The 71711-nt window shown below is 37.3% G+C and overlaps 5 protein-coding genes and 1 non-coding gene across 11 annotated transcripts; 4 read left to right on the top strand and 2 right to left on the bottom strand.

Annotated features, from left to right (window-relative positions):
• Window positions 1–20833: 20833 nt before the first annotated feature.
• LOC118486171 lies at window positions 20834–20986 on the bottom strand. The gene has a single exon (XR_004878027.1). It is a non-coding gene; the product is annotated as a U4 spliceosomal RNA (small nuclear RNA).
• Window positions 20987–23213: 2227 nt separating this feature from the next.
• Window positions 23214–30845, top strand: LOC110899292 (uncharacterized protein At4g15970). The gene is made up of 4 exons (XM_022146173.2): window positions 23214–23461; window positions 28208–28573; window positions 29239–29726; window positions 30478–30845. The coding sequence occupies exons 1-4, from the start codon at window positions 23219–23221 to the stop codon at window positions 30536–30538; spliced, it is 1158 nt and encodes a 385-aa protein (XP_022001865.1). The 5' UTR covers window positions 23214–23218; the 3' UTR covers window positions 30539–30845.
• Window positions 30846–31921: 1076 nt separating this feature from the next.
• Window positions 31922–37734, bottom strand: LOC110899291. The gene is made up of 7 exons (XM_022146172.2): window positions 37361–37734; window positions 35446–35582; window positions 35024–35272; window positions 34731–34865; window positions 33338–33520; window positions 33071–33232; window positions 31922–32453 (listed from the first exon to the last, which is right to left on the bottom strand). The coding sequence occupies exons 1-7, from the start codon at window positions 37674–37676 to the stop codon at window positions 32043–32045; spliced, it is 1593 nt and encodes a 530-aa protein (XP_022001864.1). The 5' UTR covers window positions 37677–37734; the 3' UTR covers window positions 31922–32042.
• A 186-nt stretch (window positions 37735–37920) lies between these two features.
• LOC118485853 lies at window positions 37921–38694 on the top strand. The gene has a single exon (XM_035982347.1). The coding sequence runs from the start codon at window positions 37921–37923 to the stop codon at window positions 38692–38694; it is 774 nt and encodes a 257-aa protein (XP_035838240.1).
• A 16441-nt stretch (window positions 38695–55135) lies between these two features.
• Window positions 55136–62171, top strand: LOC110899289. Of its 6 annotated transcripts, none has more exons than XM_022146170.2 (5): window positions 55136–55296; window positions 55528–55582; window positions 58422–59435; window positions 61247–61283; window positions 61870–62171. In XM_022146170.2, exons 3-4 carry the CDS (start codon window positions 58594–58596, stop codon window positions 61281–61283), a joined length of 879 nt encoding a protein of 292 aa, XP_022001862.1. In that variant the 5' UTR covers window positions 55136–55296; window positions 55528–55582; window positions 58422–58593; the 3' UTR covers window positions 61870–62171. The 6 variants fall into 6 exon arrangements, with proteins under 6 accessions (XP_022001862.1, XP_035837350.1, XP_022001863.1 ...); XM_035981457.1 differs by having other exon boundaries at window positions 61735–62171; XM_022146171.2 differs by lacking the exon at window positions 55528–55582 and having other exon boundaries at window positions 61735–62171.
• A 2231-nt stretch (window positions 62172–64402) lies between these two features.
• LOC110899288 (AIG2-like protein D) lies at window positions 64403–66399 on the top strand. Its single transcript, XM_022146168.2, has 5 exons — window positions 64403–64729; window positions 65449–65521; window positions 65645–65737; window positions 65809–65892; window positions 66062–66399. The coding sequence occupies exons 1-5, from the start codon at window positions 64578–64580 to the stop codon at window positions 66203–66205; spliced, it is 546 nt and encodes a 181-aa protein (XP_022001860.1). The 5' UTR covers window positions 64403–64577; the 3' UTR covers window positions 66206–66399.
• The last annotated feature ends 5312 nt before the right edge of the window (window positions 66400–71711 follow it).

Here is a 71711-nt window from a genome sequence, read left to right as displayed (position 1 = left end):
GTGTCTGGGATGGAGGCAGATGCATGGACAGTGGTTAGCACAGGGGTTTGAACATTTTTGAGAATGTTTTTCTCTAACCACTGTTGAGGGTTTTGGCCCATCATCTGTTGATAACCAAAAGGATGCATGTTCACTCTTGGTTTAGAGGGCTTTTGTAAGCCTCATAAACATGTAGAATCCTTTGGAATGATGCTTTTTCCTTGCCTTTTCTGAATTGATTGGCAGGGGGTGCATCAGTCACCTGTACATCTCTTTGGACAGACTTTTGGTTCAGCTGTCTTGTGACAGCTGTCTGGACAGGGATAAACAGTGGTTGTTTCTTGGTGAACTTGACAGATGATGTTGATGGACTCAAGGATGTTTTTGCAGTGTATTCATTCTTTTTTATGTTAAAGTTTTTGAGATACACACATTCTTGAGTTTTGTGATTATCTTTACCACAGATGGTGCAGCTTTCAGCAGGTAAAATGATGCTTGTTTTGTTGATATCATATGCTTTTAGATGAAAACAATCTTTTGTTAGATGATTTTTCTTTTCACATAATTCACAAAACAAGTTTTTGATTTTTTCTCTTTTCTTCCTTTTCTCAGATTCCTTTGCAACAGAGTTTTGAACCTCTGTTGGGATATCTTTGATAGGAATGACCTTTGCTTGTGGAGCTATGACACCATCAGTGGTTGTGAAATCCATTGGTTTGAAATTTTCAAGGATATCACACTCATCAGACCATGTGGGTTTAAATTGGTATTTCTCAATTTCTTCAAAAGTTGAAGATCCCACAGATCTTTCCAGAGTAATTTTGTTACCAAGTTTGTCAGTTATTTTAACTTCTTGGCCACTTTTGTTGGTTGGTATGATTTCAGAAGAAATAGCTTGTATTGCAGCAGTGTTTACAAGATCATCATATTTTCTATGTCCTATACCAAACTTGACATTGCTTTTAAGCTGTTTCTCAAGCATAACCTCATACCCTTTACAAGATTCTACCCATCTTTCACAGGTGATCTGTGTAGACTCTAACTCCTTTTTGCAAACTTGGTATGTTTCTACCATAGTTTGGAGTTGAGTTTTGGTTATGCTTTGTTCTTCTTTTAAGCTGTTGATTTCTTTATCCTTTTCAGCCAATTTGTTTCTAAGTTCTTTTAATGACTTTTCAAATTTGACCTCATCAGACAAGATTTTATCCCTAAGATTTTCATTCACCTCTTTAATGTTAGCAAATGCAATAATGCAATTGTCTGAACACAGTTTTTTCAAGAACTTGAGGTGATACCTTAGCAGCAGCCATCATGGCACAATCACATTGATGATCTTCTTCTTCATCAGCTCTCTCTTCTTCCTCACCAGCTTTCTTCAAATCTTCTTTCTCTTTGCCATTTTTGGACCAAGGGTCGGTCAGTGGTTCAATTAGGGTTTCTGAATTTTCTTCCAGCAGTAGTTCACCAGCAACTGCAGTAACCACTGCTTCAGCAACTTCATCCACTGTTTCAGCACTTAACTGTTCATCTTCAGTTTCAACCCCTTCTGGTATTGACTCTAATGCCATCAAACAAAATTCATCATCAAAAGCATCATTAGAAGCATAGAGAGCAAAATTTTCATCACCAAGTTCATCAGGCATGCTGCTCCAATCAACAAAGCCTTGTGTGAAAAAGCTTTGCTGATCTGGTTGTGCCACTGTTGGAGCAGCTGGTTGAGGTGCAACAGGTTGCACTTGTGCCTGAGGGACAGGGGTTTGAACATACTGAATTTGTGGAACAGTGGTTTGAACATAATGCACAGGCACAGGGGTTGCAGCATAATGAGCAGTGTTAACATGTGCTGCAGGGGCATATTGGGTATAGTGCACAGTGTTTTGTTGTTGCGGTCTAGGGTTTGAGCCAGGGTGAGTAATTATGGGACCAGTGGTTTGACTCCTACATTCCCTAGCAAAGTGACCCAGCCTATTACACTTGTAACACTTGATTTTCGACTTATCCAACCCCACCCTTAAATTCCCATGAAGCCCTGGGAATTTTCTCCCTGTTCTTTTGTAGAATTTGCTTGTTCTAACACTAAGCAAAGCCAATTGATGCAAGATGTCCATCTCTTCTAAGTCAGTGGGATCAAAATGTTGCAAATCATTCAGCTCAAAACACAGATGATCTGACATCTGGTTTTTAGTATTTACAAGGAAAGCATAATTTGCAGAATGAGAATCAGAGTTGTTAAAATTACCCCCAGCAGTTATGTCAATAAAGTGATCATAACTCTAATCCTTACTGCTGCTGCCAGATTCTTCCTGACCAAACAGAGCTGTGCTGCCAAATGAATAGTCATCAGCAAGTTTACCAGACTCTTGCAACTTCCTTTTCTGGTTTAACTCCCTTTCATAGGTCAGGAGTCTACCATGGAGTTGGGTCAAGGTCAGATCTTTGAATTCAGCTGAATTTCTGGTGACAAAAGCAATTGTGTCCCATTTTTCTGGCAGTGATCTAAGGAACCTGCTATTTTGGGTTGCATTCAGAAATGTAACCTTAACAAGCCTTAGTTCACTGATGAGACAGCTGAAACGTTCAAATTGTTGGGTTAGTGAATCCCCTTTGATATGACAAAATGTTTCATACTGCTGATTCAGAATTTCCCTGTTGTTTTCAATAACCTCTTCCGTTCCTCCGAATTGTTCCTTCAATGCATCCCGCAATTCTTTAGCACTGTTACAATGTAACAGCCCAGCATAGATTTCGTTGGGTAGTGAAGAGGCTATGATGCTAAACGCTTTGGCATCAAGTTCGAACTTCTGAAAATCCAATTCAGTGTAATTTTCAGTTGGTTTAGGAACGAACTTTTTAGTGTCCTCTGCGCTTGGCACCATAGGAACATGAGGACCGAAAACAACAGACCTCCAACATCCAGTGTTTTGTTGAGCGAGGATGTGACTCATCCTTCGCTCCCAGATGTTGTACTCATTTCTTTTAAGCATAGGTGGTTTAAACAAAGAGCCAATGTTATTTTTATCATCTTGTGATTGCGACATCTTTCTGGTTGTTTTACAGGCACTGATTAATCAACTTTATCGGTGATTAAACCTTGCTCTGTTTTTCAACAAACCGAACAAACGATCAGTATCAACAATTTTGAGCTGAACTATTTACGTCAAAATGATTGTTAAATCAAATTTGACTGTCCAAGCTCTGATACCAATTGTTAGGATCTGAGTTTGGATTGATTGTGATTTGTGTTTGAAATTAGATGAACAAATGAAAGAGTAGTGCAGCGGAAATTATATGGAAGCAAACTTTTCACAATCAAACAGAAGAAATGCTTTCAATCATACATTTTCAACAATGAATTAAATGATTAAATTTATTTTTAAACTTTGATTACAATGCAAGTATGATATGCAAACTCCCCCTCAGCCCGAGCTCAGTGTTTGTTCATGCAGAAAGAAGATGGTGAAAGAGCTAAACAGAACTGTTCTATTTATAGGCACTTGCAAACCACTGAGCATCAAAGCTGACGTCACCATGAAAGTGACATCTAACCTCCTAACAAACTCTAACCTCTGATCTAAACAAACACTGCTATGCTAACTACTGATATTACATTTCATTACATAAACTAGTATAAACTGCTGCTGCATCCTTCCACTGCTGTAATCCTAGCAGTACTTGTCATGATCAACAGTGCTTGAAGCATGGCAGTAGATTGAGCAGCAGAGCTTTAGTTATTCAGTCAGACTTTGTCTTGATCAGCAGTTGTAGGTCAGCAGTTTGCATGATCAGCAGATCAGAGGTCAGCAGATGTTGAAACCACTTTCAAGGGGAGAGACATGCAACCTGCTTATTCTGGATCCATTGCTCTGATCCAGTTTTGGCTTTCATTATATGTTCCTTTGGCAGGGTTCAATCCCAACATATCACCATGAATCTCCTGGACTTTGTGGTGGCATAGTATAACCTTGACATTCAACATTTGCAGCTTCAATAATCCGCTTCTCACTTGGAATGAAGACACGTCGCGTAGGACTTGAATAACCAACAAATATACCCTCAATGCACTTCGGACCAAACTTTCCATAAGGCTCTATAACTGTATAGGGTGACCCGAACGGTTCTAGATACTTCAAATTCGGTTTGCGATTATTGATCAGCTCAAAGCATGTTTTGTTGAACTTTTTGACAGTGAGAACCCTGTTGACGTATAGCATGCGGCGGAAACAGCTTCAGCCCAAAAATTAATCAGTAACTTTGAATCTGCGAGCATAGTTCTAGCCATCTCGATTAGTGTCCGGTTTTTGCGTTCTGCGACTCCATTCTGTTGCGGAGTATACGGAGCACAAAACTCATGCAATATACCTCTTTCATCACAAAATTCTTCCATTTTGATGTTCTTGAATTCAGTACCATTATCACTTCGAATTCTTTTGATACGCCTTTGGTACAGATTCTCAATCTTTTTGAACAACGCCATCAAACTGTCAAACGTTTCGTCTTTCGTCTTCAAGAAAGAAACCTGCGAAAATCTGGAATAATCATCAGTAACCACAAGACAATATTTATCTCTCGTAATACTCTTGACATTCACCGGACCAAACAAATCCATGTGAAGTCTTTCCAAGGGTCTTGAGACTGAATTGACTTGCTTTGTAGGGTGTGACTTCTTCTTCTGCTTGCCTTTAACACAACTAATGCACTCCCCTTCCAGATGAAAACCTTTGACATGAACTCCTGTAACCAAATCATTGAGCACCAAATGATTCATTTTTCTAAGATGTATATGCCCCATCTTACGGTGCCACAATCTCGATTCTTTTTCAGTTGCTCTGGACACGAAACAATGAGCTTGACCCGTGGTTGTAGTAGCTACGCTCATATCTAACACGTACAGATCATTAACTCTCGGTGCCCTCATGATAATCTATTCCTCAGGGATAACAAATCCTGGTTTCAAGATCAAACATTCTTTATCAGTGAAGTGAGTGGTATACATCCTGTCACAGATCTGCAAGATACTCAGCAGATTGTTCTCCAGCTCAGCAATGTAGTTAACTCTCTCAAACGTCACAATCCCGTTGGATAACGTTCCTTCACCAATAATCCTTCCTCCTTGATTACCTGCAAAACCAACATACCCTCCATTGATATTTTTCACATCATACAACAATGCAGTCTTCCCTGTCATATGTCGAGACGCTCCACTATCCATAATCCAGCGTGAAACTAGTCTCGGAAGATCCTGCACATATAAAAATCATGATTTAAAACTTCAATAGGGATGCCGATTCATGCTTCGCGATCAAGGAAGCTCCGGCAATTCAAACTGCTTAGTCAAACATGGTGTCCACCCAAGCCTCATCAGCCTTGGGTGTCACCTTGACAGTTTTAACTCTCGCAACTTGAATTTTAAAGTTTTCAGCCTTCAAAGGTGGAAAATTTGCATTATAATCAATTGGAATTGAATCCTCAGAAGGTGAAATTTTTTTCTCAGTTTTCGGTTTCCAAACTTGTTGAGATAATGTAACCCGTTTGTAAAATTTGTCATTTTTAGTTACCGACTTCTTTACGGGTTCATTTTTCACTTTGATGTTGTCATTTTTCACATTCTTTTTCTCAACAACGATTTGTGCTTTACCCTTCACCTCAACTTTCTTCTGTTGAGTTTTCATAGTTTCAGTCTTAGGCTTCACGTTGGTACACTTTCGAGCAATGTGACCAACTTGATTATATCTAAAGCATGTTCGAGTATCAACCACTCGACTTGTGCCTTCAGACTGAGCCTGTGAAGCTCTCTTCTCAAAGAACTCTTCATTCGATTTTGAAAAAATCTCTTTCTCTTCATCAGCAAGTGAACTCGAACTGTTCACAAACTTTTTCTTTTCAACAAACCTTTTGTTTTGAACATTTCCTCTCTGATAATTCTTACCAACCTGATAACCACCCGACCAATTGTTTCGATTCTTGTTATTCTTAAATCGTGGTGGAACAACATATTTCTTGTAGTATGATTTATCTTTTTCAAAACTCATTTTTCTCTTTGTTTGACTCAGATTGTTCACTTCTGACAACTCATCTTCGACCAACTTGAAAACATTTGTCAATTTGTTCACATTAACATTCTCAATCGGAAACTCAGAATCCGAAAACAACTTATCAGATCCCGACATCTTGTACATGACAAGAGTAGGTTCATCATTTGAGTTGTTCTTGGACTTTTGTTTCGAAATGTATTTGTCCAAGAAACATCCATCTTCCTCAGTAGTGTCACTATCCATTTTTAGCACATTTTCAACAACACCTTTTACAATATCATTTTGGACACTATCATCATTGGAAGATGTGAACGTGACATCAATTGAATCCGGAAGTTTCACTTCACTTTCTTCTTCAATTTCAACCAGCCCAGATTGCTTTTTCATGTAGTTATCCAAAATCGGCGGTGGAACTCTATGAAAACCCACCCCAGTTCCATCAGAATAAACATCTTCGCCAGCTTTGTTTTTCCCGATGGGTTTGGGAACAATGTGTTGCAAAACAAAGCTTGCGGAGCTGTAACTGTTAAGCTTCAACTGGATTCGCTCGTTTTCGATTTCAGCCTATTGAAATTTAAGTTTCAGTTTAGCGATTTCATCCAGTTGTTGGATGATTGATTCTTCTTTTACTCTAAGCACTGCTTTTAATTGAACATTTTCTTTATAAGTTTTACCATTTCGATCATCATTATCTTTCAGTGTGCTTTTGAGTTTTTCAAACTTCTCAGAGATCTGACGGTTTTCAAGAATTAACTTTTCATTTTCTTGTTTAATTTTGTCATGATCAGTTTTATCATTTTCAATTTGGTTAGTTAATTCTTTTATCCGTTCAGTCGAAGCTTTAACTCTTTTGTCACGATCAAGAATTTGATTTTCAACGCTTCTGACTTTTGCTGTCAGATCTTCAACTTTCTTACCGTTGAGATACGTGACTGTGTTACAAAATTTGCATTCTTTGATGCAATTTTTGCAATCAACATTTCCATCAATTTTCTTACCTGACACATTTGTTGACAAGTTTGAACTGACCTGGCTTTTTGACTCAGACACAGAGTTAGAGTCTACCTCAAGTGCCTTAGCAGCCAGCACTTTGTCAGCCATTTTTCCGAGGTTTTCAGCAGTCAACTCCTGCGTTGTGTCAATAACCCCAGTGTCAACTTTCTTTGCCTTCTCTATCTCTTCTTTCTCCTTCTTCTCTTTCTTTTCTTTCTCTTTCTCGTCTCCAGTTCCCCACCATTTATTCTGCCAATAATCATCCTCATCTTTGAACTCCTTGATTATTGCTTCCAGATCAAGAGTTTTGTCATCAACTGCAATTTCCAGATAGATACCAGATATTCTAATTATTCTATTTTCAGCCAACATTTTTCTGTATTTATACTTTTGCTCTTCAGTTCTGTTGTCTTTCCAAGGAATAGGTTCGTTTTTCGCCATGAATGCGTAACCAACTGCATCTACCTCCGGTAGAACCTCTTCACTCCAATCATAACCCTCATCATCATAAATCACTGCAAGAGCTCTAGATTTCTCTTTGTTGTCTTCAACCTGCTTCAATCTAGGCGGCTCGGATTTATTCTGGTGATAAATCGCCTTCTTGTAATAATCCTCTCTAAAAGGGTTCTCCGACTCACCAGCATATGCGTTTCTGCATTCTCGTTTGAAGTGACCTTTCTGCTTACACTTGAAGCACGTCACCTTGGACTTATCAAAACCCAGCTTGGTAGATGGACCACCAATTGTCTTCCTGCCGATTATTTCCATGAAACGCTGAGCTCGACGAACAGCACTGGCCATGCACCAACGAATGTCGATTAGCTCCATTTCTTCAGGATCTATTTGATCATAGTCCTCTTTCGTTAGGTTGGTGTTGCCTATCTTCCCTACTACTAACCCTTCATACGATTCCAACACAGATGCTAGAAAGATCATCTGCTGTTTAGCCGACTCCTCATCAAAATTCTGAGCATTCTTTAGGTCTATTGCAATGTTACATTGAAAACGATTCTTTGCATCAGAATAACTTGCAGATGATGAAGATCCACTGTGATTTCCACTGCTTTGACCACTTTGACTTTCTTTGCTTGCTGTGGACACATTCTCAGCAGAAAACGCCGTCTTGGGAGAAGTTGCTTTTGGCATCATGCTTTTTGGATAATATAAATCCAAATTCTGCTGGTAGGATGAGTGATTGACTTTGTATGTCTTCTTTAGTTCCAACTCATGACTTTCAAGTCTCTCAATCAACAAATCCACAGTAAGATCTTTCGGCAAGATAGTGTTTCTTAGCATGAGAGCATAATATCTCCAATCCATCTCATCTGGCAATGAATCGAACAACTTGTCTACTAGCTCATCGTTAGAATACGTAATTTCATGTCTAGCTAGCTCTAATTTCAAATGCCCAAACCTCTCGATCATCTTTGACACTGATTCATTCTTTAGACAGCCAAACATATCAAACTCTTTCCTAAGAAGTTTCTTTTTACTTTTCACGATTTTAGCACTTCCTAGACATTTTGTTTCTAGCTTTTTCCAGAGATCTTTTACATTTGAATAATCAATCAACGAGATTATGTCCTCCCGGACGGACTGAAATAACAATGCCACACATTTTTGCTCAGCCACAAATGATTCAATCTCCTCAGCTGATCTTAAAGTTTCACCATTTTTGTTTCCATTTTCATAACCGTTTTTCATACTCTTCCAGCTCGGAAAAGCAAATGCCATCAACCAATCTTCAAACTTTCTTGACCACCGACTGTATTCCTCGATAGCCATTAGCTTTGGAGGTTTATTGAAGGTTCCAAAGGCACTTTCAGATTCCCAAGCTTCCTTTTTCTTCGCATTCGGCGGATTCTCATTCTCTTTGCTTGACGAAGTATCATCGTTTCCAGAATTTCCAGCAAATGCGTACATATCGCTAAACGGGTTCAAGAATATGTCATCCATTTTGAATGTACCTGCAAAATCAGCAAACACTTAGAAAAAATTTCGAAATTTTGAAAAGATAGTGACTAAAAAGCGAAATATCAGCTATTGTGACATATAAGCGAAATAGTTGTATGTCACAATGAGCGAAATCAGTATAAGTGACAGATAAGCGAAATCAGATTTGTCCGTATAAGAGAAATCAGACTGTGTCTCTAAGAGCGAAATCCTTGATTGTCAAATAAGCGAAATCACCCAATTAAGTCCCTTAGAGCGAAATCAGATTGTCAAATGAGCGAAATTAGGTCCTAAGAGCGAAATCAATCAACTGAAATGTCCGTATGAGCGAAATCAAGAGATTAACCCTCGATGTCCAAATAAGCGAAACCCTATTATTAACCAATTTTTACCATTTTTAAGCCGTATTTTAATTTGATTCTTTCTAGGGTTTGTTATTACTATGTTTCACACAATATATTCGAAATTCAGGCCATTTCAACCGTAGGAACCAGTTCAAATCGAAAAAGTATGAGAGAAAGTGAGTAGAAATGAGAGAATTCGGTAGAATCAAGCTGTAGTAGTATGAACTCCTCATCCTGAGCTCTGATACCACTTCTTGGACTGGTTTCCGACCCTAAACAGTCAGTATAAGGTAGTTCATCTCCAAATACAAAGGCGGAATCAATGTAAATGAAGTAACACAGCAGTTCCTTTCAATTCCTTCTCTTTTTATGCTTTCTGAATTGATTTTGACAGAGTTCCGTTACACAGCATATGACTAGGTTCCGCTCCAAAGGTTACAACTGAAATCACATGACAGGTATATATAGGTTGACAGATTTCGCTCATATGGCATGACCTATGAGCGAAACCCGATGTGATCCATAAGAGCGAAACCACCTGGTAACCACATAAGCGAAACCTATGACCTAATAAGCGAAACCTCACTCTAAATACGTACACATGAGCGAAACCTATACATTAAACCCTAATCTTGATTTCCAAGCTCCAATCTAACTTATCTTGACCTAAGACTCAATGCATGCGTAGTCAACAGACATTCCGTGCACCAACACCTATATTTATGAAAAATGCTATTTTCACCTATTTTTCCAACAATCCCCCACATGAAAAATGATATTTTCATCAAATTTCCAACAATCCCCCACATGTATGGAAATGGATCTTTTCCTTACACTTTTCAACGATAAACTTCGACAGTTGACTATTGCAAGATAGGTAGGTTGTTGCCTTTGAACCTTCTTTTGTGAAGCATACTTAGCTTACTAGCGGTTTGTAGACGCGATGTCCTTGAACATACCCCCATTTGTGTAAACGACAATACACTTCACACAATACTCTCCCTGGTTTGGCCAACTCCTCATTGTCGTGTCCTATTATGGTCTTAGAACACTAGCCTGGTTCTGCGAGAGCTTTAGGATTTGCGCACCCCACAAATCCATTTGAAGCGACCCCACTTCTCTCTAACATAGGTGATTCCTCTGAATCATTAAAAGCATCACGGTTATTTGATTTCCCGAAATCATTAACCTTAATATGCTTAACCTCATTTCATGTCACTGATTGGAATGGACTAGGAAGTTTATAACTCCCTTTTATGTTGTTTGGGGTACTCCCCCACAGTGACTCCGTTTTGGTAATATGATTAAGTTGTCCTATTGAACTTAGATCTTGGGATCTCCAGTCAACTAAGTTAGGTTTCTCTCATATTCCCATTTACCACGGGCTTTAGTCCCATTCCTCTTGACGACGTTTCTACTAACTCTCTGCTTAAGCCTTTTGCAAACGGGTCCGCAATGTTATCCGATGATCTCACATAATCAATTGTGATAACACCCGTTGAGAGTAGTTGTCGTATCGTGTTATGTCTACGTCGCATATGCCTTGATCTGCCATTGTACATCAAGCTTTGAGCTCTACCAATCGCTGATTGGCTATCACAATGTACACATATGGCTGGCAAAGGCTTTGGCCATCTTGGAATATATTCCACGAATTGACGTAGCCATTCCGCCTCCTCGCCTGACTTATCCAAGGCGATAAATTTGGATTCCATTGTGGATCTTGCTATGACCGTTTGCTTAGAAGACTTCCAAGCAATAGCAGCTCCTCCAAGTGTAAACACGTAACCACTTGTTGATTTGGAATCTTTATTATCCGATATCCAGTTTGCATCAGTGTATCCTTCGATCACTGCTGGTTGTCGGGTATAATGCAGTCCATAATCTCTTGTGTATCTTATGTATCTAAGCACCATCGTGATAGCTTTCCAATGATCCGCGCACGGATTGCTGGTGTATCTACTTAGCCTACTCACCGCGTAAGCCAAGTCGGGTCTAGTACATGTCATTAGATACATTAGACTGCCAATAATTCTTGAATACTCTAACTGAGCAACTCCATCTCCTTTATTTTTCTTGAGATATTGGGAGGTATCAACTGGAGTTCGAGCTACACTCGTATCTCCCGAGTTGGAATTTTCAAGAATTTTATCCACATAGTGAGATTGACTTAACACAAGACCATCTTGGGTTCTTATGATCTTTACTCCAAGAATCACACCCGCTAAACCCATGTCTTTCATGTCAAATCTCGCTTTCAACATGCTTTTAGTAGCTTTGATAATTTTATCATTACTCCCAATGATAAGCATATCATCTACATAAAGGCATAAAATCACATAACCTTCATTTGTGTCTTTGAAATAAACACATTTGTCGCACTCATTTATTTTGAAATCATTGTCAATCATGACATGATCAAACTTTTGGTGCCATTGTTTTGGTGCTTGCTTCAAGCCATACAAAGACTTGACGAGTTTACATACTTTACCCTCTTGACCTGGGACAAAGAAACCCTCAGGTTGTTCCATGTAAATCTCTTCTTCTAAATCACCATTTAGAAATGCAGTTTTAACATCCATTTGGTGAACTTCCAAATTTCTTAAAGCCGCTATAGCAAGAACCAATCTAATCGAGGTTATGCGCGTCACAGGCGAGTAGGTATCAAAGTAATCTAGACCTTCCTTTTGTCTAAATCCTTTAATCACCAACCTAGCCTTGTATTTATCAATACTTCCATCAGTTTTCATCTTCCTTTTGAATATCCAACGATATCCAAGTGGTTTGCAACCAGGTGGAAGATCTACTAACTCCCAAGTATGATTTTGCAATATAGAATCAATTTCATTCCTTATTGCTTCTTTCCATTGAGGTCCTTCTGAAGAGGAAACTGCTTCGCGATATATATTGGGCTCGCCCTCAACCATATAGCTAACGAAGTCTAGACCGAAGGATTTTTCAACCCTTGGCCTTTTACTTCGTCTACGATCACTTTCTTCAACCTCAGGTCGTTCATGTGTGTTATCATGAACTACCTCATCAACTGGTGTAGATGAGCTTTCACCTACTTCCAAATTAGGTGTTGATGACGTTGCATGTGTTTGTCTTCTCAAAGGAAACACATTTTCAAAGTAAGACACAACGTTAGGATTCACCTCCATGATAGTGTTTACGTGTACATCAGGATTCTTGGACTCGTGTACAAGAAAGCGATGTGCACTACTTTGATGCGCATACCCAATAAATATGCAATCAACAGTTTTGGGTCCTATCCTAAGAGCTTTAGGATGTGGTACAATCACCTTTGCTAGGCACCCCCACACTGTCAAGTATTTTATGAAGGCTTCTTCCTTTTCCATAACTCATATGGAGTTTCGTCTCTCTTTTTGAGTGGTATCTTGTTCAAAAGATAATTAGCCGAGAGAATGGCTTCCCTCCACATTTCCTGGTTCACCCCAGAACTTATCAACATGGCGTTCATCATTTCCTTCAATGTGCGGTTCTTTCGTTCCGCCACGCCATTTTATTGTGGAGAATAAGGAGGTGTACACTCATGTACAATGCCACTTTTTGCGCATAAATCGGCAAAAGGTGCAACATATTCGCCTCCTCGGTCGCTTTGCAAAGCTTTTATCTTCTTTTGAAGTTGATTCTCAACTTCATTTTTATATAAGATAAATTTACTTATTGCTTCATCTTTACTCTTTAGTAAATATACATAGCAATATTTAGTACTATCGTCAATAAACGTGATGAAGTACTTATTTCCACCTCTTGTGGGTACCGCTTTTAAATCACAAATATCGGTGTGAATTAAATCAAGGGGTTCGGTTATTCGTTCAACCGATTTTGATGATGATCTTGTAAGTTTGGATTCAACGCATGTTTCACATTTATAGTGTGAATCAATATGGAATATTGGTATACAATTTAAATTGATTAAAAAGCGTATTGAATTAAAATTTACGTGACCTAATCTACCATGCCATTTATTCGATTCAGAAAACTCAAGCATATAAGTAGAAGTAGTAGCAATTTTATTCATGTTCTTTTTTACTGCCATTACATTCAATTTGAACATACCATTTTGGGCATAGCCCTTGCCCACATACATTCCTCGTTTAGTAAGTACAAATTGATCGCTCTCAAAAACTAAATGAAATCCAAACTTATTAAGCAACCAACCCGAGACTAGGCTCTTGCGCAAGTCTGGGACATATAACACGTTGCTTAAAGTGAGCTCCTTCCCTGAAGTCCACTTCAAAATCACCGTTCCTTCACCCTTGATGTCCGCGGTGGCTGCGTTTCCCATGTACAGCTTCTCATCTCCCGCAAGCTCTTTGAAGGTGGTAAAGAGGCTCCTGTCTGGGCACACATGACGGGTCGCTCCCGTATCAACCCACCATCCTTTTGGAGTGTTGGTCACAGCATTGACCTCATCCAACATTGCGGTTTTGTCGGAAATCATTGCCACCAAAGGCATTCCGTCTTCATCTACCATGTGCGCATGCTCAGGCTTTGGTTTCTTGCATTGGTTAGCCCGATGCCCTGGCTCATCACATTTGTAACAAGTCCCTCGGAACGTTTGAGGTTTCTTTTTCACAACCCCTTTCTTTGGTCCAAGTTTGCTAGCCTTTGCTTTCTGTTTGTCCTTTTTCCCCTTGCCCTTCGCGCCCTTAGAGGATTTCCCATGCACAACCAGATTTGCGCTAGCACTAGATTGCGCAAGGCTGCCTTTTTGGGCAATTCTATTGTCCTCTTCAATCCGAAGACGAACAATAAGTTCCTCTATAGTCATTTTCTTTCGTTTGTGTTTAAGATAACTTTTCAATCATCGCTGCCACTTGGAATGTCTCGCTAAGTGTCATGCCTTCCGCAAAGATGTCATGTAGTATAATTTGGAATTCTTGGACTTGATTCATAACTGTTTTAGAATCAACCATTTTGAAATCCAAGAAACGGGCTACCACAAATTTCTTTGTGCCAGCATCCTCCGTTTTGTACTTCTTGTCCAACGCATCCCAAAGATCTTTGGAAGTCTTGACATTGTAGTACACATTATACAATGCATCCGAAAGCCCGTTTAACACATAGCCTTGACAAATAAAATCCGAGTGCTTCCAAGCCTCTACCGCGCTCAGAGCCTGAGCGTTGGTCTCCCTTCCGCAGGTTGGGGAGCGGATTCAGTTAAGAACCTCGCAAGGTTCATGGTGGTCAGGTAGAAGAACATCTTCTGCTGCCACCGCTTGAAGTGTAGACCCGAGAACTTCTCGGGTCGTTCAGCGTGATTAGCCACTGTGGACGCTCCCACAGTGATGGCCTTCAGGGGGTTCCCGTCACAACATTTGTGGTGTTGTTAACGTTGACATTTTCGTTCGACATGCAGAAAAATTAAAATTCTAAAGTTTAGTAAAAAATTCTGATCTACGCAAAAACCAGAAGTAAACTAGTAAATTTTAATTTTACCACAAATTTACTGTTTAGGCTTCTAAGTCCAACTTTGAAGACCAAAAACAGAAAATTTTTAATATTTAAAACTTACTGACTGGCTTCTAAGTCCAACTTTGAAGGCCAAGGCAGAAAGTTTACTAGCAATTTTAGGACAAAATTAGAATGTAACCACAAAAGTTTTCAACCAAAGTCGCTCCTTTGAAGATGAAAACAAAAAAAAATCTGTTTTTAAAACACAAACTGAGTGAATCAAAACTGGTTTGAATCACAAAACAGAATGGTTTTGATTACACGGACGGTTTTAAAAATTTGTTTTAAGATTGTAGGAACCGTTCGCGTAATAATAAGAAAAATAACAAATTTTCTTACTGGTTACAATACAAAGAAACAAAGAAAGCAGAATTACAGTACAACTACAACTGAAATAAAATAAAATACAAGAACTTAGATGAAGAAGAAGACTGAGGCACATGTTCAACACGCTTCCCCTAAAACAAATTTCGAGTCTCCCAAGAGTACTCGTTTTGTTTCCCAGGGTACAACAGCCGGAGCAGTAGAACTGCCGGAGTTCGCCTACAACCCGAAGGTTACCTTGAAACTTGCCAGAAGAAGATGATCAGAAGTGTGAAGAAAGTTGTTTGCATAAAGCTGTTGTTGCTGGTGTATTCTACAGCTGGGTATGGAGCTGTATTTATACAGCTCCTAAGTTGAAACAGTCAAAAAGGAATTAAAGAGAGGTTTAAATTGCATTAAACATCTTCAATGCAATTTAATACGTCATTTAATTCTCAGTCAAAGACCGTTAACTCGTCAGTTTCGAAGCCGAACTGTAACTGCACAATCATTCAATGCTGGAAGCTTCTACGCGCGTGCGCACAAGTCACACAGGTGCGCGCATGCCCAGGTCTGCACGCCCATGCGCGGTGCATCCTTTTTGCTCACTGTCATGCGCGCGTGCGCCACGTCACCTGTGAGTCTATACGAGGACGCCAGTCACGCCGTATTGGCTCACTCTGGTGCGCCGCGCACGCCACAACAGGACCCATGCACCATGCGCAACCGCGCGCCTTCGTGCCATGTGTACCCGCGCGCCACTTGGTCCTTGCAGCATCTATGATCCACCACGCGCACGTGGTCAAAAATACAAAGGAGGCTCTCGGCGATGCGAGTGTGCGAAGTGCAAAGTGCGCCATCAAAGCGCCACATTGCGTCTCATCGCCCTCGCCATGCGCGCGCGCGAGCGAGCGTGTGCGAGTGCGAGTTAGGGCACTCCGCACCCTTGGCGAGGACACTTAGTGTGTGCTTCCATGAAACAATAAGGATGGAGAGTTCCCACTTAAATACCCATTTAAGTTCCATCTCTCCTCCGATGTGGGACAAGGTGCTACTTTCCCTTTTGTTTCAGTATTCAATGTTTCAAACACCCAACTTTGAGCATCGATATCTCATTCATCTTAGCTCCATTTTGGACGTGGTTTAGTTCATTGCGAAGCTCTTCCAACATAGAACACAAACCCACAAATAAATATATAAAACCTGCTCATTTTATGATATTTATTTCTAGTCAAAAATAGGAAAAATCATTTTCCTATATTTGTGAAAAATGCTATTTTCACTTATTTTTCCAACAGATACGAATCTGTATCAAGTGGTATCAGCAGCTTCAGGTTGCCGGGATGTCGGATGCTAGGAGAGACCGTGGGCAGAACCGTAGATTCACCGCCGGAGGCAGCGGCCATGATCGACGTGATCCTCGCGACATCGAAATTGAAAGACTTAACCAGCGGATTCGTGAACTGGAATTGATTCACCAACCGTTTGACGATCTTTATCATCCGGATTATGAGGACGAAGATCGCACCAATATCGACTCGGTCATATGGGATGATTATGACCGGCAGGAACCCTTCCACAACGTTTTTGCCAATCGGGACAACCCTCGACAGCTACGGCCGCCACCCCTTGTTGATCCGATCAGAGCCTTGGGTTTACGTACGGAAATACCTGAGTTTGAAGGTCGTATGCAACCAGATGACTTCCTGGAATGGCTCCATACTGTTGAACGAATTTTTGATCTCCGTCAGGTACCGGATCATTTTAAAGTTAAATTAGTGGCTATTCGATTGCGCAAATATGTGTCCTTATGGTGAGAGCATGTACAAAAGAAGCGTGCTAGGGAGGGGAAACGTAAGTTTGAATCGTGGGACAAGATGAAACGTCTCATGCGGGATAAATTTTTACCAATTAATCACAAACGGGATTCCTTTTGGAATACCATAAGCTGAAATAGGGCACTTTGACGGTCGAGGAATTCATTGTTTGCTTTGAACAATTGCGTATGAGGTGTGATGTGGATGAATATGACGAACAGGTGATTGCGCGTTTTCTTGGGGGTCTTCGAAATGAGATCGCCGATATTGTTCACCTCCAACAATTCTGGTCTTTTGCGGATGTGTGTCTTTTAACAAAAAAAAGTCGAAAAGCAATTAAGTGCCAAGTCGAAGACACAGCCTCGGTTCTCTTCTAGCCGAGGTGCACCTCCCTCGTCCTCTACTGTCAAACCCGAGAGCACCAAACCGGCGCCCTTACTCGCACCGGTTGTGCCATCAGGTACGTCCTCAGGTGCACAACGATGCTACAAGTGTAATGGGATTGGCCACCTTAAGCGGGAATGTCCTAACAAGCAGGTCATCGCACTCCTCGATGACACACCCCCTACTTTTGATCCAGAACCCGAATCTGATTCAGATTCCCCAGCCGAGGTTATATACCCCGACAAGGGGGAGGCCTTGGTTTTACAGCGGTTACTACACGCAACGGTTGCCGATCCTTCTGATGATACCGCGTGGCTCCGTAACACTATTTTCCAGACTAAATGCACCTCTAAAGGAAAAATCTATAATGTGATTATTGACAGTGGAAGCTGCGAAAATATCGTCTCCACTACTATGGTTGATAAGTTAAAGTTGCCACTTCATGATCACCCGGAGCCGTATCAACTCACTTGGTTAAAGAAAGGTAACCTTTTGAAAGTCACTCAACGTTGCCTAGTTCAGTTCTCTATTGGAAATAAATACTCAGATGAGGTCTGGTGCAAGGTCCTCCCGATGGATGCGTGTCACATTCTCTTGGGGCGTCCTTGGCAGTATGATCGTCGGCCAAAACACGATGGGTTCTGTAACACATACACGTTTAAAAAAAGACGGTGTTAATATTACACTCATCCCGTGTGACCCACGCCAAGTGGGAACCGCTTCCATGTTAGTTACACGTTCGATTTTCACTTCTTTGACTAAGGTCGAACCACATAGGTGATTTTTGGTCTCTTTCATACCGAACCGAATGACGATTCTCCGACTATTCCCACTGAGGTACGTCCTTTGTTGCATGAATTTAGCGATGTTTTTCCGGATGACATACCTGCAGGTTTGCCTATGTTACGGGATATACAACATTGCATTGATTTCCTCCCAGGTGCAAGTATTCCAAATAAACCGGCTTATAGGATGAACCCTAAGGAATACAATGAGTTGCATTGACAAGTTGTTGAGCTCTTGGAAAAGGGTCTTATTCGTGAGAGCATGAGCCCGTGTGCCGTTCCGGCTTTGCTAGTCCCGAAACCTAATGGCACATTCCGTATGTGTATTGATAGTCGGGCGGTAAATAAAATCACTATCAAATACCGTTTTCCGATACCGAGGTTCGATGATTTGTTGGACCATTTGCATGGGTCTAAAGTTTTTTCCAAAATAGATTTACGAAGCGGCTACCACCAGATACGCATGAGGCAAGGGGATGAATGGAAGACCGCCTTTAAAACACGGGACGGTTATATGAGTGGATGGTTATGCCTTTTGGTTTATCAAACGCTCCAAGTACCTTTATGCGTTTAAAGAACCATATTTTTAAGAGTTTCATCGGGAAATGTGTCGTCTTCGGAGGTTATTTCCTTGGGTTACTTGGTTTCGGGTGACGGAATTCGGATGGATGACTCGAAAGTTGAGGCTATTACCACGTGGCCGACACCGACCTCTTTGCATAATGTCCGCAGCTTTCACGGATTAGCTTCGTTTTATCGTCGGTTTATCAAAAATTTTAGTTCGATTGTTGCACCGATAACCGAGTGTTTAAAGGCAAACCGTTTTTTGTGGACAACAGAAGCCGAGGCAGCCTTCAAAGCCCTTAAAACGACTGTAACTACAGCACCGTGTTTGGCCTTACCGGATTTTTCAATGGTCTTTCAAGTGGAGTGTGACGCGTCAGGCTTAGCTATTGGCGGCGTTCTTAGTCAAGGTTCCCGACCCATTGTTTTTTTTTTTAGTGAAAAGCTCAGTGACACCCGACGCTGGTATAGCACTTATGACAAAGAATTTTACGCCATCGTACGAAGTTTGGAGTATTGGCGTCACTATCTACTGCCTGCTGAATTTGTTCTTTACTCTGATCACCAAGCTCTAAAATTTATTCAGGGGCAGGCCAAACTCGACCCGCGTCACGCTAAATGGGTTGAAACTTTGAAGGACTTCAGTTTTGTTATTCGGCACAAGTCGGGGACGGCAAACTCGGTTGCCGATGCATTGAGCGGGAGGCCCTCACTCACGGTCACCTCTTCTTTCGTGGTCACCGGGTTCAAAACGTTCAAAACTTTGTATTGTGATGATCCAAATTTTCATGTTATTTGGCAACACACCGGGTCCGGCTAATACAAATCGTTCTTTTGTAAAGATGATCTATTGTTTCGAGGAAGTCGTCTATGTGTTCCTTACTGTTCATATAGGGAGGCGCTAGTGTTAGAATGTCACCAAGGAGCTTTGGCGGGACATTTTGGTCAGGATAAAACACTTGCACTTGTGAACGATCGGTTTTATTGGCCGGACATGGCAAAAACCGTGGCGATGGTTGTAGCTCGATGCCGAGTCTGTCACATCGCTAAAATGAAGCATACCAATCAGGGCCTATTTCACCTTTACCGGTTCCGGAGCACCATGGGAAGATGTAAGTATCGATTTTGTGTTGGGGTTGCCATTAACTCAAAGGAAAAAAGATTCAATAATGGTTGTGGTTGACCGGTTTTCAAAAATGGCTCACTTTGTTGCTTGTGTAAAAATGTATGACGCCTCACAAATTGCACGCCTTTATTTTGATGAAATTGTTCGTTTGCATGGCGTTCCAAAAACGATTACCTCAGATCGAGATGTTAAGTTTGTCAGTCACTTCAGGCGTACGTTATGGAAACATTTGGGTGCAACGCTTCAGTTTAGTTCTTCCCGCCATCCTCAAACGGATGGCCAAACCGAGGTAACCAATCCACTTTGGGTAACTTGTTACGAAGTCTAGTGGGTGATCATCCAAAACGGTGGGATTTGGTCCTTCCACAGGCGGAATTTGCGTATATCCGATCCAATCATAGTTCTACAGGCCAAAGTCCGTTTATGGCAGTGTATGGACGAAACCCATTTACCCCGCTTGATCTAGCGGCCTACCCCGAGGTGGACCATTTTAGTGCAGAAGGTGAAGAACGGGCCAAACAAATTAAACGGCTACATGAACAAGTCAAAGAACAAATTATCAAGCACAATTTGCAATATCAGTCACGTCACGGGCTAACCTACATCGACGAAAGGTGATCTTTAATGAAGGTGATTTGGTTTGGATTTTTCTGCGCAAAGATCGTTTTCCTACTGGAAGGAGTGGTAAGTTAAAGCCACGTGCCGATGGGCCTTTTCGTGTTTTAAAGCGCATTAATGATAATGCTTACAAAATTGATCTGCCGGGACACTACAAAAGAAAGGAGATTTGTTAGTGTTCAGCTCATAGATAATTAGATCTTTCTTCAGATCCTGGATTGTGGATTTTGTTTGCATCTGAAATTCCTGAGTCACAAATCCAGGTGGTGCCCGAGATGCCACCAGGCAAGGCTTGGATCCTGAAAGCAAAACACCAAACTGCAGTAAGCTTGGATCCTGAAAGCAACAATTAAAACAGACTTCATTTAAAATTTAATAACTGTTAATAAAAACTTCTTAATCCGTTTAAAACAGGTAGGAAATGATAATAAAAACTTCAAACTAAAAATTGTAGGACTTTCCCCTCAAAAGGGAGTCCTTCCAGAAATTCTCGATGACTAAGGGAGACCCAAAGCCAAAGAGGGGGTTTGGAAATAGTTTTCAACCAGCAATTGACGCGCCTCGGTTATTACCTCATTAGCTGCGTCATTGCCCCAAGCGCAAAGATACTTTTACACACGCCCCAACCCTTTGTTTAATACACCTCATACTTTATTTCTTTTCTTTTGCTCCACCGATGTGGGATCAATCACAAACTTCACTTTCTAGTTTCCAACCTGCTTTGGATTACTCTATTTTCGATTGTGTGCTAATTGCTAGTTAATTTTACCTCATCATCTTCTTCGATCGTCATGTGTTTCGCAACTATAACCGAACTAATATTCTTCGAATCGGATCCATTTCTTTTGTGTCATCATCCAATTGTACCTCGACAACTTGCGCTAAGTATGCATATGACGATCAAGTTAACAAAATGACACGGCATTTTGCAAGAATAAGCGAGATTCTGAACCAAAAAAAAAAAAAACCAATTATAAGTGGTGTTTTTTTTTTCTTTTTTAAAGCTGACATCTTCATAAAAAGTTCCAGATTGTTCATTGTTATAAAAAATAGTACTTTCTTGCCATTTTTTTTTTTAAAAATGATGGTTTGTTAGCAACTAGAAACCAAATAACTAAAAGCGATGCAGCTTTAAACACTGCACTAGTAATCATATCATGTTTGCTGGCACTTGTTAATGTGAAGCAAATTATAATCACAAGTGCGTAGAATTACTTCAAAAAAATACCATTTCTATCTCACATCGATTGCTGGACAATATTTGTTCAGCTTTATAATACATGCTTGAAAACCAAATGCCACCACGCTTGGTAGTGCTTGCCTGTAACTCAAGCGAGGCTAATATAGATGGTTGGCTTTATTGGTGCATAAGCTGGCTTGCCCGTTCCATGTAGGGAGTTAACCATGGTTTTAAATGGGCCAAAGTTAAATAGGCTCAAAAATAGCTTTCATTTTGAGGGTTAGTGAGTTTGTCTACCTTTTGGTATGTCTTGGGCCGTCGGGTGGGCTAATCGCTAATGCCCACAACTTTACATTCTTTTATTCGGTTTATAAAAAAATTGAAAGGGTGTTGTCCCTATAACAAAAACAACAAAAATAAATAAATAAAACACAATGGGAGCTATAAAAAAAAAAAATCTATCCTGTCCCGCACATTTATCTGATTAAAACGAGCTATCAAGTAAATATGAGAATGAAACGAGTATTGATAATTTCAGTTTCAAACCTGATTGGCTGATTGTAAAACCATGTTCCTTATCTGTCGTGTAATAGGCTATTAGTTTTTCTAAAAAAATAATTTCAATTTCATACCCAAGGGTATCGGGTACATCTATTAGTTTTTCTTAAAAAATAAATACTCGTTGGGATTATCAAACATATATATTTTATTCTTTCCATTCTAAATTTTATAAATTTTTAATGTTTTTAGCAAATACAATAAATTAAGATATGATAGCTTACATAAATATCATTATCATCATAAAACGTTTGAAAAATCTAAAATATGTAAATTACATGATTATATAAATCTCAAAAGATAATTTCATATCCCGTAGCATACAAATATAAATAATATCATCTGAATATGTATCTCAAAAGAAAGACTTAGTTTCCACACAATAAAGTTGTACTGAAATGAATCATTATCAGGGGCGGATATATATTAGACCAAGGGGTACCGCTTGGTCGGAAAATTTTTGACGTTTTTAGTGTAAATTTTGGAAAAATTTGACGTTTTTTCGATTTTGTTACCGCTTATTTATAAAACGTTCCCGCTTGGTCGGAATCCTAGATCCGTCATTCATTATTATACAAGGGTTAAGAAAAAATAAAAATAAATATTAATTTTTTAGAGTATATGATTCGGGTAAACGAACATATATATTCGGGTATTTTTGTTAGGCTCATTTTTTGTCATCCCCACCGTAGGCGAAGCTTTTAAGGGGCCAAGGTCTCCCCCATCTCCTCCAATTTTTTTTCTCAATAGTGTAGATTTATACGTATTTCGTCCGAAAATTGTATATACGTATTGAGTTCGCTCCCCTGAACTAATTTTGCTTAAAAATTCCTGCCTCTTGATTTTCTTAAGTTCATCCCCCTTTATATATTTTTCCAAGCTTCACTATTTATCCATACTATCAAGATGTAGTAAAATTACTAATAAAGAAGTCAACTGGACTGTAAACGTAAAAATCTAAAACTTAATTACAAAATCTACAAGTTAAACACTATTTGAGGGACTAGTTTTGTAATTTAATCACATATATAAATGCTACAACTACAAGCATCAGAAACACCCACATGAAAGAACAAAACCGTAGACCATATCATTCATACGATGGGGCTAGAGTGCGGAAACAACAAGGCATCCTCCGGCAATCCAGAGGATAAATCTTTGTCTGCACCACCACCGCCACCGGAACATAGCCTCTACCACCAAATGTTTAAGCGAACTCCGAAGATGGTCATAATCTTCGCTGTGGTGGCGCTTTCGTGTTTGGTTCTTTATCACTCTTCCTTCACCTTTCCATTTTCGCGCGACTACAACTCTTTCTCCTTCGGCACTCGCCTTGCTAGTTCTGTAAGCGTATAATTCACTTAACTATTTTTGTTTATTTTTGTCAGTTTCTTCTTTACACGTTACTTTGCAGTGGCGGACCTAGCCCAAAAATTCACGGACATCCCTTTTTTTTTTTTTTTTTTTGAGGATCAGGGGTATCCTTTGTATAAAACTGAAATTTTTTATTTTTTTACACTACGAAAACGGTACGGAGACGGGGTAGCCTGTGCTACCCCTTCTAATACACTAGCTCCGCCGCTGTTACTTTGGCTTTGTTTTGGATCGACCTTAGACCTAGTGTTACATAACCGGAGTGGCCTAACTATATAACTTAAACCGGTTGACTCTATTAGAACTGAATTTTATTGAAAACTAAATCTGATTTTGTAATTAGATTGATTGATTAATTTTATTTTGTGGAACTAGTTAATGATGTAATCAAAGTTGAAGTTTATACGCAAGTAATTGTAATTTAATTGGGCCTGACTGAGTTTAGTTTCTAGATACCATTTCTATAAACTAGAAATAACTTCCATAGATTTTACATACAGAGACTAATGTAGCAGGTTAAATATAATACTTAGAAATAGACTAAAATTATCATGGTAATATTTAATTGATTACTACTAATAATATATTACAAATCCCAACTATGTTTTAACAAGTTTCATATATTTAAATTTTAAAAAGTCAAATGAATACTAAATGATATTAATTTATTTAAAGGGTATATTGTTTATAAACAATTTAATTTTGTTATCAATGTGTGTTGAAAATGGTGTGTGAGTTAGTTGTATAAAAAATAATAATGCTAATAATAAAAATGTTTAAATCAATTTTGGAATGTATGTCTATAACTTACAAATTTGTAAAGACATCTAAAAGACTAACACACATGAACATTTAGCAAACTTCATATTTTTTTTAGTTTCCACTCTTGTTAAATAAATATAAAGTGACAAATTAAAAATGTCACTTGCTAGAAATCAATGATCAATAAACATTGTCCATGTTGTGTGAAATTGCTATAAAAGCAAAAGATTACAAAAAGAATGTATCCAGAATGATATATGTGTTTATTTAATTCATTTCATTAATCAAGTGTGTCTCATAAATAATATGCAATGAACAATATAGGTGAGAAGTTAACCTAATCAACTTACAATTCAAATAGTGACAAAATGATACATTTTACACCATGTATATCTATAATATGCATGATTACATAATCTCTTTATAGTTGTTACACTAACTAGCAGAGCATTACGACTGGTTGTTTTTTTCCAAAATTTAAACGTAGAAAAAAGCACTTAATAGCGATAATGCGATGTATTCGGAAAGTTCGAAAAGCTACATCGTTGTAAAATCATACTTTAAGAAAAACAAATAAGAGAAATTTAAAGTAAATTTATATATATAACTATTATAAATGACAATTATAATATATGAATGTAAATCTAGTTGAGATGAATCATTTTCTAACGGCAAATTTCTTTTAGTTTCTGTCGTTTGTGGAACTTGAACCCACGACCTCTTACTTTCAAACTCAGGTGTTTTAAGATTTTACCTTTGTCAATAGACCACCACATCATTGATAGTTGAGATGAATCATTTGACATTTGTTTACTAACACAACTTAAAAAGAGCAAAGGGTTAGCAAGTGGATGCAAAAAATCGCCTTTGCCATGATTCGAAAACAGGAATCTAATTGAGATACAACACTTTTATGATTTTTAATTCTCAATAATTATCCTACATGTTAATTTCTAAACAAAATTAACAGTGATATTTTAGGGACCAATGAAGAGTTGTCATGTGACAGGCAATCAATTGTTTTTTTTTTTTTTAATTTATATAATTAAAAACCAAAACGGGATAAAAACAGGGTGGCAAAGTGCACGTAGTTGGCTGGCACTGTTAACGGAAGTTCCAAATCGTTATAGATAGTAATAGTAATAGTATAGTAATAGTAATAGTAATATGTATAGGGTTAGATCAAATAAACGTCTCCTAAAAAATAAGAAGTCGTAAAAAGGGTATCAAACGGACTTGGTTGGCCTAATTGTAAGTTGTAAACTGTCTCATCGAACTCTACGCTATGAGATTTTAGGTTTTCACTTTTGGATTTATAACTTGTAGATTTTAGAATTTTTGTTTATATCATTGTGTCTTTTTATTTAGCACTGTGTCTTTTCTATATTTGCGTCATTGTGTTTGGTTTTTCCTCGCCATTGTGTTATATTTTCCGGCATCGTGTTATATTTGGCTCGATCCATTGTATTATATTTTACGATCTATTGTGTTTTTGTATACTTCCTAGAATTAAGAGATTTTGTAGGATAATTTTACCCACTATTCATAAAAACATATCTATAAAAACGATTCATAATAGTTTGTTACTTTCTTTATTGTCATATATTAGTTTTCTGTTACTTCCACTTAGGTTATTTTCGGCTATTTAAATTTTAGATTTACCAATAAAATTGTTTACTTCTCTGAACTATTTACTATTTTTTATGAGGTTGAAATATAATAATGAAAGTACATTAATTATACAATTTTAAATAAAATAAAATTTGTATAACTAAATATTAAGCTTAGTTGTATATTTATTAACATGTTCTTTTATTTTGAACACATATTTTGGAATGGATCGTGGGAAGACTGGTCGTTGACTTCATCCCATGTTTCAGGTGCCAACTGTCACGAATCACCAGTGCTTTTTGTGTGAATTTTAATGAAAAAGAAATATAAATTAAATCATTCATTTTTATCTAAGATAACGATTTAGAACATTCACATCAAAGCCTTCATCTCATCAAGATTTTTATAATTTAACTAAAAATACATTATTTTTTATGTTTTATATATTTTCTGAAACCTCTTACATTCAACTCTCGGTCTTTATCTTATTTATAAACACTTGTTTTAATTTATTTTTTTTAATCTTTTTATACTTTAATTTCTACAATTTTTCTTTATTATTGATAATAGATAATCTAGTGGTGTTTTAATTTTAGTTATTTCATCTATTTTCCTTCTTTATCATACAGAAAGTATATATCTGAATAATCTTTAAAATGAAATAGTAGAATCCGCTATCTTCAAATGATCTCATCGTCCCACCTCAGTCTCAACCATCAACTTCAACTTCAGTTGCCTTCTCCATCTAACACCGTGATCTCAACCTCCATGAAGACTCATTACTACAATAAACCAATTGAACCTCGTGAGCCTATAAATATTGATATACACTATTGCATCCATGTTATACATAACACCAAAAATCGCAACATATACACACAATCACAATTGAAGGCAGGTGCAAATGCATAATTAAACACGCTACACCAAAGTCACTAAATCCATCCTTTACTTTACTTTTTTATTAAAAAAAGTTAAATTGATTAAATTTATCTTATTTAACATCCATTAAAAATTATGAATCAAGTCCTAACAAAGTAACAAACTTTTTAGAGTACAAAATTTATTTCTAATGCTTAAACACCAAAGCTAAAAAAATCTATGCAAAAGTGCAAAACATGATATGCATAGAGTAAATAAATACTCAATTAATACCAAAATATTCAATATGGTATATTTTTAGAATTACGTATATATATAGTCAACTTGCTTGCATTTATTTTGCTTTTCAAATTATTTAATTTAATAAACTATATATTTGTTTCTATTCCATTACCTGTCCTCGTTTGCAATATTATAGATCCAACTTGCAATTTCTTGTTAATTTACTGAAAACATGACCAAGTCATGCCTTCAATTACATTGAATATATTATAAGTTTGTTTTAAGAGCTATTCACATATAAAATTGTGTAAAACATGATACATGATTAGTATTAAAAGGGGATTAAGTGTCAACTGTGAAAGTTGATATAGGTAAGAGTCAATAGGTAGAGGATCTTGTACATTAATCCAGAAGTGTGAGAAGTGTATTATAACACTATATATAACACTATATAACACCATATAAACACCGTATGAACACCGTATAACACTATGTAACACCATATAACACCATATAACACTATGTAACACTATGTAACACTATATAACAAATATAACACTATATTTTGTCTGATAGCATGTCTATGATAGATGTATAGTGTTATATTTGTTATATAGTGTTATACGGTGTTTATATGGTGTTATATATAGTGTTATAATACATTTCTCACACTTCTCACACTTCTGGATTAATGTGTAGGATCCCTACCAAAAAGTTGATATGCAACTATGAAAGTTTATATGTCAATTGTTATATTTTTAGGGTAAAAATCAAATTCAAATGGATCTTAACATGCTATGCTAAATGTGAGAAGTGAATGAAATTTTTTATTTTTTTTCCTCATCTACTCAAACATGTTTTTTAAATGAAAACAATAAAAAATAATCATTTCTAGTAGAGTAATTATTCTATAGTAATTATATAAACACTCTAGAGATTATGTAATTACTCTACTAATTATATAAACACTCTAGAGATTATATAATTCCTCTACTATAGTAATTATATAAATTTATTTTTTTCTTAATTTTTTTAGATTTAGGACTAAAAACATGCTTGATTAGGTGAAAAATAATAATTTCTCCTTCAATTCTCCCGTTTAATATGTTAAGATCACTTGTAGTATAACCTTTTCTGAAATTAAGTAACCGGAACTTCCAATCAGTTCCCCGTTTGAAATTTTATAAAAAAATTTTCCATTTTTTAATTCTAATTCTTGCTTCAATTTTTGTTTAATAGGATATCAATCTTAATGAGTTGAAAATCATACTTAAAAAGGCTACAATGAGTAATAACACAGTTATCATTACCACTCTGAATGACGCATGGGCAGAACCAAACTCTATGTTCGATCTTCTTTTAGAGAGCTTTCGAGTTGGGAATCAAACGAAGAGGTTTTTGAAACACTTGGTCGTCGTAACTTTAGACCAAAAGGCGTATACTCGGTGCTTGAAGTTACATCCACATTGTTACAATCTTAGAACTGATGGGACAGACTTTTCAGAAGAGGCATATTTTATGGCACCGGATTATTTGAAGATGATGTGGAGAAGAATTGACTTTCTACGAAGCGTTCTTGATTTAGGGTATAGCTTCGTCTTCACGGTACTAACGGCTTCCACTTCTATCTTTCATGCAATACAAATATAAACATATAATTATGTTTTTATAATGAAAAACCTATTATGTTAAAAAAAACACAGATTGTGAAAGATATTTTTTTGTTTAGATGTAGATAAAGCATGAATATTACAAAGTATTTTTTTTTCTACTTTTGGAGATTATCTTAAGGTTAACATTAAGTGTAGTAAACTGCCAAAATAGTCTCTGAGGTTTGCTCACTTTTGTCACTTTAGTTCAAAACTCAAACCTTTTGAATCTGGGTCCCTGTGTTTTCAATTTTTTTGTCATTTTCATCTAAAATCAAAATATGGTTAGATTTTTCAGTTAACATCCAGTTTTTTTTTTTTTCCTCCCTTTTAATGAAGGACAAAATGGTCTTTTAACTTTAATTATAACAAATTAAAAAAATCTGACAATTTTGCACTTCGTTAAAAGGGAGGAAAAAGACAAAAAAACTGGATGTTAACTGTTGAATGAAAATGGCAACAAAATTGAAACCACATGGACCCAAATTCAAAAGGTTTGAATTTTGGACTGAAATGACAAAAGTGACCAAATCTCAGGGACCTTTTTTGCAGTTTACTCGTTATAAGTGTTAACTTATGTAATTTCAAAAATAACAAAATTAACTTTTTCTCTATATTCAGGATGCTGACATAATGTGGTTTAGAGATCCATTTCCACAGTTTCACAAGGATGCTGATTTCCAAATTGCTTGTGATTATTTTAATGGTAACCCATCAGACTTACAAAACCTACCAAATGGAGGTTTTAATTATGTGAAATCAAACAAAAAAACAATTCAATTTTACAAATTTTGGTACAACTCAAGGCTAACTTTCCCAAGCCTACATGATCAAGACGTGTTCAACAAAATCAAGTTTAGTCCTTTCATCACAAATGTTGGGTTACAAATTCGGTTCCTGGATACTGGTTACTTTGGTGGTTTTTGTCAGCCAAGCAAAGATTTAAACAAGGTATGCACAATGCATGCCAATTGTTGTGTTGGGTTGGAGAACAAGGTTCATGACCTTGGGATCATGCTAAGCGACTGGCGGAAATATCAAAAATCGCGTGTGAATCAAACGTCGACACAAGGGTCCACGGGTTCATGGACAGTTCCTCAACTTTGCAGGTATTTTTCCATGTTTACAAGTTGTATTCTAAAAACACATTACAACAAGTTAATTAATTGTATGCATATTTTTGGTAGATATATTCACACTTAAAAATGTGCAAGTTGTGAATTTGCTAGAAGAAATGTGTGAATGACAAATACCCCCTTAAGCCCTTAAAAGGTAAAAAATGTAAAAAAGAAATTTAGATACAAGGACACTATACCTAAAAATCTATAACATCATGTCTTAATTTCATTTTACACTTTTTAGACATAATTGACTCTTTAACCAATCCTTACCCAATATATATAATGTGTGTCCATGTATATCCACATGGGAAGGACAACTTAAAACACCATACTTGAAATTTAAAATAGCAAAAACTGTATAAGCACCCTTTTACATAAAGGGGTATTTTAAATAGACAATTAAAACTTAAAATCTATCACGAGTTTTAAGACAGACTTGTGTTAATATTGTCTCGAATTTGCGTTAGACTTTGCAGCGGATTGTCTGATTGAAATAGCATTTTCTATCGTAGTGAAATTTTAAGTGTAAACCTTTTTAATCCGCGTCATTTTATTTTAACATGTTTAGAGGTGTCATCTTTTAAGTAACGTACACGTTTATTTATTTAACTTATACGAACGACGACTATCACTTATAAATTGACATAATTTTTTTATATTTACATGTCACGCGTAACATATACTTTTGTCATGACAACATTGTAATATGGTAAAATGTTTTTTCTTTTTTTGGTCACAGGGGTTCTTTCCATCGTCCTCGCGCCCCAAAGAAGAAAGAAGGTCAAGGAAGGAAGAGTTGATCTATCGTCGCGTAACATCTTGTTCAACATTAACCTGCATAACCCGTTTTCGTGAAGATTTTGGATGCAAAATTTCAGAGTTTGTTATTAATCTTAAAAAGTGTACAGAAGATGGTACAATCAAGAAGCTACTGATAAAGGGCTAAAGTGGATTTATTTTTACTTCATTGTAGAATTTCGAATCTCTTATTCTTGGTTTTCAGTATTTTTTCCAACTGTTTTGGCCACAACAAGTGGCTTTGATGACTGAGTCACTAATTTAAATTCATAAAAGTAATAAACTTATGTCAAACTTGTAAATGTTTAACTTATGCATGTGTGAAGATAATATGAACTCTAGTTAGCATATTAGTATAAGAAAACTGCTCATTTCTTCATTCTCAACATCTAATCTTGGTGAGTCCTAGGCAGACAACTCGAAATGTTTCTCATGCACGTGTCAAACCGCATGTATGTTGTTATTAGGATATCCGAAATAATTGCTATTTCAAGACGAGTACTTTTTATTCCTAAAGCAATTTCACCCCCTTCGATCTTTCTTGACTTGCGAGCAATGAAACAATGTATGTGGGTTGTTAATCAATTCCGCATGTAGAGGTGATAACCCGGATGAACTAAGGAGTGATGCAAATGTTTCCTTCTGCAACAACAAAGTGTTTGTACTTTTGGCATATAAAAAGGGAGAAATTGGAAAGTTTCAAAGTGGTTTATATGTAAAAGTGAGAAGAGAGGTTTTCTCATTATATAGGAACTGAGACATCTCTTTAAACTGGTGCGGTTCAGGTCTGGAAGAATAGACACCAACATGCAATTGTTAATCAAACCATTGTCACTGTTCAAATTTACACGTACAAGATGCCAAGTAACGAACCATCACAGCCATTCAGGTTAGATATAAATATCAGTCACCCAGTATGATTTGAGCTAGACTGAAGCATCGATAGGAGCTACGTCCATCCGTAAGAAATAAGTTGGTAAGGCTGAGCCACACTTTGGCACAAAGTGTCAAAAATACAAAGACAGTTCAAGCAGTGTACCATCAATTGTCACATTATGCCCATCGCCCACGGTGATGTGTTGCACCCGTTTAGCCCTCACCTCTTTCTTATTGGTAAAGATGTAACATCCACCTAAGACTCCCACTTACATGCCTTTAGTAGTTGAGGCAACCACGCATTCAATATGATAACACAGCCCATTTTATCGTTGGCTCGGCTGGTTTGATCGAACCCAGTGAAGTGGTTAACCTGATTTCTAAACATTGCCAAACCAAATCAGACTGATTGATATACTACACTTACAAACCTATTAAACCAAACGACGAACAATACTAGTTGTATTGCTGCATCGGCTCAGTGATCATACTAACATGAAACATATCAATTAAGTCGAAACAACTTAGACTTTGCACAAGTACTCCCGGCTTGCAACCTCCTAAAAATGATTTCAAATTCTACAACAGAATTCGGTAATTAATAGTTCAGTTATAGAGATATAACTCAAGCTATAATAACTTAGTCTGTAGGACTTTCGATGCCTGGAACATTAAATGCTGCAATTTATGCATAAATCCATGATTAGGGTTTTGCATGCTACCTATTAGCCACTGATAATCTAACGAAGCAGAATCCGATAAAGGCTCCAAAAACTCGCATCTTGTTAAAACGTCAGGTGGGGGTACTCCCGCAATGAGATTTGTATCAAGTTTCGGTTTATTTTTGGTCAATGTTTTTGACTTTGGGACAGGGGTGTGGTCAATGGCTGATGGTAATGCACCTGCAACTATCTCCTCTTCAAAAGGCAATGCTCTTTGTGGTTGCAAGCAGAAATCGAACCATTGATGCACAAGTGGAGACGGCCCTCTAACTCGACCTCCGAGTTCGTCTTTAGCGATGCCTGAAGCAGCCGGTATTGCCTGCATGAAAAAATGATTAAAAAAAGTAATGAGTAAAATGCAATTTCCATCCCTAAGGTTTGGTCAGTTTTGCGACTTTCGTTCAAAGGGTTGTTTTTTCGCATCTGGATCCAAAAGGTTTAAAATCTTGCCATTTTCATCCAGCTCGTTAACTCCATTATATTTCTCCGTTAAGTCAAGGGTATTTCCGTCTTTTTGGTTGATTTAAGAGGTTTTGAATACGTGTACATTAAGCTAAATGCTTGTACATAAAGTGAAAAAGACTGAATTGCCCTTTAAATTAACAAAAAGACGAAAATACCCCTGACTTAACAGAGAAAAATGGATGGAATTAACGAGCCGGATGAAAATGGCAAGATTTCAAACCTTTTGGATCAAGATTCGAAAAAACAAAATCAGGGACGAAAATGGCATTTTACTCAAAAGTAATATGATAACTTTTTGGTATCGAGCTTGTGTTAGGTCAAAGATTTGGAGTACTGTTGTTATAATATTGTTTTGTATCATAACTAATGCAATAACTATATATAAAAGACTAAAAATTTGAAAAAAATGGTGGTATACAGATATATAGGGAATAAAAACTAAAGTTTTTGTAAAAAGAAAACTGAGCATACCCATAAATCGGCCCATAAACTAGCTCCTGATTTTGGAACAACCACAGCAACATTCGACATGCGTTTAGCAGCAGGAACAATATCACTACTCCACCCAACAGCCACCCAAACATCACCAACGTTAAATGCTTTAAGATAATTTGCACTATCAAATAGCCGAACCTATAGATATACCGTTGCAGTAAAGATTATTATATCATTCTTACCCATATTACATATCTTAATATTATCAATATAGAAACATTTATACAATCACCACTATGATACCTGATTTCTAAGTGAAGCAAGTTCATGCTTCACAGCATTTCTCCCACCAGTAACTTCAGAATCGATGTCACTTGTATTATATGATGCCCCCAAGTATTTCAATACTGCACCAATCACCTCTCTTGGAGAATCAACCATCGCAATCTTTCCAGCAAGATCGGGCCGCCACAGGTCCGACCAGTCCTGCAATCATTATTCATTCTTAGAGATGGGAAAACGGGCACGTCGGAACGGTTGGGTAACCGGTCAAAATAGGTTCGGGTCAAAAAGAGGTTTGTTTTAAGTAAGAGCATGGCTGGGTTGGTTTGGTTGAGCTGAGTGCTGACCCACCAACACTTGTTCCCAATTTTTGAATTTTACAAACAAGTAATGTGTAACATATTAGTATTTATTATAATAATATATAATGTTTTTTTTCATAAAACTAGTATAAGTCCCCCGCATTTCCGGGCAGGGGTCGTAAAACCGTCCTACCAGCATTGCGAGGGGGCGTAAAACCATGCTAAGTAGCATCCAAACGACGCCCAAAACCGAGAAAAAGCGTAAAACAAAAACACGAATTTTCTAACACCAAGTGATTTACAAAACGTATACGTAAAGTGATATTGTAAAAAGTTTTAATAAGGGGGGGGGGGGATTAACAACTTTGAAATTGAAAGTTGCATGGAAAGAAAAAAATTTTACTAAAAGACAAAAAAAACCCCAGGGACCAAATGTGACCACCAAATATCGTGCTAACTGCAACGGAACGACGACAAAATCCGGGAAAAACGAAAAACAAAAACACTAATTGTTAAGACAAAGTGACTTACGTGACGTTACACGTAGACGAAGTCAAATTTTATACCGACACGTTTTAGAAAGTCGAGGGGGTCAAAGTGATATCGTATAAAATTTTTAGAAAATGAGGGTAAAGGTGGCAACATTGAAAGTTGAGGGAAAAAAATCTTTCACTAAGAGACGAAAGGAAAAAAATACTGAGGGACCAAATGTGACCACCACCAAACAAAGTTTGGTGGCCAAAATCAAAAGTCACAAAGTTTGAGAAAGGGGAAAAAACCTTTGAAAATTGAGAGAAAGGGGAAAAAACCTTTCAGTATAAATTAAAACGGAAAAACATATGAGGGACCAAATCTGACCACGAAACAAAGTTTGGTGGCTAAAACCAAAAGTTATAAAGTTTACTATCCCTAAGAATGTTGTAAATTAATAAATGTATAATGATTAGATGGTTGTAGGCATTTGAATGCACTCTAGTGACTTTCACTCGTTTGATCCATTTTACATGGTTCCTTTATAGCTAACTTTATTTTATCTGTTTGCCCATTACAGAATTGACCCGTTTTCATATATGAGTTAATATGGACAAATCTCTATACTTTGCAGAACTAACCTCTATAGGGGCCAAATTATGTTGTCGAAATTTGTTTGTTTTGTAAGCTATTACCATGCTTCCCCATCGATATGGAACAGCATATATCTTACCCTGAGCATCTGATTTTCCTTCACTATTCCTGCGCAAATACACCTGAGATTATTATAAGACAGCCCTTAAATTAACAAAATCATTGCAATAAAATAAGAGTAACCTAACAATAAAACACATTATAAATACTAAAGAACAAGTGCAGCTGTGCGCATATAGCCTATATATTGCCTATGCAAGACATTAAACATGTATATTACCTTCCACTTGTCACTTAGAGTGTGGAACCAATCTTGATCATCAACACCTTGTACGGGTTCAATTAATTTCTTACTGATGGCAAAATTAAGCCAGGTGTCACCAAGAGATACGATATCAGCAGCCCCAGCAGATTTAGAAGTAACAACTCCTTTACCAATTGTTGTAGAGAGCTCTGAAAAGATATCTTGTATAGTTCCACGAAACTCTAGACGAAACTTTACTCTCCTTCCTTGAGATTGTATGAAACTCTGTGTAACAATGAACTTCTTAAAGAATGAAGATGATAACTGAAGTCTGTAAAATGAACAAAATTCAAATGTTCTTCCTACTAGAGCGAACTAGAAGGTTTTATACATTCAAATACATTTCACATAAGACACCTTCAAAATATGGATAAATAACAGAATTTAAGTCACGAAACCTTAATCCATAACGGAGGGACTGAGTTGCGCAGAGCAACGATTCTCAATGGAACCGTAAGAGCATAAGTTTTTGATTTGTAACTCTCAAATGCAGCTTTTAATTCTTCACTATCATATCCTCTAACATCTTCACTGTCTGTATTCACAAATGAAACAACACTCATACATATATATCATATACATGAAGTCCTGGTGTAAAAATCATAACATAACGTCATATATATGAAGTTCTGGTGTAAAAATCATAACATAACATATACTCATCTGGAGCTTTAACCTTAATCAGCAATAGTTTGATTTCAATACTTTATTAACTAATTTGATCTGAAGTTTTGGGTTTTGACTTTTGATCCCAGAAGGTTATGCGCACATCACGTATGCGAGAAGTTTAGTATTATGAATACACCAAAAAGTTATTTGTAGATTATATATTAACTTGTTGACCTTTAAACACTAAAAAATTAGAGATTAAAATTAATAAATACAAAAAAGCTCTGGTACCACCAAAGAAGTTTTTAAGTATAACCAAAATAAGTATTCAACTCTACGTGTACAAATAGTCTATGCAAAAGGTTCAACTAATCTATGCAAGAACTCACTTAACAACTTCATCAGCTCACTGTATAAGCTTATTTAGCACATTCTAAAACAATATAAATAAGTTTTCTATTAGGATTATAAACTTAAACAGCCTCATCTCAATCGCTCTTCTCTAAGCCTCCAACTCCCCCTCGTTCTTCTCCACAACCTTCTCCTTCTTGTCATTTGAGTTACAACTTCCAACCTTCTCTCTCTATTGTCAAATTTACTTAGTATTGGTCGATTTCAGAAATTCGTGCATGCGAGCGCATTATGCGCGCATTTTAAAACCAAGGCGTAAACAATACTTAAAATATAACATAGCATATATTCATTTGGAGCTTTAACCTTAATCAACGATAGTTTGATTTTTATACTTTATTAACGAATTTGATCTGGAGTTTGAAGCATAAACAGCAACAGTTTGATCTCTCTCACTTTTTAATTCAAATAAAATAACAATTTAATGTGTTCTTCTTCGCAATTGACTCGATTAACTAATTTAAACAGTAAACCTAAACCTAAATTCTCCTATAAGGAATTTACCTGATTTCAAACCTATATCAATACATACAATCGTAAACAAAATCAACTGAACAAAAACCGAATTGGTGAGTCTGTATCTCCGGGTTTGACATCGCAGCCCTACCGTTTGTTTGGTGGTGTTTTCTGTATCCAAACAAACGCGAAACTATCTTATTTTTACCATTTAAAATGAATTTTAAATTACCTATCCGTTGCCTACTCTGATTCCTATCACATAGCATATATTCATCTGGAGTTTGAAGCTTAAACAACAATAGTTTGATTTCAAATTTTCAACACTTTACTAACTAATCTGATCTAGAGTTTGAAGCTTGAACAACAATAGTTTGATTTCAAATTTTCAATACTTTATTAACTAATTTGATCTATAACTTGAAGCTTAAACAATACTTAAATTATAACGCAACATGCATTCATCTAGAGTTTGAAGCTTAAACAACAATAGTTTGATTTCAATACTGTTAAACTAATTTGATCTGGAGTTTAAAGTTCAAACAATATTTATATTATAATATAGCGTATATTCATCCGGAAAACTTAAAGAATACTTGAATTATAACATAGCATACATTCATCTGGAGTTTATAATCTAAACAGCAACCGTTTGATCTCTCTGTCTCTCTCTCACTCTGATTCAAATAAAATAATAAATTAACACACACTTCTTCACAGTTAACTTAACTAACTAACTTAAACACTAAACCTAAACCTAAATTATCCGATAAGTAACTCATACCTAATTTCCAAACAAACAACTGAGCAAAAATAGGTCAAATAAGTAACAAAAACCTTGAATCGAGTGACTATCAAGCAATGCATTATCATCGGAGACACCTACAGCCGGCGGAACACGGCGGGAGGTGGCAGCAAGGCAGGCGGAGCTACGAACGCCGCCGAAGGTGAGAAAAAGTAGAGCGGCGGAAGTGGCGAGTACGGGGATCAGATTATCTGAATCGGACGGTTGAGACTTGGTGGAGGATGAACGGACGGTGAGATTCCGGCGAGATGAGGGTTTGGAGACGGTTACCGGCGTGTTGTTGGGATTCCGGTGGGGAAATAGGAAGGGATTGGTGTGGTCGAGAAGTGACGTATGTAAGGTAGACATTTTTTTATTGAGTGTTTGTTATGAGAGGTGGAAGTAGAAGAGGTGTGTGGGTGTGACTTGTGAGTTTTGGATGAGTCGACTCACTGATTTCTTTTTTGCTTTTAGGTTCGTTAGGGGTGATTAGGTATACAGAGTCCTTCCCCGTGGAAGTAGGACTCCACCAGGGGTCCGTGTTGAGCCCATTGCTTTTGCGGTTATCTTGGATGAGTTGTCCAAGTCTATTCAAGAGACAGTTCCGTGGTACATGCTTTTTGCGGACGATATAGAGCTAGTTGCTGAAACTAGACAAACCCTAAATGCGAGGCTAGAGGAATGGAGAATAGCGTTAGAAGGCAATGGTTTAAGGATTAGTCGGTCTAAGACTGAATACCTTTATTGTAATTTCAGTGGTGCAGGTGACAACGAGGACACTCAGGTTATCATTGAAGGTCAAGTGGTCCCACAAACGACTAAGTTCAAGTACTTAGGATCGTTTGTGCAAAGGGACGGGGAGATAGATAGTGATGTATCTCACCGCATCCAGGTTGGCTGGTGTAAGTGGAGAGCAGCCACTAGGACATTGTGCGACAGGAGGTTCCCGACAAAATTGAAGGGAAAATTCTATAGGATAGCAGTTCGACCAGCTATGTTATACGGGACAAAGTGTTGGGCCATCAAGAAAACTCAAGCGCGCAAGATGGAGGTAGCGGAGATGAGAATGTTGAGGTGGATGTGTGGCCACACGAGGTTAGACCGAATAAGAAGTGAGGTTTGTAGGGATTGGTTAGGAGTAGTTAGTATATCAGACAAGTTAAAAGAGGGGAGATTGAGATGGTTTGGGCATATGAAGAGGAGGCAGTTAACAGAACGAGTTAGAGCAATGGAAACCATAACAGTGGAAGGAAGAAGGGGTAGAGGCAGGCCCAAGTTGACTTGGGATGAAAGACTTAGGAAAGATTTGGTAGAGTTGCACCTCTCTAAGGACATGGTTCAGGATAGGAGTTCGTGGAGACGTAGGATTAAGGTTAAGGACTTGTAGGTGAGGGTATAGACGTGCCCTAACTTTGCCTTGGGAAGGGGGGTTACTTTTCTTTTACACTTTAGGTAGGTTAACATATGATGATTTTCTTGTATCTATGCCTATGTGTGCATGCTAATGATCTATCTGACTACTGCTACGCTATTTACTTATCCATCTTTCATGTATCTACCTGTTGGTTGTTTTGGAGTCGGGGTCTCTCAGGAAGCAGCCTCTCTATTCGTAGGATAGAGGAAAGGTTTGCCTACATCTCACCTCCCCCAGACCCTACGAATAGTCCGGCTATTTGTGGGATATACTGGGTATGGTTGTTGTTGTTGTTGTTGTTGTTGTTGTTGTTGTTGTTGTTGTTGTTGTTCGTTATGGGTGAGTTTTGGATGAGTCAACTCACTGATTTCTTGTTTTTAGGTTCGTTATGGCAGCTCAACCGACTATTACGGGATGGCATCCAAGGAAGTAGTACCTTTGTCCCAATGAATTAACTCTCGCTATGTCAAAATTCTTTACCCTCAAGCCATAAAACATTAGCGACGTCTTATCCTTGCCATAAACCCTACTCTTTTATTCCATCCACCAATCACACACTTTTTCAAGAGATGGACCCCACCTCAAAGTCATGCTCTCCTGCCCTTGCACTCCTTAATGGAGAAACAAATAGCCAGCCCCACTCTTATGGGTGGCGGCGATGTTGTGGCGCAAGAAAGTACCAGGGGAGGGTACCCTTCTTGGTAAGAAAACTCAAGCAACAATTGTAGAGGCCGTGCCATAAGGATGCGGGCTTGGAGGCTTCAGCGGTGGGTGATGATGGTGGTGCGAAGGCTAAGAAGTCCAAGAAAGCAAAGAAGGCCAAAGCTGAAGGTTCTGGTGTCTCTAAGCCTTCTGCTGTTTGATGGTTATTCGTAGCTTTCTTAGCAAAACAACTTATGGTTTGTAATGTTACTTTGAACAATATTAGGTTTCCAGGAACCCTTAAGGTTCCTGTTGGTGGTGTGTTGGGCCTGTATGGCCGTTTGAACAGTAGTTAATCTTGCAAGTTACTAGGACTTGCCTTAACTTTTATTTGAAAGTCTTTTATGACTTTCTTTGCTATGGTATGCTGGTTAATTATGCTACTTTTGTTATGTTTTTATTCTTATGCCTTTTTTTGCTGAGTTAGTTTGATTGGCTTTAACCCTTCGAGCCTTTTGGCTAGTCGTGGGTGGGTTGAAGCCTTCAAGGTTTCGGGCTGTCAAGTGGGCAGCTTGAAGCCTTAATGGCTTGTTATGACTTGATTTGGTTTGTATGTTTTGCTAAAGGATTTTCTTTTTTGCTTGTGTTTTTCCTTGGATACTTTTTATTCTCTTGTAACTTTGTCTTTGTTGAGTTTGTGTTGTCTTTATGTTTTTTACACCTTAAAGGGTTCAGTGCTGCAGACACTTAGCCTTGGTGTTTTTTAACAAGAAGACATGACACCTATCCTCTTTATTATTTCTTTGTGATTTATTCAACTTTCATAAGCCTATTTGTCGGTTATGTTTCTAAGGCTTAAGGAACGATTGGTGTAGGTTGTTCAGACCTGTCTATGAGACAATTTTGTTTTGGCTTAATGGGTCTCATGGAGTTGTATTGATTTAGGAACTCACCCCTTATATAGGTTCATTCAACCCTTGAACCTATTGAGCGATGTAGCCTGGGAGCTCATCCCCTTACATGGCCCTTGCCATGGAGTTTTTTGCTAGGTTCTCAGCCTGACCTTAGGATAGAAAGACAAGTTTGATAAAACAACTTCATTCATTCAAGCAATACTTGCTTTTTACAAAAGGTTTTCATAGTGTTGTTCGAGATACATTTTGATACAAACCAAACTTTCCTGTCTAAACATGGAATCTTCTCAGGGTTTTGCCGTTCCAATGCCTTGGAAGCCTTTTGCCTTCTGAATCTGCTAGCTTGTAGGATCCACCCTTGTGTGCTTCAAGGATGGTGTATGGACCTTCCCATTTTGGGCCCATCTTTCCTTGGTTTTCCTTTTTGCTAGCTTCATTGTTTCTGAGGACTAGGTCCCCTGGCTTGATTCGTTCATTCTTGACTTTCTTGTTGTAGTAGGCTTCCATTTGCTGCTTATACTTGGCTTCTTGAATTGCGGCTTGATCTCGAGCTTCGTCTAGGAGTTGTAAATTCAACATGGTCTCTTTCTGATTTGTTTCGGGATCCATGTTGACAATTCGTTGGGTTACAACTCCTATTTCAGCAGGGATTACAGGCTCGGATCCAAATACCAAGCTATAAGGTGTTTTCTTGTGGCTTGTTTTTTCGGTTGTTCTAATTGCCCATAGAACACTAGGCAATTCTTCGAGCCAATTGCTTTCATATCTTCCTAATCTTGTCTTGATGCCTTCCACTATGCTTCGATTTGCCCTTTCAACCTGGCCATTTGATTGTGGGTAAGCCACTGAGCTGAAGATTTGGTTGATCCTGTACTCTTTACACCAAAGGCTGAAAGGCTTTTCAGCGAATTGTTTCCCGTTATCGGTGACAATCACCCCCGGCAATCCATAACGACAGATGATGTTTTCCCAAACGAAGTCAATGACCTGTTTGCCTGTGATCTTTGCAAGGGGTTTAACCTCGGGCCATTTAGTGAAATAATCTATTGCTACTAGCAAGAATTTTACTCCTCCTTTGCTTGGAGGGAAAGGTCCAACAATGTCTATCCCCCACTTATGGAATGGCCATGCCGAGGTTATTGGGACAAGATCATGCTTGGGATTTTTTGGGATTGGAGCATGAATCTGACAAGCATCACATTTCTTCAATTGCTCGGTGGTGTCACGATGCATCGAGGGCCAAAAATATCCAAGATTCATGAGTTTTGCAACCACCGACCTAGCTCCAAAATGGGCTCCACATACACCTTCGTGAATTTCTTTGATCAAATACTTACTTTGCTCGGGACCAACACATCTTAGCAAGGGGGCAAGGTAACCCTTTTTGTAGAGGGTTTCTCCTTGCAAAACATATTGTCTTGCTTTGATTTTAACCCTTTCAGCTTCTACTTGATCATTGGGTAGTTCACCATTTTGAAGGAATTTTTTGATGGGAGTCATCCAGTTTGGATCTTCCTCGGTGACTACGTCTTGGACCTCCAATTCATCAATCGATGGAGCCTTCAATACTTCTACCAACACCTTCTTGGTGAGGTGGGCAAAGGTGAGAGATGCTAGCTTACTTAAGGCATCAGCCTTTTTGTTTTGGGATCTGGGAATTTGTTTGATACTGCATGCTTGGAAGGTATTCATCAGCTCTCTGGATTTTTCCTTATATCTTCTCATATTGGGTTCTTTGGCAACATAGCTATCGTTGACTTGGCTCGAGACTAGTAATGAGTCTGTGAACACTTCAAGCTTTTGAACTTTCATTTCTTTAGCCAGCCTTAAGCCGGCGATCAGTGCCTCGTATTCAGCCTCATTATTGGTGGTCTGAAAATCAAAACGAAGAGCATATGTGAATTCCAACCCTTCTAGGTTGATTAAAACTAACCCAGCCCCTGACCCTTCAACGCTTGAAGCTCCATCGGTGAATAGCTTCCAGGCTTCAGGGTTGAAGGGTTCAGTGGTGGTAGTGTTTACTTCGTCAATTGTTTGGTTTGGGACTTCCACAAGGAAGTCGACCAAGACTTGGGCTTTAATAGCTTTTCGTGGGACATAGGTGATGTTGTGTTCACCTAGCTCCACCGCCCATTTCGCCAATCTTCCCGAGTTCTCAGGTTTTTCAAGCACATTTTTAACAGGTTGGTCAGTGACCACTTGTATGGGATGTGCTTGGAAATACCTCCTAAGCCTTCTAGCCGTTTGAACTAAAGTTAGGGCAAGCTTTTTAAGGGGAGGATATTTGGTCTCAGCCAATTTTAAAGTTTTGCTGAAGAAGTAAACAGGTACCTGAGTCGTGTTTCGTTCGATTGTGAGGACTGCACTTATAGCTTCTTCAGCAATTGATAAGTAGACTGGAATTAACTCTCCTGTTTCTGGAGCTGCGATGTCTGGCAAGGAAGCAAGGTGTTGTTTCATCTGGTTGAAGGCTTCTTCAGCCTCATCAGTCCACTTAAAATCCTTCTTATCAGAACAATTTTTAAGTGTCTTGTAGAAGGGTAGGGACCTTTCAGCCAGCTTGGAGGTGAAACGCTTCAAGGCAACCAGTTTCCCATTTAAGCTTTCAACCTCGTTTTTGGTTTTTGGTGGCTTGGCTTCAAGGACAGCTTTTACTTTGTTTGGGTTGGCCTTGATGCTTTGTTTTCCGACAATGTGACCCAGGAATTTTCCTTCTTCGAATCCAAATGAGCATTTTTCAGGGTTAAGTTTCATGTTAACCTTTCTGAGATTTTTGAAAGTTTCTTGGATGTCATCAAGCATTTGATACTCCGTCTTGCTTTTGATTACCAAGTCATCGACATAGGCTTCCATGTTTTTGCCAATTTTACTTGCAAAAGCTTTGTCCACCAGACGTTGGTAGGTTGCTCCGGCGTTCTTTAGTCCAAAGGGCATCTTCTTGTAACAGAAGATTCCTTTATCAGTGTGGAACGCCGTCTTTTCTTCGTCTTCCTCTTCCATGAATATTTAATGATACCCTTTGTAAGCATCGAGAAAGCATTTGAAAGGGTAACCGGTGAGCGAGTGTAACAACTCTCACTAAAATTAAATACTTAGTATGGTAATTAGCTATTAAGGAAACCCTAGTTGAGAAACCCAAGTAATTCTGCACTAACCCTAAAATTTTCAGAACAATCGGAATCAGGATCAGGGCCCCTAAAACTCAGGGGGGTAAACCCTAGCTGATAATTATCATAATAATTCGTTGTCTAACTTTCAAAATCACAAACTGTCAACTCATCCAAGCTACCTGGACACGAACCTACCCTACCCTAGAATTGCTACCTGTCGCGCCACGCGACAGGAACACATGTCCCTGTCGCGACACGCGAGAAAGACGAATTTTCAGTATAAATAGGTGGGGTTGGCACTTGAAGTTTTCTGTTCGTTCGACGTACAAATTCACAATATTCACTGAGTTATAGTTCAAATACTACCAACCACAGACATAAGCTCGAATTCTGCTCGATCACTGCTACGTTTCAAACGGTTCAATTCTTTTCTTTCCTTCAGCTTCTATTATAACAATAGCTCGGGTATTATATTCTAAATCCCGAAACTCTGCTCATTATTAGAGTAATAACTCTAATCACTGGTACGATACTCTATCCGATCGATTGAAACTATCCGACAGGATGTTTAAGTACTATCCTTTGTCATTAGTCGTGATTCCGATAGGATGTTTGAGTACCACCCGAACTCGGAGAATACTTTGTCATTCATTGTGAATCCGATGGATGTTTAAGTGATTGCACTTTGTCATTCGTTGCGAGGGTTTTATCTCGTGATTATCGTTAAAGTTGAATTGAGTTAATACACTAATACGAGTTCCATTGTATCTATAAATTAGAACTCGTAAGCAGGAAGCTACTAGAGTACTTAATGGCTAAATAAACTTAATAGTTAAATAAACTTAGCAGTTAAGTAGATTAATCTGTTAATAAAGTTAATTATGATTAATTAATCAGTTAATCAAGATTAATTAAGCTTATCCAGATTAATTAAGATTAAGCAAGATTAGCTAAGCCAAGTAAGATTAATTAATCAGCTAAGTAAGCGAAGACACCAAGCGAAGACATCGCTGTAATGTGTCAACAACTTTTCCAAATAAGAGAGAGTTTCTTGTGAAAGGCTTGGGTTGACCCTTATTCTTTGTTCAGGGTACTTAGGATTTATGATAAGCCTTTGCTTGTCTTCTTCACTTCTGGGGCTTTCGCCTTCAACCATGTAGGCCTCTTGAGAGGGTTGAAGGGTTACTACCCCCCTCTCGGTTGGGAATTTTACCATGCCATGCCCAACAGACACGGCCATGAAGAAGGCACATTGTCCCGGTCTCCCTATGATCACGTCATAGTTCGAAGGTATGTTGATGACCACGAAGGTGAGTGGCTAGATCCTTTCCTTCTGACCTTCATTGAGACGAACATTCAGTGTCAGTTGCCCTAAAGGCTTGAGGGATATATCAGCAATACCCTTTATGGAGGTTCCAGATGGTTGAAGCCTTGATCGCTCTTCATTACTTAGACGGTTAAAGAACTTCTCGAACATGATTTCGGTGGCTGCCCCCGTGTCTATGTACGCCCTATGTGTTTTCCATGTTCCAATGGTAGCTTCTACGACGAGAGGGCTTGAAAGAGGGCCTTTTTCTGTTGGGGGAAAGCAAACACATTGAAGCTCCCAAGCTTCCAACCGCTGCCTTTTATGAGGAACCTTTTCATCAGAGTTCACCATATTAACTTCCTTTCCCTTTCCTTCAGCCATTTTGTCTCGAACCCCTTTCACCAAATGGGCGAGTTCACCTGACTTAACAGCTTCTTCAATTCTTTTCTTGAGCTGGAAGCAATCGTTGGTGTGGTGACCCTTTTCTTCATGAAACTCACAGAACTGTGTGGAGTTCTCATTTTTTCTGCTTTTGGGGAGAGGCCTAGGAGGCCTAAAGTTCTGCTTGACTTCTTCTGTTGCAAGGATTTCTTGAGGAGTCTTTGTGAGGGGTGTGAAGCTCATGCCTTTCTCCCTGGTTGGAGGGTTCCGGCCTTCAGACCTTTGATGGTCTGAACCCTTTTGTCGTCTGACATAGGAGTTGTAATTCCCTCTTTTTCTGACTGGGCTATTACTTCACCAGCTAGACCCTCTTTTTCTTTGTTCTTTGATGTCGACCGCCTCCTCTCCCTGGATGTGGGCTTCTGCCCTTTCGAGGGCTTCTTCCAAGGTCTTGGGCAGGGACTTGTTGAAATCTCTTGTGAGGTATTTCGAGGTGATAGCGTTCATGAAACCGGCTACCCTCATTTTTTCATCTGCCCTTACATAGGTTAGACCTTCCTTTTTGTATCGTTCAATAAACTCACGAAGACTTTCGTTGTCACGTTGTTTTATTTGAAAAATGACTGTTTCATCTTTGACATATCGTCTCTGCTGGGAGAAGTTGGCCAGAAAACCCTTGCTAAGGTCATCGAAGCTTCGAATGCTTCGAGCAGGTAAATCGTTGAACCAGATCCTGGCTGATCCGATAAGGGTTTGCATGAACATTAGACAACATTCAGCATTTGACCATTTCTCGATCCTTGCTGCACCGGTGAAGATCTGAAGGTGGTCCTCGGGGTCCTCAGACCCATCATACGTTCTGATGTGGGACGGCATCTTGATCTTCGTTTTGAAAATCATAATCGGCTATTTGCTATGAGAAGCATGAAAGATTACTTGGCTTATAGGGTTTGGCCAAGTCTTCTTCGACCCTTGTACCCTTATTATTATTACCATTGTTGTTCCCTTGAGTGGCTAGCACTTGATTGATGAAGTGTTGCCACGAGAAACTTCTTATCATCTGGGTCATCATCTGGGACATAGGGTTGAAGCCTTGGAGGCTTCTGGATGTGACTGGGCAGCTAACTCCAAGAGGGGTGCTCATTACCGCACTTCGTGCCAATGGAAGCACAGATAGGGCTTGTTCCCACGAATTGGCTGTAGAGGCTGGAAAGCTTGATATTGGGGAATGCAGGAGCTGATCCAAAGTCAACTCATGGCCCAGAGGAGCACTACTCGTAACTGGCTGAGATGAAAAGAGGGGATATGTTGTAGGGTTTGCTATAGTAGACAAATATGGAACAGGGTTTGGAGGATTACTGGGGCCGGCTTCATTCCTGGTTGTAAAAGGTGGAATGGGAGGTCCGGGAGACAGCGTTGGTTCAGGTTCATCATAGTCTAGACGAATCCTCACTCCCTTATCCTTCTCTTTGTTCACATACTGGTTGAGGAGAGTCCTCAACTCAAGAAAATTATTGCCAACTCCCTCGGGGGTAAGTTCAATATGTGTTGGGGTGTCAGTGACGCCAACATTAGGGGAAGGAACTCCGGATCTAGAAGGAGTTGGAGTGTTAAAGGTAAGAAACTCGGGTATGTTCCCCGGAGTTGAGAAAGAGGTTGGAATAGCCACATGAGCTTGGCTGCTACCCGGAGTTGAAGTGTTTGGTACCTGGTTCACTTCACCCGGGGATCCACTTTCAGACATGGCGATTTTAAGAGAGAAGAGCTACACTACTAGGTCTTTTTGAGGAGAAATAGCGGCGTAGCCCCACGGTGGGCGCCAACTTGTTGATGCAACAAATAATAGACCAAACGTAGTAACAAGGGTGGTTAGGTAGAAGGGTTAAAGGGTTTAACCTTGCCTAACGTAGGTCGCGGGGTCCCCCATGTTTGCAAGACGTGGAAGGAGGTTCACTACTTTGTTTTTCTTGTTTGAAGATCCAATTCTGAAGTGTTGTCCAGAAAAGGATTGAGGAACAAAAAGAATAAGTGTAATTTGAATGTGAGTGAGAGACACTTGCGTGAAGCAAGTGTACGATGTAAAGGACCAGAGTTTGAGGAAGTAAGTCTGATCGGAATGCCCCAACTCAGTAAATGAAGTGTCACTTATATAGGAGAAGACATCTCCCAAAGAGGCATTCATTTGACAAGTGAACTAGCTTGCAGCGAGGGGCTTACCCTTTCGGGGGTTGAAGCCTTTTGACCCCTGGATAATAGCGTATGCTCTGTGGACCTGCGTTGCTTTTACGGCTGTGGTTGGTGAGACTGCTTGGGGATGTGACTTATTTACTGTTCCCGTGTTACTTTACTCTATCTTCTCAGCTTTTTCAACCATTGAACCTTTTAACCTTTTGGGCGTTTGCGTATTTGGCCATTTTATTTAGTCTTGGGCTACCCCCGTCATCAATGATCGTAATCAAAATAATCGAAGTCGTGGTCGCTTCAGTTTCTTGTTGTATATCCTATCGCATTCCGTGTATGTGTACACCCCAACATATTTGGGTAGCCGAACGGATGAACCATCACCTCTACAAAATTCTTCAAGTCTTAGTCTTTTATGCAAATATGTTACAGAAATATTATGTATGATACCTATGTCACACCCATTTTCCTCATCACATATTCCCTTACCAAACCATTCCCTATCCTTATTCTAGTTCAAAAACTCGTACATTTGTTGTCATTCTTTCATTACACATTGGTCTTTCATCAAGGCAAACACAGATGGATGATGAAGATGACATCCGCAATTCGACAAACAACATAGATGACACAACAACATTACCAAAAAAACTAAGCATACAAGACAGAATACACTCAACCAACACCCAAAAAACAAACAACAAAACAAAATAGACCCAAGGAAAGGCCCATCATCCACCCTCGAACTCGACAATCAAGACCTCAGTTATCCAAAGTCAATAGCCACAAACCCACTCCAATTCGTACGAGTGATACCACGCATCTTTGATCTCTTTAGAATTAACCAAATGTTGAATCAGTTCTGTTTGTTCATGAAGGAAAACATTAAAACATACCTGTTACAGCAGACAGTGCGTTGGAGAATCCAGTAATGGAGTTCGACATGCTTGTCATCGTGATCTGGTTCCTCCTTAGGGTGCTGACTGATGATGGGGACTTAGAAAAACCGAAAAGGGTATCGATTAGGAGAGGAGGTCGAATTATGATGTTATGACTAATGGGGTGTGTCTAATTGTGTAATTAAGCAACCCTTTAACCTCCACATAATTCTCCTTATATAAGCACCCAGGAGGAAACCTATTTAGTTAATAAGGGTAATATGGTCAATCAACAATTACCAACTAATTATTTAATAGGTTATAATATATTTTGATCTATATTATGTAAATGATTATAATGGCTATAGATTAAATATTAATACATAATATATTTAATCTTACACCAAAACGTCATTTCCTGTCTTCAATCAATCTATCTCTTATACTAAAGCAAAATAGTGTTGACTATTTGACTTTGATGTGGCTATTCTCTTTGGCCAGAGAATTGGGTTTTTAGGCGTCATTTTTCTTTTCTCTCTATTTTCCTTCAATTCTCTTGGCCACCTCCTTCTTCATTCAATGTGTCTTTGGATTATATATGGTAGGTTGAAAACTTAATCAATTATCAGTTTTTTTTTAGGAAATTATGGAACCGTTTCCAATTCTACAGCCTATATACAAATATTGCTTTTAATCGGATGTTTCAAACGAAGACTGAAGAAGCTTGCTCTGTTTTATCTTCATCATCAGACTTCGAAATTCAAGCATCGCTAAGTTGGATTCCACCTCTGTATTTAATTTTTTTGTTGCTATTAGAAAACCCTAATTTTTTTGTATGATTTCTATGATGTTGTTGATGTCAATAGATCCGCTAATTGTTTTTGATATGCGGATTTAACCCATTCATTGTTGTAATTTGTGTGTTTATTGAAGTTGCTAATTCTTTAACCAGAGTTTTGCATCGAATGGTAACTTGCATTCCACCTCTGTATGTGATTTTTTGTGCTTGCTATTAGAAAACCCTAACTTTGTTCTATGATTTCTATGTTGTTGTTGATGTCAACTGATCCGCTAATTCTTTTTCATATGCGGTTTTAACCAGTTCATTGTTGGAATTTGTGTGTTTTTTGAAGTTGTTATACACCCTAATGGAATTGTACAGACTTTTTGTTTTGCTTTCTGGTAGATAACATGGTTCTAATTTCAATATTTTTGTGTGTATTTTTTTTTGTTTGCAGGTATGGAAGTTGGGTTTCTGGTTCATATGACGGATCCGTATAAATCTGAGTTGGTTAGGATCCCTGCTTTATTTGCCATTTTTCTTTTGTTAGATGTTATGAAGTTTTAATTTGTTTCAGTGTTTTAAGTTATTCAATGTTTTTATTATTTACCTTCTGTTATAAATATATATCGTTCTTTTTTGTTTTCAGGAATTGCCTAAGCGGTATAATTCATTGATAGATGTTGCTAATTATCCTGTAGGATCCGTAGATCTAATAACAGATAATGGTTATAAGTGGTCTGTTGTTATTGAATCCAATACAAGGGGGTGTTTTATATGAAAAGAATGGGTGACAGTTACAATGCTTGCAGTTGAGTAGAATGATTTGATAGTATTTGAAAATGTGGATATCAAAACATTTAAATTGAAACATATCAAAGGCCACCACGATAGATATTTGAATCCTATGTTCTATTGTGTGATGACAAATACAGAATCAAAAGATCTGGTATTGTTCTCATATGTTATCTATTTGTATTGTATTTTTTAACTTAATTTGTTTCATTATGTTTACTGAATATTCTTTTTTCAGCTGCTTCATATGGCCTTCATGGATAATTATTTTAAGAATGATCCCTTGGATTGTTGTTTCACAATACATTTTCTAAACAAACTGGTCTGGACGGTATACATCGTACGCCGTTTTGGTACCAACTATAGTATCGTTGACTGGATACGTATTTCAAATGATCTTCATCTGCAAACAGGGGATTTTGTTATATTTCAATTATTAGGTTATAATGATTTCAGTATTCGAGTTTTCCACAAGGATGGTTTGCATTGTATCTGTTAAGAGCCTTTAAGAGTAGAAGAAGTATGTGAAGTTCAAGTTGATGGTATTTTAGAAGATGAAACCCATCGTTTGTCGGACATGGTACCGTTTGATGTTGATGATCCTGATTATGAAATTGATGTTGATTTTGAAGATTCTGAACTTGAATCTGATGCAAACCAACATGTTTCCACAAAGGATGTTGAAGATGGTATAGTAGAATCCCCTATAGAAGTGGGTGATTTTTATGAACTGAAATGGGTATTAACTAATCGTTTTGTAAGTTTTTTTTCTTTTAATTAGTGTTTTGTTACAAGCAGTTGCTGTTGTTTCTGATGGTTTGAAGGCATGTGAAGTGCTGAAAGGAAGATCGCATAGTATCGATCTTATACTGACTGAAGTCGAGTTGCCTTCGATCTCCGTGTTTGCTCTTCTCACCTTGATTATGGAGCATCAGGTCTACAGGAACATTCCCGTCATAAGTATGATTTCCATGAATATTTGACGCTTTTAATGTTTTCAAGTTTTTTTCCAATTATGGTTCTGAAATCGCGATTCGTGTTTCAGTATCACCGCCAGTTAAGGTTGATTCAGTATATCTGATATATTTGTATCAGAATTATTGTATAATTTCACGGTGGATTTATGGCTTCAATAGATCCTTTGGGATAAGAAACATGACATGTGTACACCGCTGCAAATGTGTTCGGAGTGTTGTTAACTTTGATGAATGCCACATGTTACAGGTAATACTTATTAAATTTAACAAATATATTGACTTTATATATATTGTTGTGTCCTAAATATGATATGAATCGCTCAGAGATTCATCGCATAAACATTCAACAAATATGTATATATTTGTGTATTTTGAACTGAATAACTCATAGGACTAGATCAAGATGCTATAGTTTGTGTCATTTGAGTTCTGAAAGGTATAGCTATGGTAGATGGACAATTAAGTTTACACCTTTTTAGGTATTATAATATTAATTTTGTTTTATGTCATGTGCAATGAGTTTTTTTATTGAAAATTTCAACTAGACAGAAGCCATTATCTATGTAAAGGGCTTAGGTGATGAGATTGATAAGGAGAATTTGATTTAAAAAATCACGCTTAATCTTACTTTATTAAGGTTGTATGCATCTTTCTTTACCATGATACAATAAGCAATATAATCTACCCCAAAATAGTTATATTTCTCTGTTAAGTTATTAATATATACTATTTAAAGGTGAAAAGTTATTGATGCATATTAATTTAATGTCTTTATGACAATACAACATGCTGAACTACTTAATTTGATGTTTGATATGCGGGTCGTAGGAGGAGCCGGTTGACCATCTCTTCGTGTCTTGCCACTTTGCCTTAAGGTGTTTGGGATCGGGTTGCAAGCTGGTGCCGTCTAACTGGGCTGTATATGTTTGAAAGCAAAGATTTGGTCGAATATCATTGCCATGCGAGTGGGTCGACGAAATGAAAAAAAAATTGGTGTACACTATAATGCTGACTGGAATCTGGAATCAATAGGTACATTTAAAGACTAGGAATTCATTAATTGATTTCAACAGGTCAAATTTACAAATCTAATGTTTTTTCTCTGTTACTGGTCGTATTAGATCTGGCATTTAGGTATATATCTAGGGTTTTGTTAATATACCATGGTTGAGTGAGTGTATGGAGTTTAATTGTATTTTGGTTTGCTTACAAAATTAGTTTCATTACTCGGTTTAGTTATTGGTTGAGCTTTTAGAGGGGGTTGAAGTGTTGAACCAACAGAGTAAATTTTTTAATGTAGTGTTTTGTAAATCTAGATAAACAACTATTTTAGATACACATCTTGATATAGTGTAATTTTCTATTTTTCCAAGTTGTTGAAATTTCCCATCTGTTTTGTGGCTAGGGTATGGTAATTTTTGACATATTGTTATGATTTTCTTAAGTCTTTCAAGTTGAGTTTGTTCTAACTTTGTTTTTTACATTTACAGATGCAAACCTCTTAAGAAGATGTTTATGATTTTCGATCTTGGGGGAAATACACACTCTACGTTACTATTAGGGATACCGATGCAAAACGTCTCGGATGATGAACATTTTGTTACCGAGTTCATCAAATGGATATTCCATGAAGGAGGACATTTAGAGGTTAGATATCCACCAGCTCTTATTTGCTTTGTTATATTAATTTTTCCCTTTCTGTTCCATATTAGATTTTGCTGAATTTAATTAAGCGTATCATACCTCTAGAGTGGACTTAAGATAATACTCTTTTGATTGAAGGAGTAGGAGAACATAAATTTAGCTTTCTAATGTTGAGAATTGAGAAATTTAGCTTTCTAATGGTTTACTTTAATAGATTGAGTCGTATATATTAATCCGCTGATATAATAGATTAATTTTTTTGTAGGGGTTGTCACTTCATCTTTTGATTGAAGGGGAAGAATGGAAATTTAAGTATTTTAGGAGGCTGCTATTATTTGTGAATGCACTATGATGCCCCTATAGCCTGTCAAAAGACCTAAATTATACATAGTAGAGGGTGAAAAAAATTGGGCGAATTGAGTGAGTTGGGTACAGGTCAGAACCAAATTGAATATTGGTCAGAACTAACGATTGATAATGTGGGTCAAAATGGTTTAGGCTGGGTAATCCTGTGAAAAAAATTGCTCCTTTCTTAAATTTTATAACCAATTAACAAATAAAATCATACTGTATTGTTAAAATACTAAGCTAATCCCTTTTTAATAAAGCTAATAAAGATATTCAAGGCATTTAAATATCCAGTCTGACCCACTTTGACGCATATTATAGATTATCGGTTCCCGCTTCGATGCATATTATAGATTATCGATTCTGAGCTTATCCAAATTACTCGAACCAAGTTAGTCATATGTTAATGAGTCAGGAATGCAAGGAAGATATAATTCCTTCTAAATTTGGTAATTGCGGGGTAGCAATTTAACTCAGTTGGTAATTACACAAGTAGACTTTCGTTCATTTCATCATATATAACTGTTAATTTTTTTTTTGTTTTACTAGATGCACAACAACAAATGATGTCCACTCAAGTTTGAAAAGTAGCTATCATTCCTCATCTCTCCATCACTAAGTAATTGCCCATCCATTAAAGGTAACTTTTCAACTCTATGTATATTTGCTTACTAAGTTTGTTTATTATTGAAAATATGTGACCTTCAAAACACTAGAAGACATATGAAGCTCCATCAAACACATCATTAGAAAAAAACGGATATGCAAATCTGTAGGTTTGACAAATTTGTAATGTTTGACAAATTTGTAGGTTCATGTTTTCGCTTATGCAAATCTGCCTGTTTTGTTTCAAAAAGCAGAAGTAGGACAGGCTTACATGTAGTGTTGGACATTATGTTGGAGAAAGTATGGGTATATGTTATCTTGATCATATGGTAGATTAACAGGTCATATTTGTTGTAAAACACATAACCTTTTTGCCTACTGTTTTGAATCTGATTGGTTTGTTGTGCGAAGGAGATAATTGTTTTGAATCGTGTAAATGAGCATAGGAGGTTTCATTCAATCATATTGGTTGATTAAAAGCATGACTTATGAAGAGTTATGAATGGTTAAAATATGAATATAGTTGGCAAATGTTTTGAATAGAGATGAGAAGAAAACAAGTTGATTTATGTTATATTTTGGTCGAAAAGGAGTCAAATGTGTTAAAAGTTGTTTTAAAGTAATACAATATCTTAAATTGTTTAATTCCTATTGATGTATGCTATTATTTGTTTGATATTATTATATAGGGTAATGTTGTATAAATGGTTTTAACATGCTAAAATTTTTTTAATTAAGCATGTATTTTAATCCTAAAATCTATGATGATTTTTGTTTAAATTGTTCATGTATCTGTGTAATTGAAACTCCTAATCAATATGCACCAATATGTAATTCCAGTAATGACAAGTTTTTATAAAGTTTTATGAGTTTTTAACTTTATAAGTTTTTAACTTCCTTTTCTTAAAGTCTCTTTTTTAGTTTTTGTGTAATATGTTGGTTCTGTAACTTAGGTTTTACATTAGGTGTTACCAAGTTTTTTTTTAATCAAATCTTTAAAATCACATGTATATACTATTAATTAGTTAAATGAAACAATGAAGAGTATTAGTCTATTTATAAATATCATGTAGCTATTTGTGTGTATATGTATTCACTTACACAAGCTTTGACTTGAACGTTTATTTTTTTCAAATTATTATTTCAACAATTTTAAGTTATATATTTATGTGTTAATCCACCCGCGAAATTCGCGGGATCTTAGACTATTTCATTATAAACATATTTAAACCGTGAAACACCATATCAACCATCCAAAGCCTCCACCATATAGGGTATGTTTGGCAAAACTAGCTGGTGGCTGGTAGCTGAAAGCTGCAAGCTGGTAGTTGTTGGCTTGAAGCTGGTAGCTGTAGCTGTAGCTTTTTAGATATATTTGGTGTTTGGTAGAGTAGCTGGAGCTTTTAATAAAATGTATAAAATTACCAAAATGGACATAACTAAAAATTTAGAAAGTTGGTGCATTAAAAAGTTTCTTATTTTGAGAGGTTAAAATAGTCGTTTTTCCCTAAAAGCTTGTAGCTCCTTCTAAACGCTACTAGTAGTAGCGTTCAACCAAAAACTTCAAGCTCCTAACCTAAAAGCTTAAAGCTCATTCAAACAAACAAGACTTTTTATTAAGTAAAAACTTTTTCTTAAAAGCTTAAAGCTAGAAGCTCCTAAAAGCTTCATGCCAAACATACCCATAATCATCAACAACCTTCATTTTGCCTCTTCTATAGACTATATACATGGAAGACACCTCTTTGATACATAACCACAAATTAATATTATTTTTTTCGAGACATCAGACCCACTGCTTACGTGCGCAGGGGTGCGCATCTTTTCTAAGCCATAACAAAAATATAAAAAACAAACACCACCAACAAAAAAAAGTACACACAGTTAGCGTGTCATCTTCTCAGAAGTCGCAATCTCCATTCCAAACTCTTCTCCTTCCGATCGATTCAATAAACCCTATCAAACTCGTAATATTATTATTCAACTTCACTGAATCGCACATCTTCAAGGTTAGATTCATTTCATCTGTGTTGTTAGTTCTCTAATTGCTTTGATTCTGCTGGTTTACATCTCTTTGATTACTGCATCGTACGTTAGTCATGAGTTTTTGCTTATTCTAGGGTTTGTGGATCTGATTTGATGAATATCATTCAGTTTTAGCGTTGATTTTGTTCTTGTTAGATGATATTTTAGGTTTTTTGTTTGTTGATTTGTTGCATTTCTGGTTTTGGTGTGTGTAGGACTGGTGGTGTGCCTGTTTTTCGAGACCTAACCGTTGGATTAGTGTGTGGCAAGGTTAGATTTAGTTCATTTGTTATTAGTTATCTAATTGCTTTAATCCTGCTGATTTGCATCCCTTTGATTCCTGCATCGTATGTTTTAGAGATGAGTTATATGTTCTTTCTAGGGTTTGTGGATCTGTTTTGATCAGTTTTGTTCGGTTTTAGTGTTGATGTTGCTTTTGTTAGATGATATTTCAGGTTTTTTCTTTGTTGATATGTTGTAGCATATTCGGTTTCACTGATTTGTGGTAATTTGAGTGATTACTGATTAGGTATTGTATTTAGTGTGTGTAGGATTTGTAGTTAGCATGTTTGTTGAGAGATAACAGTTAGATTAGAATGTGGCAAGGTTAGATTCGGTTCATTTGTTATCAGTTCTTTAATTGCTTTGATTCTGCTGTTTTGCATCTCTTTGATTCCTGCATCGTGTGTTATTGATGAGTTTTTGGTTATTCTATGGTTTGTGGATCTGATTTTATTAATTTTGTTCAGTTTTAGCGTTGATGTTGCTTTTGTTGATTTGTAGCATATCTGATTAGACTGTTTTTGCGGCAATTTGAGTGATTAGACTGTTTTTGTATCGTGCATTAGTGATGAGTTTTTGTTTATTCTAGGGTTTGTGGATCTGATTTGATGTATATTGTTTAATTTGAGTGATTAGTAATTAGATATTGGTTTTGTTAGATGATATTTCAGGTATTTTGGTGGTAATTTGACTAATTACTAGTTAGGTATTGCTTTTAGTGTGTGTACGATTTGTAATTAGCCTGTTTGTTGAGAGATAACGGTTGGATTAGTGTGTGGAAAGTTAGATTCAGTTCGTTTGTTATCAGTTCTCTAATTACTTTAATCTTGCTGATTTGCATCTGTTTGATTGTTGCATCGTGCTTTAGCTATGAGTTTTTGGTTATTCTTGATTTTTAGGGTTTGTGGATTTGATTTGATGCATATTGTTCAGTTTTAGTGTTGATGTTACTTTTGTTAGATGATATTTCAGGTTTTTTTGTGCTGATTTGAGTGATTACTGATTAGGTATTGTTTTTAGTGTGTTTAGGGCTTGTAGGTAGCCTGTTTGTTGAGAGTTAAGATTGGATTGGTGTGTGGCCTGGTTAGATTCAGTTATTTGTAATCATTTTTTCTAATTCTTTGATTCTGCTGGTTTGCATCTCTTTGATCCCTACATCGTATACAAGTTTTTGGTTTTGCTGGGGTTTGTGGATCTGATTTGATGAATATTGTTCAGTTTTTGTGTTGATGTTATATTAGGTTTTCTTTTTGTTGATTTGTAGCATATCTTGTTTGATTGTTTTTTTTCGGCAATTTGAGTGATTAGTGATTACTGATTAGGTATTGGTTTTGGTGTGTGTAGGACTTGTAGGGAACATGTATGTGGCAAGGTTAGATTCAGTTCATTTGTTATCAGTTCTCTAATTGCTTTAGCTCTTCTGGTTTGCATCTCTTTGATTCCTGTATCGTGCGTTAGTGATGAGGTTTTGTTTATTCTAGGGTTTGTGGATCTGATATTCTGATTTGATGAATTTTGTTTAGTTATAGTGTTGATTTTGCTTTTGTTAGATGATATTTCTGGCTTTTAGTTTGTTAAATTGTAACGTATCTGGTTAGACTGTTTTTATGGTAATTTGAGTGATTAGGTATTGGTTGTGATTAGTATGTGGCAAGGTCAGATTCTATTCATTTTTTATCAGTTTTCTAATTGCTTTGGTTCTGCTGGTTTGCATCTCTTTGATTCCTGCATCGTGCGATAGTGATGTGTTTTTGTTTATTCTAGGGTTTGTGGAACTGATTTGATTAATTTTGTTCAATTTTAGTTTGATGTTGCTTTTGTTAGCTGATATTTTAGGTTTTTTGTTTGTTGATTTGTAACATATCTAGTTTGATTGTTTTTAACGCCCCGCTTGCGGTATGTGCATATAATGTATATATGTGTGGGCGCTCAGGGGCAAAAGTGAAAGTGCACTAATTTTAATGTTATTTTACTAATTTCGTGAAAGTAACGTTAAAAGAGGGGGATGGTTAATCATGCATCATGTGGTGGCGTTGATAGCCGAAAGACAAGGGGGTACATGCACTAATCGGCAGTTGTCTCAATTGCTAAGTGTTATGTGACTTATGTCCAAGGCTTGATGCAAAACTACTATTGAGCCGGGGGTCTCACTGGAAGCAGCCTCTCTATTCCTACGGGGTAGAGGTAAGGCTGCCTACATCTTACCCTCCTCAGGCCCTACCTTAGCTTTGCTATTGGTGGGATTTACCGAGTATGATGATGATGATGATGATGATGACTAGTTTGATTGTTTTTGTGGTTGGGTGATCATGTGTTGGTTTTGGTGCGTGTTGGACTTATAGTGAGTCTGTTTGTTGAGAGCTAACTGTTGGATTAGATTAGTAGGTGGCCATAAGATGTGTGTTACCATTAGGTTTTATAAGTCATAATGTGAAGATGGACAGGATAACGAGTAGGAAGGAAGAAGTTTTGATGATTGTTTATTTGTTTAGGTCTATCTGTAGATTCGTATTAGTTCGTTTTAGAAACGAGTAATACGTTGAGAACCACATAATGCAGGTTCACATAGTGCATAAAAGATAATTAGAAGTAGTGAGAGAGAAAAAAACAGCGCTGGCTACATAACCGTCTTTTTTATCACATTCAAAACAATTGGCATAAGGGCATTATGCGGGTCTCAGCATATATTGCTTATTTATAAAGAATACCTATTGGTAACAAATTAAGTTACTTAAATGAAAGTAGAACTGAATATATTTCTTGATTTTAGACATTCAAGAACAAAATCATGGTTTGCTTATTATTATTTTTATTCTTCTTTCACCAGGTACAATTACTTACGCTGCTTAACATCACGTTCTTTCTAAGTGGTCTTCTGCTTTATTGGTTGTAATCATTCTATCCAATAATACAACTTCTAAATCAAGAACGAAAATATTAATGTTGATACACACATATTCATAAGAAATCTACGGACAAAACTCCAACTCGACACTTTTATGGAGGGTCTTCATCTAGATGTTAAATGGGAAGATATCACATGTCCCATATGCTTATCCTCCCCACATAACTGCGTTCTTCTTCAATGCACTTCTTACAAGAAAGGATGCCGACCTTTCGTGTGCGACACCGATCATTTACACTCAAATTGCTTGGACCGTTTCCAAACCGCAAACAAGATGTCACCCGGGTCAAACTCACTTTTGACTTCTGATGAGTCTACCATAATAAACCCGGATGCCACTAGCAAGCCGTTATGCCCTCTTTGTAGAGGCGATGTTACTGGCTGGGTCGTTGTAAACGAAGCGCGCCTTAAACTGGATGGGAAAAAACGCTGTTGTGAAGAAGAAAAATGCACGTTTACGGGAACGTATACAGAACTCAGGGAACACGTTAAGATGGAGCACCCTCATGCATGCCCATCGAAAATCGATCCTGCAAGACAACTTGATTGGGATAATTTTCAGCAATCGTCTGAGATTATAGATGTGTTGAGCACTATACATTCGGAAGTTCCACATGGGGTGGTTTTGGGAGATTATGTTATAGAGTATGATGACGGTTCTGGAGATGAGTTTGAAGGCTTTCCCGGTCAAGATGGAAATTGGTGGACTTCGTGTATTTTGTATAAAGTTTTTGTTAATTTTAGGAGTTCTAGAAATAGAAGAAGGGCTAGGGTTAGTGAATCGAGGAGAGGAAGCCGTCGATTGAGTTACGAAACGTCTAATTCTGATGAAGGCTCTGTGGTTTCTACGGAATTTGCGGATTATAGAGCTTATGAAGCGGAAGATGAGTTTGTTACTAGGAGTAGCATGTCCAGGGGTAGGACAAATCGTCGCAGGTTAGCAGTTCTTTTCCTTTTTTTTTTTCTAATGTTTGGTATTCCACGGTGCACTAGAGGTGGTCTCAAATGGGCCAGATGGGTAAAATAAAAACAAATAATAGAAAAACAGGAAGAGAGTTGAAACTTATCCAAAAGTAAATTTTTAATGCATAAATCTGTTGAATTGTTTTGTTAAAATAATATATTATTTATCGAGTAGTATTAAATATGTAGTCATTTTTCACAAACTACTTTTTCTGTAAACATTGTAATTTTGGCAAAAGTGTTTTGTGTCAACTCAACCCGATCCGATATTTGTCAAAGGACGATGTACCCATTTGACCTTTTTAGTTTACACACACTTTTCTTGTTTCTTGAAAGAGCAGTCATTGATGAGCAACTATCAGTTTGACTTGTTTAACGCATGTGACATTTTGTGTTAGATATGACATGTGCTGTCTAGTTTTTACTATTACTGACTTAATTATGATGAATTTCAAATTATACCATATTTCTTTCTGAAGTAATTTCACTGATTATATGGTATATGAGGTTTTAAAGTTTTGTTCGTGGCTATTCAAGCATAATAGTTAACTATCTATATGGGCAATAGATATTGATGGTCTTGTGATCATGAGAGGTGGCACCTGCAACCCATATGGGCAATAAAGATCATGTTCTACCCATAGTCACAGGAAACGCTAAAAGACCCTTGTATCGCGTACCAGATCGGCCGTACCAAATCGGGGTACAGAGTCGTCCCAATCGCCCCCGGTACGCGTACCGGATCGCTAATTTGGACCATTCCCGATTGTGTACCATAATAGTGTTCCAACGGTGAATACACGTTTTTAATTAATACGAAACGCGTTTCTGTTTGTAGTCTACTGGCGTTCCAGCGTTCCGGTACAGCCAGGTCCTGAACAGTTTTTCCGTTTTAAAAACCCATTTAACTTTTTCCCGCTTTTTATAGGTAACTGAACAGTTTTTTTCACGCTTGCTATAGATAACTTTAACTACTACAGTACTACCCATCCCATGTTAACTATAAATACATGTAACAATCAATCTAGCACACAGAATATTTCAATTCAATTCAGTCAGTTAAAAACAAAACAGTAAGCAATTAGCAAATGGCTTTCGGTAAGAGTGGGTCGACCTCAAGTCTCAAGACAAGATCTATTTTTACCTTTTTATATATATGATACGTGTACCAAACTACGGTGGTACGCCATAGGATACACCGTACCATGTACCGAATAAGCGTTCCCAAATGAACCTACCCCCAATGTACCGATTTTTAGAAAGGCCCGAATTGTGTACCCGTTTTCGTACCGCGTACCGGAGCGTACCGCGTTCCATGTGACTATGGTTCTACCTCTTAACAGGTCAAATTGGTAAAATCAAACGGTTTTACCTTAAAAAAATAAACAGGTTCAAAGCAGCTTTAATAGTATTCTTAATGCATACAATCTACTAAATCGATATATCCAAAAAAATTAGATTGTGTATACTTTATATAAAAGTATATTGCAAACATATTCTTTGTAACAAACTGGACAGAAAGTATTTCGACTTTCGAGCCAACCCATTATGACCCATTTTGCCACCTCAGGTGATTCTTTTTCAGCATGTTTTTTTTTTTCAACTCCAGTCCCAAGGGATGATAGGACCTAAAAATCATATCTTAGTGACTCGGGGACGTTAATATTTGGCAGAAATTATAAAGCTATTGATACGCAGGACCATAATGGCTTGCTATCATTTGTTTCTTATTAGCACATATAGATGTTGCGATCCTACTTATACGTTTCCTTTCTTTGCAACAGTTCTCGAAGACGCCCGTTTCGCTTCTATGATAACTAGGTATGCCACATCTCATGTGTATATATCATGCCATCCTTGTTAATCGGTAAACACATCGAATGTCTCTTTTGCTTATGAATGAGTTGATTTGGGTAATGTTTTATGTCACCCAAAACATATTGAAAGTCGCTCAAAAGTCTATTTTAATGTTCTTAGCACATACCTCCTCTTAAATCACTTAATGCGAGAAATTAGATCACAATGCGGTTATGTACTTTTTATGATCTAAAGTCCTTAGGCCAGGGGGTGTGGTATAAAGCCCCCCCGCCAAATCACCATCGTTAACGCCCTATAGCGACCCATAGCCACCTCCTGGGCGGCCAGGGGGGGGGGGGGGCTATGGGGAGGGCTCCATTGCAGTAACGCTTGTTAAAGGGGAAAGCAGGTGGGGCCTATTCTTTTCAACAATCAAATCCCTTCTCTTTATTTTTTTTTGTATTTTGTTTAATAGGGGGCTTTAAAGGGGCTTTAAACCATTGCATGCAAGTTAAAGGGAGGGCTTTATACTACACCTCTAGCCTTATAAATGATGTAAAAGAGGAAGTCAACCCAACATGACCCTCAACGTTGTTAATGTATTTGTCAGATTTTAAAGTCGGTCCTGAGGTGGCTTGAAGACTGTTGTAGTCTGTTGGAAGACAAGCATTGGGATCGAGAAGACGGTTATGTGATCCGGTGTAGTGCTGAATTTATTCCATGGTTTCGTGGTATCATGTTTTTAAATTCATTCTAGTCGTTGATCACTGAATCAAGGAAGTCGTTTGTTATCGTCTTCTGGTGTCGAACAAATGCAAAAACATAGCCATCTTGGCAATGGTGCAATGTTTTTTGTAGTTGAATTTGTGTTTCTTATATGCAATCTAAATACGATTTTCTTTTTAAAAAGCACGACAAAATAATCACATTATTTGTATTTTTTCTATTTTAACATATTATATCAAATATGTACGAAACTTCAGTTTTCTAGTGTTTTGTTCATCTTGTAGAAACTTTTTTTTCAAATAAATAATATGTTTAAGTTATATACTTAGGGAAAAGATCCCGTACAAATAGCCTTATCGTACAAAACGTACGAAAGACATGAAAAAAGTAAAAAAAAAACATGGTGACATTTTTCGTAATTATTATTTCGCAATTACCCTATAGGATTAAAATTACGTTACAAGGTCAAAATTACTTTACAAAATCACTTGTCAAGTAATTATGATACTCTACAAAATTACCCTACAAAATCAAAATTACCAGACAAAATCAAAATTACCTTACAAGATCATTTGTAAACTAATTATGTTACCATGCAAAATTACTCAACAAGATGAAATTTACCCTACAAGATCAAAACTACATCTAATAGATCATTTGTAGAGTAATTATGACACTCTACAAAATTACCCTACAAGATCATTTGTAGGGTAATTTTGATAATTATTCTACGAGTAAATAATTAAGAAAATACCACCGCGTGTTTTTTTTTTACCTTTTCACACCATTTGTACGTTTTGTACGATAAGCCTATTTGTATTTGATCTTTTGCCATATTTATTAAATTAGTGTATATATTATATATTATAATTTTGCAACATGTATAGGCAATACCCTGTTGTAAGTTTGGCTTTACCTATGTTTTATGCTATAAATGAGTTGTACATTTGGTAAATTTGTGGGTACAATTTTAATCTTTTACCACGTGTCCATCTGAACTTTCTTGCGGTACACATGTTATCTTTTTACTCCAAATAACAATACAAAATTACAAATATTAGACTTATAGAGAGGGAAAAAATATTAGACTTAGAGAGAGAGAGAGAGAGAGAGAGAGAGAGAGAGAGAGAGAGAGAGAGAGAGAGAGAGAGAGAGAGAGAGAGAGAGAGGAGAGAGAGAGAGAGAGAGAGAGAGAGAGAGAGAGAGAGAGAGAGAGAGAGAGAGAGAGAGAGAGAGAGAGAGAGAGAGAGAGAGAGAGAGAGAGAGAGAGAGAGAGAGAGAGAGAGAGAGAGAGAGAGAGAGAGAGAGAGAGAGAGAGAGAGAGAGAGAGAGAGAGAGAGAGAGAGAGAGAGAGAGAGAGAGAGAGAGAGAGAGAGAGAGAGAGAGAGAGAGAGAGAGAGAGAGAGAGAGAGAGAGAAGAGGGGAAGCCGGCAACCTAACTGTTATGGACTAATACCATTGCAAGGTATGGGACTTGTCCCACATCGGTTGTATGGGCAACTGATGTGTGGTTTATATACCTAATGAGCTCCCTCGCCCACCAGACTAGTTTTAAACGAAATTTAATTTGGATCTAGAGAGAGAGAGAGAGAGAGAGAGAGACTAGTTTTAAACGAAATTTAATTTGGATCTATAAATTTATGTAAACTAGTATACATTCTTTATGTTTTTTTTAACCACTTAACCTTTTTTTAAGCACGTATTTAAGAAATTTCACAATTAACAAGTAAAGATCAAGGATGAGACATAACTACATGAACCATTATACATTTAGTATTATCTTTCACTCTTATATCAAAATTGACGCATCTTTTGCATAAAAGATAAAACACTGTCCCAAAGTTACATTCTTCGGACTCCCCCAAAGAGTAATGTAAGATCATGGGCCTAAACTGTAATATACTTGTTTACATTTGTAGAAAAATTGTAGTGCTCTTAAATGAGTTGAGTTTGTACTTATCGGGTTGTACTCAGCATGAGCCCAAATTTTACACAAACCCAGATGTTACACGAAGCCAAAAATTATGTAACACACATGAACCAACAGAATCATAACACAGTCTGTATACTCACGGGTAGACACAAACACAACCCGTTTAACCTGAAAAGATTTTATTTATTTATTGTTGCATATTTGATACTTTAAAATCCTAAATCTACACATAACTTCTACTGCTTTTAGCAATTATGTAATAAACTTTAACTATGTTAATTTTTTTACTTACAAATTTTAGCATAACAATACTCAAATAGTTTTAAGTGATAAAAAACAGGTTAAACAGGCCAACCATGTAACATTTAGTTAAATACATTCACAAATCACAGGCTCGACCAAAACTGACCCGAAACCGTTTATACTAAACTTAAAAACCGAGTGGTTTAAGTGATGATTGAAACTTTAGGGTGGTTAGTGTAATTATTGAAACATGAAATGGAAACGGTATAGCATAATAAACAATTAACAACCAACCAATGAAGCATCACCAATTGTTCCAAACTCTATGAATCTTCTTCTCCAGTGATCAAATCACCTTCTTCTTATATCGTTACATCTTCGTCGATTTATATAAACTCGATAATCGCACTGAACTAATGGCGTCGATGAATTCGGTTACAGCAGTAGGCAATGCAAACGGCGGTAATATACGTAGTGTTTTTGTTTACGGCAGCTTGTTAGCAGACGACGTCGTTCGTGCTCTCCTCCGCCGCGTCCCGCAAATTTCTCCGGCCACACTTCACGGCTAGTGAGTGTTTTTCCTTCATTATTGATTGATTTTGAATTTAATTTAATTTCAACCCAATAATTTAATTATATTGTTTGTATGAATTTGAATTATAGGTTTTGTTGATTCCGAGCCCTAATTTTGTTTACTGGCTCTGTACGGGTACTTATTGTAAAAATACCGAAACTGAAAACCATAAAAATGAATACCAGTACCCTTAGAGACCTAAATTTATTTACTTAATCCTTAGGGATGAGATAGGGACCTAACTGGTACCGAAAATTCTGGTTCGGTTCTGGTAAGTGCAAAAATACCGAAACCGAAAACTTAAAATGAATAGGATACCATTACAAATGTTGTTTGGTCGGTGTCGATATAATACAGTACCGGTACTTAGTAAAAAATGCTCAGTAAAAGATAATCATTTATACATAGGGATACAATAATAACAGTTACAAAGGAAACCTAATCAAATCATGTTTTATGGATAATTATAATACAATTTAATATCCTGTTCATAAAATTTTGAATTTTACATCCGCTATGATTCGGAACCCTAATTTTATTTAGGTTTTACATCCGTGAAATTATTTAAATAATAGCCTCGTCCAGCCAGCTTGAGCTCGATAAGTGAAGCCCAGGCTCGATTATTTGACAAAACTTATTTTCAGGTTTGGGCAACATGTTTAACTTGCATTTTGTGTTGTATACTTATGTATGATCTCTTGCTCTTTATGTAGTCATAGGTTTAGCGTCAAAGGGCGTGTGTATCCTGCAATTCTGCCTGTAGAAAACAAGAAAATTACAGGGAGGGTATGTTCATCAACTGTTTGCTTTTGTTTTCTTAATGTTATTATCATTCTGTCGTCACATGGTTTATATGAAATCAGTAATGTAACTAGTGTAATTACCAAAATTTCAATCGTGTTGTTTCAGGTCTTTTTGGATATTACTGCCCCAGAAATGGATATTCTGGATAAATTCGAGGATTACGAGTATGAAAGGAGGCTTGTTGATGTTTCTTTGCTGGTTTGTACCTGATACCATTTTCATGTACACAATGGTCACAAACAAACCAACTGTTTTAACCGTTTTTGCAGGATAGTTCCGACGTTTTACAGGCTTACACATATGTTTGGGCCACCAGCGGCGACCCTGATTTGTATGGTGAATGGGATTTTGAGGTAATAATCCTTTTTTATGTAAAAATATAGCTTTTGCAGTGACATATTAAGTTAGACGTAAAAGCATTTCTCGACAACTATCAAAGTACCCGTTTGATGTGTTACTCTGACCTGTTCAATTTACCGCCTCTAGTTTATTGGTATTTATTTAGTGTGGATATTTTTTCAGGCTTGGAAGGATTCAAAGATGAAAGATTTTTTGAATATGACCGTGGAGTTTGCGGAAGCACAAGAACTACCTCAATCTAAGCCGAGGGTCGCAACCTATGAGTCCTACTATAAGCAAAACGACGCCAACAATATTACGAGTTGAATGCTCTGCTAAAATATGAAGGGTGACAATATTTTCATCCTCCGGTTTAACAGATTGTAATCAACGGTTGGATCCAGCTCTGTATGGTTTGAAAATAAACTGTGTTTGCCTTTATGTTTCCTGCAATTCCCTTTTTTCTAGGGTATATGAACATAAACCAACTTGGAAATGATAGTATTTGAAGTTATCTAGAATATTAAAATGATCTCACCATCTAGTCATTTGGTTTATTAAGGCTCTATAACCGAACCGAAAGCAACGCAATATCCTAACCCGTAGCAATTTGTCATTTAGAGCAGCATAAAGAAGTGAAAGGCGATATTGATTTAAAAAAGCACCTCTTGAGGCGTTAGTAAAAATGGGTTCAAAAGCCCAAAGCAAGGCGATATCCTAAAGCAACCTTAGCCCTGAGGCAGCTGACGTGTACGCTTTTGCTTGAGACGACGCTTAAAGCTCTACAAAATTAATTCATAATCTACACATGTGCCTCTTTCATACATGTATCCTTTTTTATAATCCATCACATCGGCATGAAACTAGCATCAAATTTACATAAGAATCGTTTATAAACTAAACAGAATATAAAATGAAAACCGATTTGACCTAAGCTTCATCCTTGGTCATGCCCTCCTTCCATGCTTGGTCAAAGAACCCGTACAAATAAGCCCGATCCTGGAGATTATTAAGTGTTAAGCTGAACACGGACTTTGCAGGGTTAATACCTCACAATGGCTGCTTATTTTGTTTAAATCTAGATTATGTTTGTTTAAAATGATTCATGTTTAAACTTTTGTATTTTCTATACTTATTTTTATATATTTATGATGTTATCCGGTTCTTAAATCCGATTCAACCGGCCCGACTAGTGGACCAGTAAAGCGTCCGGTTCGTTGTCCGGTCCGGTTCTGAAAACATTAGCTCAAGAATTGTTCCGCCAAGAGGGATGCCGTATATTTTACCACCTTCGTATTTGTCCCATCCCCCAACAATTATACCAATTTGCAACATATTCTATAAAGTTATAAAACAAAGATAAGCATGTCATATACTTCCTTTCTTATGACATAAACGTTAACGGTTTCTCATTTTCACAGCTATATTCTGAAGCAGTTTGCTTTTAACACAAAATGTCCGTGGTTTTAAAAATGCACGCATCATGCGTGATGCGCTGATGAGAGTGCATCGCCACATCTGATGCATTGCGTTTACATGATACGATAATATTGCGCGCATTTCGCGTAATGCGCTCTGATGCAGCGCACAAGATTGGCAACAATGCCAACAAATATTGATACCTTTCACACTGTTGGGACTAATCTTGTCAAAGCCCAAAAGAGTTTATTGGGTCAAAGCCCAAATGGGAAGAAATAAACAACAACCGGGACGTTTATCTTTGAAGGCCACAATCTGTTTTGTGGTGATAAGTATAAATTAAGTTTTAAAGTCAAATTGTCTTTATCTGTTTTCATTCCTATTTTGTTTAGGATTCAAATTAATGTTGCTTGCAAACCAAGTCCGTAGTTATTATAAATAGAGTCGATGTAACAAGTTTTTTTTCTAAGTTTATGAGAATTAATAAAAAGAGTCGGGAGAAACATCTTGTGAAAGAAAATCCACCATCTATCGTACTTTAAGTTATTCCAGATTAAAACAAAATAATATAACAGGATATATTCTGTTGGGGAATTTCGGTTTTCCGGACGATCAGAGAGGCGTGTAATCACTCTCAGATCAAATTATTTCGGTGGTTCACCCGAATAATTTAATCGGATACAACTCTGATTTCGAGAATTGAACCTGAGTATGTGTTTTTGAGTGAAATTGATGAACCAGAGAATTGTGACCAAAACTTAGAAACGAATTTTAGGGTTTCTTGCAGATAACTGCCTCTGGCAGTTATTTTCGAATTTTAGTAAATTGCATTAAAAAACTGCCTTGAAATTTTGTCTGAAAATTTATCATAAATTTTCATAAATTTTATTTTCTAAGGCAGCTCGACCCCAGCCAGGGGCTCTGCCCCTTGGACCCCGCCAGGGGCTGCCGCCCCTTGGACCCTGCTCCCAGGGGCGCTGCCCCCGGACCCCCGCCAAGGGGGCGCTGCCCCCTTGGAACCCCCGTAGAGTACGGGCTCCGCCCGTACACCTCGAATAATAATAACTCAAACAAGCGTGCACTCCCGCACCTCCTAACTTGCTTGATGTGTATTATTATTCGCTTTGATCACCAAGTCAATCCCGATTACACTAAACTATCTAACATTCCTCCCCCATTTTAGCGTAATCCTTGATTAACTTAAACAAATTCACAACAATCAAACTTATGCATAAATGAAATATCGCGACGATTGAATTTCACATTAGTATATTACACATTCCAAATATTCGAATATAGGGGTGTCGCTAAGGATTGAACCCTTTCTATTCAGTGAATACATGAAGATAATATACACACAAGTTTACATACTCTAATGTTCTTTCTTGACACTATTTTTACTAGCCTGTGTCCCATCCTTCAATGAACATATCAAAGCCAAGTCCTAGCTTCTTGAAGCGGCTAAACTTCATGCTCATATAGGTAGCTCTTTATTCTTGCACCTGCATATGCAATTTTTCAAAGAACTATTAAGAAGAAGACCTTCAACCTCCTTTAACTTGCAGGTCTGAACACATACCTTGGGATGATGCTACTGATGTGTTCCAATTTCTAGGTGTTAAGCTTTCCACATTGAATTCAGCACCTAACGTCATATTAGGTGGGAATTGGGTATCTTAACACGAGAAATCTCAGGTGGACTTTAATCCCATCCCTACAGCCGCCTTGTGCACAAGATCTCTACATAACTCTTTGGTTAAGTGGTCGGCTAAATTCTGTTGAGTTCTCACAAACTCCACCGATATCACCCCTTGCGTGATGAGCTCACGAATCATGCTGTGTCTAACACCTAAGTGTCTAGACTTCCCATTATACACTTGGCTATATGCCTTAGCCAAGGTAGCAGCACTATCACATCTAATAGATATTGGTGATATAGGTTTGGGCCACAATGGAATCTCATAAATCAAGTTTCTTAGCCACTCAGCTTCTTTGCCAGCTGCGGCCAATGCTACAAACTCAGACTCCATTGTCGAATCAGTTATGCAAGTCTGTTTCTTAGATGCCCAAGATATGGCACCTCCTCCGAGCAGAAAGGTCCATCCACTCGTGGAAGAATGATCTTCCTTATTTTTAATCCAGCTTGCATCCGAATAACCTTCTAAACCCGAAGGAAATCCAGTATAGGTCAAACCATATTTCATGGTTCCTTTCAAGTACCTAAATACTCGATTCATTGCTTGCCAATGACTTGCACCTGGATTGCTAGTATACCTACTAAGCTTTCCAACAGCATATGCTATATCCGGTCTAGTGCTAATCATGGCATACATGAGGGATCCAATGGCCCTTGAATATTCAAGTTGGCTTACAGCTACACCTTCATTAGGTGAGAGCTTAAAAGCAGGATCCATTGGAGTGCTAACCGGAGAACTATCATGAAAATTAAACTTTTTCAATATCTTCTCAATATAATGAGATTGAGAGATAGATATGCCATTGTTCTCCCGTTTGATCCTTATACCAAGGATCACTTCCGCCTCCCCCAAGTCTTTCATATCAAAACAAGATGACAAGAATTTCTTTGTTTTATCAACTTGATCCTGGTCAGTACCGAAGATCAACATGTCATCTACATATAGACAAATTATGACTCCTTTCCTAGAATCATCAAATTTGCTATATACACACTTGTCTGCTTGGTTTAATACAAAACTATTAGACAAAACCACTTCATCAAACTTTTGATGCCACTGTTTTGGTGCTTGCTTTAAGCCATATAATGACTTAACTAGCTTACACACCTTATGCTCATTGCCAGGCATAACAAAACCCTCTGGTTGATGTGTATTATTATTCGCTTTGATCACCAAGTCAATCCCGATTACACTAAAATATCTAACATATTCCAACAGCCTAAAATCCTGTTGGGAATTTAAAAGTCAACTAGGTTTATTTTTTATAATTCACATATTAATGCATTTGTTACGTATATATGTTACAATTTAACGGGGTTGATAATAAATTGGTTGTAAATTGTAATTAAGGGTCACTCTATTTTCAAGCCGTCAACCCTTTTTTTAACAAAAAACAAACAATTATAAACTTGATTTTATAAATTATAAACTTTTAACAAAAAAAAATTATAAACTTAATTTTATAAATTATAAACTCGATTATACGTCCTTTTCAAAAAAGTAGGGCTATAGGTCTTGTTCGTGTTTGTTACCTTGTTCGTGTTAGTTCGTTAAGAAAATAAATGTGTTCACGCACGATTCATGAACACTTACTGAACGCGATTTTATGTTCTTGTTCGTTCGTTAAGGAAGTGAGCGTGTTCATGAACGTAAGCAAATATAAACAAATTCGATGAATGCGGTATATGTGTATGGCGGAGAGAGCAATGCTGGAACTTGAAGCCCAAGTCGTGGAATAGAGGTCGATAGTATTCGTCGATGTTAATAATGATAAAGAAAAGGGGATTGGTGCTTAAACAAGGTAGAAATAAAGTTTCCTAGTTTAATTGTTAGGGTAATAAAATTAATAAAAATTAAAGAATAAAAAAAGTTTAGAAAAAATATATAGAAGTACAAAAATCTTCATTTAACAACACAAACAAATGAACATGAACAAACATAAATGAACGAATGTTCATGAACACGTTCACGAACACGCTACCGAACGTTTACGAACACAATTGAACGACTGAGACCTTTGTTCAAGTTCGTTGACTTAAGTAATTGAACGAAATTTGTTGTTCATGTTCGTTTGTTTATTAAAAGAACGGACCTAAACGAACTTCCCATCGAACGATTCACGAACTATTCGTTGAACGTTCAGTTCGTTTACAGCCCTACAAAACAGGCACAAGTTTTGATTATGATTAAGTATAATGATTTGAATTGATATAAAACGTGGGTTGCTTTTGATCTTATACGGTTGTAAATTCTGATCTTAATTTGTTTTTTCAATTCGTCGGAAGTCTGTCGTAAGTTAGAAAAAAAATTAAAAATAAAAAAATTAAGTTTTGTTACAAATGTGTCACTAGTTAAGAAAATTGTAAAAAAAGAATAATAATTATATTACCCTAATAATCAAACTAATATTATTAATAATTGAAAAAGTTGTAGGAAATGTGTAGAAAATTTTTACGCTTCTTTACTTTTGGAAAATGGGTAGGCAAATGCGTAAGAAACTAGTTTCCCACGAGGGGATTTTCTACATATATATTTTGTCACAAATTTGTCGGAAACCATGATTTGTGACTCATTAAAGGAAAATGGTGTCAGAAATTTTGTTTTTTCAAGTAGTGTAATAATACAAACAAGTTGTTGTAAAAACGATCAAGCTGACCTGTTTAATGAATGTATCAAGATCATATCAACTTCTAAAATTTTTGTTGATATAACTGTCA

The sequence above is a fragment of the Helianthus annuus genome, chromosome 13 (assembly GCF_002127325.2).
Source record: "Helianthus annuus cultivar XRQ/B chromosome 13, HanXRQr2.0-SUNRISE, whole genome shotgun sequence".
NCBI lineage: Eukaryota > Viridiplantae > Streptophyta > Magnoliopsida > Asterales > Asteraceae > Helianthus > Helianthus annuus.
The sequence above is the reverse complement of the archived record's forward strand: the minus strand, read 5'-3'. Positions and strand labels throughout refer to the sequence as shown.

What these genes read in the sequence shown, in the direction of transcription:
- LOC110899292 (XM_022146173.2), top strand. Translation starts at nt 23,219, where the DNA reads ATGGGGCTAGAGTGCGGAAACAACAAGGCATCCTCCGGCAATCCAGAG. An exon ending in GCACTCGCCTTGCTAGTTCT is followed by an intron (nt 23,462 to 28,207) that starts GTAAGCGTATAA and finishes TTTGTTTAATAG; the next exon opens with GATATCAATCTTAATGAGTT. An exon ending in ACAGTTCCTCAACTTTGCAG is followed by an intron (nt 29,727 to 30,477) that starts GTATTTTTCCAT and finishes TTTTGGTCACAG; the next exon opens with GGGTTCTTTCCATCGTCCTC.
- LOC110899291 (XM_022146172.2), bottom strand. Translation starts at nt 37,676, where the DNA reads ATGTCTACCTTACATACGTCACTTCTCGACCACACCAATCCCTTCCTA. An exon ending in TCCCTCCGTTATGGATTAAG is followed by an intron (nt 35,273 to 35,445) that starts GTTTCGTGACTT and finishes ATTGTTACACAG; the next exon opens with AGTTTCATACAATCTCAAGG. An exon ending in GTTTATGGGCCGATTTATGG is followed by an intron (nt 32,454 to 33,070) that starts GTATGCTCAGTT and finishes TTTTTCATGCAG; the next exon opens with GCAATACCGGCTGCTTCAGG.
- LOC118485853 (XM_035982347.1), top strand. Translation starts at nt 37,921, where the DNA reads ATGCTTTTTGCGGACGATATAGAGCTAGTTGCTGAAACTAGACAAACC.
- LOC110899289 (XM_022146171.2), top strand. Translation starts at nt 58,594, where the DNA reads ATGGAGGGTCTTCATCTAGATGTTAAATGGGAAGATATCACATGTCCC. An exon ending in GGTAGGACAAATCGTCGCAG is followed by an intron (nt 59,436 to 61,246) that starts GTTAGCAGTTCT and finishes TCTTTGCAACAG; the next exon opens with TTCTCGAAGACGCCCGTTTC.
- LOC110899288 (XM_022146168.2), top strand. Translation starts at nt 64,578, where the DNA reads ATGGCGTCGATGAATTCGGTTACAGCAGTAGGCAATGCAAACGGCGGT. An exon ending in CCGGCCACACTTCACGGCTA is followed by an intron (nt 64,730 to 65,448) that starts GTGAGTGTTTTT and finishes CTCTTTATGTAG; the next exon opens with TCATAGGTTTAGCGTCAAAG. An exon ending in ATGGTGAATGGGATTTTGAG is followed by an intron (nt 65,893 to 66,061) that starts GTAATAATCCTT and finishes ATATTTTTTCAG; the next exon opens with GCTTGGAAGGATTCAAAGAT.